At 36.1% G+C, this 60,948-nt stretch overlaps 11 protein-coding genes across 11 annotated transcripts; 6 read left to right on the top strand and 5 right to left on the bottom strand.

Moving 5' to 3' along the window:
- Positions 1-23,764: 23,764 nt before the first annotated feature.
- On the bottom strand, positions 23,765-24,847 carry K444DRAFT_536561 (uncharacterized protein; the record flags this gene model as incomplete). Its single annotated transcript, XM_024875388.1, has 1 exon — positions 23,765-24,847. The coding sequence occupies one exon, from the start codon at positions 24,845-24,847 to the stop codon at positions 23,765-23,767; it is 1,083 nt and encodes a 360-aa protein (XP_024733006.1).
- Positions 24,848-26,490: 1,643 nt separating this feature from the next.
- Positions 26,491-27,639, top strand: K444DRAFT_666281 (uncharacterized protein; the record flags this gene model as incomplete). The annotated part of the gene is made up of 1 exon (XM_024887171.1): positions 26,491-27,639. The coding sequence occupies exon 1, from the start codon at positions 26,551-26,553 to the stop codon at positions 27,637-27,639; it is 1,089 nt and encodes a 362-aa protein (XP_024733005.1). The 5' UTR covers positions 26,491-26,550.
- A 135-nt stretch (positions 27,640-27,774) lies between these two features.
- On the bottom strand, positions 27,775-29,118 carry K444DRAFT_616590 (uncharacterized protein). Its single transcript, XM_024880950.1, has 2 exons — positions 29,029-29,118; positions 27,775-28,973 (listed from the first exon to the last, which is right to left on the bottom strand). The coding sequence occupies exon 2, from the start codon at positions 28,944-28,946 to the stop codon at positions 28,155-28,157; it is 792 nt and encodes a 263-aa protein (XP_024733004.1). The 5' UTR covers positions 28,947-28,973; positions 29,029-29,118; the 3' UTR covers positions 27,775-28,154.
- A 146-nt stretch (positions 29,119-29,264) lies between these two features.
- K444DRAFT_72181 (uncharacterized protein) lies at positions 29,265-29,777 on the top strand. Its single transcript, XM_024888534.1, has 2 exons — positions 29,265-29,623; positions 29,683-29,777. Exons 1-2 carry the CDS (start codon positions 29,324-29,326, stop codon positions 29,719-29,721), a joined length of 339 nt encoding a protein of 112 aa, XP_024733003.1. The 5' UTR covers positions 29,265-29,323; the 3' UTR covers positions 29,722-29,777.
- Positions 29,778-32,119: 2,342 nt separating this feature from the next.
- K444DRAFT_616588 (DUF1223-domain-containing protein) lies at positions 32,120-33,370 on the top strand. Its single transcript, XM_024880949.1, has one exon. The coding sequence runs from the start codon at positions 32,319-32,321 to the stop codon at positions 33,063-33,065; it is 747 nt and encodes a 248-aa protein (XP_024733002.1). The 5' UTR covers positions 32,120-32,318; the 3' UTR covers positions 33,066-33,370.
- Positions 33,371-35,695: 2,325 nt separating this feature from the next.
- K444DRAFT_536507 (FAS1 domain-containing protein) lies at positions 35,696-36,791 on the top strand (the record flags this gene model as incomplete). Its single annotated transcript, XM_024875381.1, has 3 exons — positions 35,696-36,136; positions 36,189-36,283; positions 36,464-36,791. 3 exons carry the CDS (start codon positions 35,696-35,698, stop codon positions 36,789-36,791), a joined length of 864 nt encoding a protein of 287 aa, XP_024733001.1.
- Positions 36,792-42,374: 5,583 nt separating this feature from the next.
- Positions 42,375-46,171, bottom strand: K444DRAFT_72149 (uncharacterized protein). Its single transcript, XM_024888524.1, has 4 exons — positions 45,582-46,171; positions 44,721-45,531; positions 43,094-44,664; positions 42,375-43,013 (listed from the first exon to the last, which is right to left on the bottom strand). Exons 1-4 carry the CDS (start codon positions 45,719-45,721, stop codon positions 42,764-42,766), a joined length of 2,772 nt encoding a protein of 923 aa, XP_024733000.1. The 5' UTR covers positions 45,722-46,171; the 3' UTR covers positions 42,375-42,763.
- A 1,639-nt stretch (positions 46,172-47,810) lies between these two features.
- On the bottom strand, positions 47,811-48,321 carry K444DRAFT_633113 (uncharacterized protein; the record flags this gene model as incomplete). The annotated part of the gene is made up of 2 exons (XM_024883576.1): positions 47,811-48,068; positions 48,169-48,321. The coding sequence occupies 2 exons, from the start codon at positions 48,319-48,321 to the stop codon at positions 47,811-47,813; spliced, it is 411 nt and encodes a 136-aa protein (XP_024732999.1).
- Positions 48,322-51,466: 3,145 nt separating this feature from the next.
- On the top strand, positions 51,467-52,267 carry K444DRAFT_72109 (uncharacterized protein). Its single transcript, XM_024888511.1, has one exon. It carries the CDS (start codon positions 51,577-51,579, stop codon positions 52,093-52,095), a length of 519 nt encoding a protein of 172 aa, XP_024732998.1. The 5' UTR covers positions 51,467-51,576; the 3' UTR covers positions 52,096-52,267.
- A 468-nt stretch (positions 52,268-52,735) lies between these two features.
- K444DRAFT_536545 (Rhodanese-like protein) lies at positions 52,736-54,459 on the bottom strand (the record flags this gene model as incomplete). Its single annotated transcript, XM_024875386.1, has 4 exons — positions 52,736-53,840; positions 53,890-54,100; positions 54,152-54,219; positions 54,269-54,459. The coding sequence occupies 4 exons, from the start codon at positions 54,457-54,459 to the stop codon at positions 52,736-52,738; spliced, it is 1,575 nt and encodes a 524-aa protein (XP_024732997.1).
- Positions 54,460-54,693: 234 nt separating this feature from the next.
- Positions 54,694-55,227, top strand: K444DRAFT_633111 (uncharacterized protein; the record flags this gene model as incomplete). The annotated part of the gene is made up of 1 exon (XM_024883575.1): positions 54,694-55,227. One exon carries the CDS (start codon positions 54,694-54,696, stop codon positions 55,225-55,227), a length of 534 nt encoding a protein of 177 aa, XP_024732996.1.
- Positions 55,228-60,948: the final 5,721 nt, after the last annotated feature.

The following is a 60,948-nucleotide window of genomic DNA, read 5'->3' as shown; positions in this document are numbered from 1 at the left end:
TATAGAAAATAATTAATTATAATAATAAAGGCCAAAGTAAAATAATAGTATAAATTAGTAATTTATAATAAAATAAATCTCTTAAAATATATTACTAATATAATATTCTTCTATTTAATACTATATATCTAAAGTAAGCCTATTAGCCTAGCTATTTCTATTAGATATTTATTTAAATTAGAAACTTCTCTAATTTTACTATTAAATATATTTTAGAACTACTATTATAAAGAAATATAAAAAGAATAAAAATACTAATCTGTTTTTATTTAGATATCTAAAACGATTTCTAATTTATTAAACAAGATACTATAAGAAATAACTTTAGTATTAGCTTAATTTATAATACTAATAATATAGCCGGTTATTTCTTTAATATAGAAATTATTTTTTAGAAAGTTATTATACTAAAGTACTATTAGAAAATCGGAATAAAAGAAAAGAAAAAGGGTTTTACTAATTTTATTAATTATTAGATATAAATTATTTAGTAGCTTAAAAAATAATATATTAAAAATAGCTTTATATTTGGTTTATAAGCTAGATAATACCTTTATTATTAGTTTATTAATTTATACTAAAGTAAAGAACTTTATAATACTATTAGAAATCAAGTTATAATATAAGTATATAGTAAAATAATAATAAATAATATTTAATATATATTAACTAATTTAGTAAAATCTTAAATAGTCTAATTAAGATACTATTTTATATCTAAGATAAATATCTCTTATTATATTTAATAGAAAGCTAGTCCGGATATCTAATTTTAAATATAAATATAAAGAAATTCTAAAAAACTATAAAATAAATAATATAATATAAACTTGCTATAGATTTATTAAATAAGTCTAAAATATATTATATTAAGCTTTAAGGCCTAAAACTAAATTATCTTATAAACCTAATATTTCTATATAATATAGCTAGTTTTATTTTGGATTAATATAATAGAAATAGAACCTCTAAATAGCTTAATTAGTATATTTGTTATATTATTCTTATATAATAAAAGTATTAGAGAAGAAGAAATTAGTAATTTATATTCGAGATAAATAATTATAATTCTTTAGTTTAGTTATAAATATAATAATATAATATATAAGATACTTATTATATTTATATTAATTAAAGAAAGAAAGTAATAGAATACTAAATTTCTATATTAATATTTTTAAATACTTATAAATTATTTTTCTAAAATATTATAGAGTTTTTAGTAAATAATTAATAAAAAAAGATTAGAAGAAATTAAGAGATATAAATACTAGAATAAGAGATTTTTCTATATATTATAAGATATAATACTTTTATAAATTAGCTAGAAACTTAATAATAAAAAATAATTAAAATAATTAAAAAATATACTAAGTTATAATAAAGAAATAATAAAAGTAAAATAAAAGAAAAAATATAAAAAGCCAAATAAAGTCTAGTAATTTAATTAAGTATTAGTAAAAAGGCCAGTTTCTATTTTTATATAATAATAATATTTATATAATTCGGTCTATAGTTTAGACTATTACTTTATAAGCTAATTAGAACTATTATAAATAGTAAATATATTAATAAGAAATTTGAAATAATTTGGCCAGAACTCATATTATAATTATAATTAGCTTTATATATTAGATTTATAAAAGATATTATATCGGATTTTACTTATTATAATTATAAAGTTAGATAAAGAAATATAAGAATAAAGAATTAGTTTCGAGATTACTTTAAAAATAGCTAGTTAATATTTTAGATAATAGCTTAGTAATATTTACTAGTATTTAGCTATATTTAGCTAAACCTATATAAAAAGTAAATTCTTAGATAAAAGAAAAAGAATTAAAAAAATATCTAATTAATATATCTATACTAGCTTTTTTATCTTTTTTATATATTATTATTTATAAAATCGAAGTTACTATTTTAATTATTTTTATAATATAAAAGCTTTAGTAATTAATAGCCTATAGCTTATTATAATAAATTAGAGATATATATTTAGCTAAATATAAAGATTCTTTAAAAAATATTTGAATTATAATTATATAAAATTTATTTCATTTATATATATATATATATATTAGTTCTTATATTAGCTTTTTGGTCCTGCTTTTAAAACTGGCTTTCTTGTTTTATAAAGAAGTTCTCTTTTAGTAATAATAATATATAGCCTAGAAAATACTGCTTTATTTTTGTCTAAATCTAGTTATTATAAACTATTTTAACTAATAGACTTTCTTATTTCTTTATTAATTCCTTATTCGGCTTTTGTATTAATATAACCTAATAAAGAACTATAGTTATTAGTAATTCCCTAGAAATAGAATCTAAAACTTCTAAATAAAATAAGTAATAAAAATATTTAAAAATAAATAATAATATAAATTCGAGATTATATAATATCTAATTATTAATTATAATATATTTTAGAAAACCTTGAAATAGCTATTTCTAATATTTTATAATTAGTATTAACTCTATTATAGAAGAACTATAAGAGGTTTATAAGATATTATAGTAATTATTATTTACTAGAGTTAGTATATATATATAATTAATTTAAAATAGTAATTTATTAATTTCAGGTTATATAATTAAGAATAATATAAAACTATAAAGCTATTCGAAATAGAATACTAGGCTATACTTATAGGGAAGTATTAGACTCTAATAAATAAATATTAGAAATAGCTTCCTTTATTTAACTAGTTACGAGTTTTTATTATTCTTATTATTTTTAATATTTTTCTTATTTATTTTATAGCCATAATTACTATTTTTAAGATAATATATATTACTTCTAGTTTCTTTATTTATATCTTAGCACTATTACTTTTTTCTTTATTATTCCGGCTTCTTATTATTATTATTCTATTTTATTACTTCTATTATTATTTTCTTTTATAGCTTTTTTTTTTAGTTTTAACTTTAAAATAGAAAGTTATATTTAAGCTCTTTTAACTTAATAGTACTAGCTATATTAATTTAAGGATATAATAGCTTAATAAAATAATATTAAAATTATAAAAAGCTAGAAATAAAAGCTAATACTAATATTAATAATAACTTATCTTATTTCTTAAAAGCTAGAAATAAGTTCTTTTTAAGCTTAAAAACGTTTTCTTTCTTATTTCCTTCTTTCTTATTCTTGTTTAATAAGGCAGATAGAATATAAAGTATTAGCTTCTCGAATATATTTAATATAGTTCTATAATAATCCGGGAAAATAATAATAAAAATAAGACTAGTTTTAGGCAAATATAGGTATTAAAGCTAAGCCTTCCTATTTAAATAAAAGAAATAGATAGAGGTCTTTATTAATAAAGTACTAGTTTTTAATATTATATTATAGTTTATAGCCGAACGAATTAGTTAGTTTATTTAGCCTAAAAGTAATAGTTTTAAGATTAGAAATATTCGGTTTATTATTTTTAAGAATTACTGGCTTATTTATATATAGTTAGCTTATTATAGTAATAAAGAGCTATTATATATATTTTAAGTATCTTAGCTATTACTTGTAATATTATCTAATTTTAAATATATTAAATTAAAATAATTTCTATTTATTTTAAAAATAGAGTTTTTAAGATTCTAGAAAATATTTTCGAGATTCCGGTATTCTTTTATTAAGATTTCCTTATATGAAATCTAATTTTAGAGCTCTTTAATTAATAGTAAATTATTATCTGTTTTATTATTATAATTAGTAGAATTACTATTATAGCTTATAATATATATAATAAATTAGATGAATTTATTTCTAGTATTTTCTTTTTCTAATTTTACCTTAAGTTCTAGCTATAAAATTATTTTCTTAATATTAAGCTAGTATAATTATAGCTATAAACTAGTTATTATATTTGAATATTAGAGCTACTTTATTATATAATAGCTAATTTCGAGAACTAGTTATATAGGCAGATTTACTTATATTATATAATAAAGTAATATATTACTTATTAAGAAATGAGTTTAAAAAGAAATTCTAGATTTAGGTATAATTCAAATTAATAATAGCTATTAAGAATTAAATATCTAGTAAAAGAGGAAGTTATAGAAATATAATAAAAATATTAATTTTCTTAAGCTAAAGTTTTTAAAACAAAAAGTATAAAGAATTATATAGCCCCACTTATAATTAAAATACTATATAAAGATTAATCTTATTCTCTAATCTTGCTCTATATCTCATTTTCTATTTATAACTACTATTTTATTAATATAAACCTCTAGTATACTAGAAATAAATACGAGAATATATAAAGTAGTTCTATTTTCTTTCTTGGCTTTCTATTTTCTTCTTTAAGCTATAATTTATTTAATTACTAATATCTCATATTTAGCCTGCCTTATCTTAACTAATAATCAAGTAATAGTACTATAATTAGCTAATTCTTTATTATAACTATTTGCTATTACTTATAACTATTTTATTAGAGCTTAGCCTATATAAACTTTCCCTGTTTATAAGGGCCATATAGTATAATATTCTCGTATTTAGTTTACTATATTATATGAATCTGCCTCTTTCTATATACTATATTAATAACCTTTATATAATATTTAAATATTAGACTTTATTCTTTTATTTTTACTAGAGTACTATAGAAATAGCCATTTCTGAGATTAGATAATTTTACTTGCCTATAGTCGCCTATACTCCCGATTTACTTATAATCTAGTTTTCTCTAGTAGTATTTCGTATTTAGTCTATAAAATACTTAATAAAACCTTTAATAATACAAATTCATAATCTATTATAGTTATATAAGCAAGTATTAGCCCTTCTCGTTATAGGTTAGTTAAAATAAAGATATAGTATATATTATTATTTCTATATTATAAGAAAGCTTACTCGAGATCTAATTCTAATATATAATTTATTTATAATAAAGCCAGGTAATTACTAGTAGTATTATTAAGAGGTATTTCTTTAATTAGCCAGGTTATAATATATAGAATAAATACTAAGCTAAAGCCTTTACTATTATAATTACTAAATATACTATAAGAGTTAGTAATAGTATAATAGTAAGGAAAGAAAGCTAAGCTAAATTTATACTCGTATCTTAACTAATTTAATTATCTAAAGAAAAATAATTACTATTATAGATACTTGAAAGTATTAATTCTAGAATAAGAAATCGAGGGTTCTAGCTTTAAACCGGTTATATTATTAAGGTTTTTATCTATAGCGAGGCTAATAGAGAATTCTGGGCATATTTAAGTAAAATAAATAAAGAATATATAGTGAGATACTAAGTAGCCGAATAAAGAAAGAGTTAAGAAAAAATTAAAGAAGAAAATAGTCGAGTAGTAAGGAAAGTATAACTTTATAAATATTAAAAGCAGTAGCTAGCCCATATATATATCTTATCTAATATAGTAAATACTAAACCCGGAAAAGCAAATATTATACCTGAGATTACTTTATTATTTATTAATAAACCCCTTATATTTAGATTCTTTTAATATTTAATTAAAAGCTTATTTTAAATCTTTTTAATTTATTTCTTATTATACTTGAATTTTATTAAGATTTTATTTAATTTAATAATTATAATTTCTATAATAATATAACTAAATAGATTTTACTAATATTTAAAGTTTTTAAAATTCTTATAAAAGCATTTATAGTATTTCTATTTATAATATATTATATAATTATATAATCTAGTATAAGCTTTATAAAATATAATAAATATATCTGCTTTTAAAATAAATACTATAATCTTTTAGTTTAATTAGTATATAAATAAATCTATTTAATATATATTATATTATTTATTTAAATCGGGTTTATTATTTAATTCCCGAATATAATAAAAATTATAAAAGCTTCTAAGTATTATAATTCCCAGATACCCGGTATCTGAGATATCTTACTAAATACTAGATATCTTCTAAGTATATGTAATATAGCTGCCTTATTAAAGAAATATATTTGAAATATACTAGAGATATTTAGAAAACTAAGTCCCTTCGAGACTAGTATATTATAGGATATATATACTTCCTTATAGCCTCCTATATTCTAGTTTTCTCTTTTTTAGCTTTAAATCGTCTTTATAAGAAATCTTTTATCTTGCTTTCCAAGCCCTAAATATTATATCCGTAATAGTATTTAAAGCTTATTTCCTTTAATCCTATAGAGGATTTCAAATAAACTAATTCAGAACTATTAGTAATATAGGTACTACTAAGATAACGGAATCTCAGAAATATAAGTAATAGATTCTAGAATAATAAAAGCAAAAAGCTTTAGAACCCTTAAAAAAATCAGGTATTTATATTTTTATAAATATATACTAGTAATATATTAGAAATTTCCCCGAAAACCCGAAAATTAAAGAACCTTAAATAAAGGCTACTCTTTAATTAAGTTCTAGAGTAATAGGTACCTATAGGCTAGTAACCTAATTACTACCCTCAAGCCCTATCCTATAACCTTATAGGCCCTATATATATGCTAGTAATAAGACTACCAGGGAAGATATAATAGAGGAAAAGTATAATAAGTTAATTTCCTAGAATATTATATAACTAGGAACTATATTAATTTCTACTAAGGCTTCTAGTAAAGCTCTTACTAGTTTAGATTATCCTATTAATAGCCCTTCCCGAACTAAATATCCCATTAGTATTTCTAGAGAATTTATAGATAAGTTTATAGAAATAAACCCTTTACTTTTATTATAAAGCTTCTAGAAACTAAAAACTATATTACTACTAGAGAGTTATATAAATAGGCCAAGAAACCTAATACCTTATTCTCAAATATTAATATTATTATAAAGAGCTATTAGAAAAATATTTAAAGAGCTATTTTATATAAAAACGCCTATAATTATAATAAAGCTATTCTCGAGAATACTAAACTTTATAATACTAAGCTCGAGAATAATATTAAATACTATATAGCTATAGTAAATTAGCTTATAGTAACTCTAATTACTTCTATTCTATTTGCTCTGGCTACTTTAAACCTCTCTTAAAAGAATTCCGAACTATTTTCTATTTATTCCTATCTAGAATTCCTTATATCTTATATTTCCTTTAAAAGTACTAGAATTACTAAGCTCCCAGATCTAACTCTCTTTACTAAAGATTATACTATCTTTAATAACTAGTTAGTTCAGATTAAGAACAAGTTATAAGGAAATACTAATTTATATTTCTTAGAGAATCTTAAGATTATTTATATTTCTAGTAAACTTACTAGTAATACTCTTGCCCTAACTAATTCTTATATAAACGAAAATAGTCCGAATTAGTACTATTAGCTCTTAGAGTTCTATTCTTACCTAAAGAAGCTATATTCTAATTCTAATAAGATATAGAATACTTGCTATAACTTTAGTAAGCTTTAAATATACTCTAGTTAAGTATTTCAGGAGTTCTATACTTTCTTCTTATAATTATTTATAAAAGGCAGTATTAGTCTTTAAGATATTAAGTATAAACTAAATAAAAAGCTCTTACTAAAGCTTTAGGAATTAGTATATATATACTATAATAATTCTTCTATTAATATTACTTGCTTTACTTAGTATTATACTACTAATAATTAGTAAATTAAAGCTATATATAAGAAGACTAAGAAATATAAAAAGGCAAGAGCTATTCTAGCCAAGTTTACTTCTAGTATTATATTTCCGTATATTTCTAAGAAATATACTTCCAAAAAGAAGCCTAAGAAGCCTATATTAATTACTCTTATTAAATATATACTCTCTTATAAATATAAGTAATATTCTATAAAGACTAAGAATCTTTTAACTATTAAGTATTTTAATTATAACGAGTTCGGCTACTATATTAGATACTATCTAGTTCTATATAATAAAGAAACCAAAATAGCTCTTTCTAGAATTAAGTCGGGCTTAGTTTCTATTCTATTAGAATATACTATTCTAGTAAAGTATTCGGAGAATTTAAACTCTAATTCTAGTATAGAACTAGGAAACAAGTACTCCTAAAAAAAGTCTTTATTTTAGGAACTTATAATATGAATTTAATAGAAATAGACTTGACTTGTCTAATAAAAGGAAATATTCTTATAATACCCTATACTATTAGTATAAATAAATTAGAAATCAAGTCTTCTTTTCTTATTAATACTAGAACTAATAGTTATACTTTTATTAATATAAAGCTTATTTAGCTTATAAAGTAATTCTTAGAAATAGAATTATAACTTCTTTTCTTATCCTATACTATATATTGTTTTAATAGAAAACTAACTAAGTTTACTAAGAAATATATAAAAGTCTTATTTCTAATTAATAAATAAAGTATTAATATACCTATAATTATCTTAAACCTTAGAAATTATAATATTATTTTTAGTAAAAAATAGGTAATATATATTAATATTCTAGTTAATTATAGAAGATATAGGCTTATATAGCTAAAGAATAAGCCTAAATTTATATAATTCAGTTATATTATTAGTACTTTATAGTAATAGCTAGAGAAGTAACCTAATAAGAAATATTAAAAAAATACTAATTAATAAGATTTTATTATAAGCTATTTCTAGAAACCTTTTATTCTAAATAATTTTTCTTTTTTTGAACTAATTAGAGGAAATTATATAAGATTATAGAAAAGAAGCTTCTATAGCCTAATTAAAATATAATACCTAAATAAAAGCCAAAGAAATAAAAAGAGGTTCTTAATAAAAAGTAAATATTAGATCTAGTTATTCTTATTTTTATAATATTTAATTATATAGCCAAAAGAAAAAATAATATTATTAGTTAAATCTCTATTTATAAGATTAATAAAAAGCTTAAAGCTCGGAAAAAAGAAGCTATTTCTGGCCCAGAGAATTAATAACTAGGAGAAATAAAGCTTTAGTAGCTATAAAAGATATTATTCCCGAAACTTAAGAAATATACCTCTATTTTCTCTAAAAAGAAATCTAATATTCTTTCTCTCTATAAATTATATAATTATAAGATTTAGATTAAAGGCCCAAAGAAAATCAAAAGTATTAGATATTAATCTCTCTAGTAATAGTTTACTTAAGAGCTTCTAAAAATCAAGTATTTCTTAAAAAATAATCTGGCTAAGGGCTTTATTAAAGCTAGTTAAGCTCTTTTTACTTTACTAGTTCTTTTTATAAAGAAAGTAAATAGAGGTTTATACTTCTATATTAATTTCTGCTATCTAAATAATATTACCCGGAAGAATTAATATCTCTTTTTACTTATTAATAAGACTTTAAATTAATTATTTAAGGCTAAGATCTATATTAAATTAGATATTTGCTAAGCTTTCTATTATATAGCTATAAATCCGGACTTTTAGGAGCTAATAATATTTCATATCTGCTATAAAGTATATAAATATAATATTTTCTAGGAAAGCCTTATAAATAGCCCGGCTATATATTAATATTATATAAATAATATACTCTTTAAATATCTAAATAACTTTTATATAATATACTTTAATAATATTCTTATTTACTTAGAAAACCTAGTAAAATATAACTAGTATATATAAAAAGTACTAGACTATTTATATCTTACTAGTTTCTAAGTAAATATTAAGAAATCGGAATTTAAAATTATATATATAAAATACTTAGACTTTATTATTTCTATATCTAGTATTAAAATAGATCCTAATAAAGTTAAAATAATATATAACTAGTAATTTCTAAAAATAGTTAAGAATATATAGTTCTTTCTTGGCTTCTATAACTTTTATAAATACTTTATTAGAGAATATAAACGAATTACTAGACCTTTTATCTTATTTATAAAAAAGGAAATTCCCTTTAAGTAATTCAAGTAATATTAAAAGGCTTTTACTTGCCTAAAGAAAGCTATAATTTTTATTCTAGTTCTATAATACTATAATTCAGATCTGCCTATAATAATAGAAATAAATATATCTAAAGAAGTAATTACTAGCCTACTCTTTTAATAAGACCCAGAAACAGGCCTTTAGTATTCTATAGCTTATTTTTCCAAAATTATATTTCTAGTAAAGCTTAATTATAATATATATAATAAGGAAATACTTATTATAGTATAAGTACTAGAGAAATAAAGAGCTAAGCTAAAAGGCTTTTAGAATATTTTTTTTTAAGGTCTATTCTAATTACTATACCTTAAAGTATTTTATAACTACTAAGAAGCTTTCTTCTTAATAAGCTAAATAGGCTAAGCTCTTATTTTACTATTACTTTAAGCTTATATATTATTCTAGAAAATTAAATAAGCAAGCAGATACTTTATTATAAAGATAAGATAAAGTAGATACTTAGAGCCAGATTAAGGAAAAGCTATAAACCTAAGTATTTCTCTCTAAAAATAAGATTAATCCGGAGATTATCTATAACTTATAGCTTATAGTAATGCTTTATAAAATTAGCTTGCTTAATCCGGAATTCGGCCCTAAAAACTAAGTATATATTAAAGACTTTCCGGAAAAAAATACCTTTATTAAAGATATAATTCCCCTAGAAAAAGGTATTTTCTTAGAAGTTTTACTAGTAAACTCTACTATAATAGCCCCTATAAAAGTACTATTAGAAGCTCCTGCCAAGTATAGTAATTTATAACTTATAAATAAGATTCTATAAGATAATTATATATTACTAGATTTAGAGAAGCTATATATAATAGCCCAAGCCAAAAGTAATATCTAGATATTATAAGACGGCCTTCTTTTATATTATAAAAGACTCTATATTATAGAAAATGAAATAATTCCCGGACTATTTTTATAAATTGCCCTAATTTATAAAATATATAATAAACCTCTTTCTAGATATTCTAGATATATAAAGCTTTATTAATTATTAAAGAAATAATATTACTAGCTATTTATAGGCAAAAATATTAATTAATATTATAGTAATTACTATACTTATAGGAAATTATATATATCTAGAAATAAGAAGCCTGGTTTACTTTATTTCTTTCTAGTTTCTAATTACTTTTAGTAATATATTACTATAGATTTCAAGAGCTATCTAGAAAGCAAATCGGGCTATAATATAATTACTATATTTATAGATTACTTATCCAAGCGCCTAATTATAATTCTAGTATAAGATATAATTATAGCCAAGTAGCTAGTACTTCTATTTTTACTTTATATAATATACTAAATAGGTATTTCAGAAATAATTATATTAGATTAAAAACCCTAATTTATATCCGATTTTTAAAGCAAATTCTATATGAGAATTAGTATAAAGCTTAAGCTCTCTATAGCTAATTATCCCTAAATAAATAAATAAACAGAGATTATTAATTAGTACTTTAATTAGAGATTATATCTATATATTAACTATTACTAGAATAACTAGAATAAATAGATTACTATAATTAATTATTAATAGGCCTTTCTTTAATATAAAACTATTAGCTAGTTTCTATTTATAACTAAAAAGAGCTATAAGCCTCGTATTTCTCTAGACTAGAACTTTCCTATTAAAACTAACTTACCTAAAAAGAAGCTAAATAGAAATAAAACTAAAGTATTAGTAAATTAATTATATAAATTATAGTAACTTACCTAAGGCTATATAAAATAAATACAGGAATAATATATAATATAAGCTAATAAGTACTACTATCCGATTAATTTCAAAGTCGGGAATAAAATATAGGTTATTATAAAGTACTAGAAATCCGATTATCCGAGCCAGAAACTAGGGAACTAAATAGAGGGCCTATTTGAGATCCTAGAATAATATAGCTACTTGTTTCTCCTAAAACTACCGGAAACTATAAAGATATATCTAGTTTTCTATATAGAGAAACTATAAAAAGACTTCCAGAATCCTTTATTAGGTTAAGTAAACCCGGAACCGCCTCTATTAATACTAGAGAATAGTAAATAAAAGTATAGTATTAAACGGGTTATTATAGTTAAGCTAGTAAGAAATAGGCTAAAGTATAGAATTTAGTAAGTTAGTTAGAATAAAGATCTAGTATAGTATCTAGCTTTAGTACTAAGTAATAGCCTCCTGGTTTTATAGAGTTTCTATAATAATAATATTAATATACCAGGACCTTTATAAAACCTATAATACTAGCTAGACTATTGTGGGAGGGAAACTATAATAAGACAAAAACCCATATAAAGTACACCAGAGCGCAAAACGTGACTTGATAGCAAAATAATAAATCAAAAGTATAAATAGTAAAGCATAAACAGTATATAGTATACAAAAGCTCAATTAATTAAATACTCATGAGGGGTTGTTCTCTAAGTCTATAGAAAAACCAGCTTTCTTATGTGATTTCCGCAAGTCACGTGCAAAAGGCCGCGGCCTTTACCATGTGACCTAAATCTCAAAACCGCCAAAACAACATGATTTTTGACGAGTACGGCCTGCCGTACCACACTATATAAAAAATAATACTTATCCAGAACTATACGGAAATAATAATAAACCCTCTTAGGTTATATAGTAAAGGCGCCGGCCTTTTATATATAATGTCTATATCCGAGATACTAGTTTTACTTTGGGAAGAAGTATAGTATAAAATTAGATGAATTAATAGCTTTTATAAAGCTCGGGGACAAGCTTATTATAAAGGGAGAAATAATATTATAATTCCCAGATACCCGGTATCTGAGATACCTCGCCAGATACTAGATACTTCCTAGATATATGTAATGCGGCCGCCTTACTAGGGAAATATACTTAAAATATACTAGAGATATTTAGAAGGCTAAGCCCCTTCGGGACTAGTATACTATAGGATGTATATACTCTCTCGCAGCCTCCTATATTCTAGTTTTCCCTTCCTTAACTTTAAATCGTCTTTATAAGGGACCTTCTACCTTGCTTTCCAAGCCCTAAATACCATACCCGTAATACTAAGTATTTAGTATTTTAATTTTCTAAAATAATTTAATTAAATATCTAGTTATATTATTTAAATATAAAAATTAAAAGCTCTAGTTTACTTTTATTATATAAATTACTAAACTATTCTATTATTTAAATTAATATAAGTTTTTATTAAAGAGCTATTAAAAACTTAATTATTATTAAAGTATTTTTAATTTTAGTAATTTTAAGAGTTCTAATATAATTAAATGCCTTTTATAATAACTAATATAATAATATAATCTATTAAAAACAAGATATTAGAAATAGATATAAAATAAAGTATAATATATATAGGGTCGCACGTGACTTAAGGGCATATAACGAACCTCGGATATTATAGGTATTAATCAGGGAGTTCGATAGCTCTTTAATATCCCAACTAACCACTATTTATATCATATATATTAGGCTTATAAATTACTAATTATATATATACCATTAGGGCCTCCTATTTAGAGGGGGCTTCCCTGGACCTTATAGGAGGAACAGAGATTAGTTCTATACTGAATTTAATACTATAGTTTTATAATATACTAATTTATTCTATTATCTTATTACCTACTAATAAATATCTTATAAGCTAATCTCTCTACCCTTAAAGGAGATAGTTTAATAAGTAATTATATCTCGAAATCTGCAAAATATATAATCCCTTGCCAAAGCTATTCCTATAAAGAAAGTCGACCAGATTAACCCTAATATAGGTAATAGCAAAGGCTCGTCTAATACTTTTAATAGGGCCCCTTGGAAGCCTCCGAAAGCTAGTAATAATAACGGAAATAATCCCGGTAATAATCAAGACGCCGAGATTAATATCCGAGTTACTACCGCCCAAGCTATAGAATAGGGCTTATATACTAAAGTCAAAGTACTCTAATAAAAGCAAGAATTAGTAGATATAATTAACTAGTATATCCTATAGTTAGAGTAATATAAAAGTACCCTCAGGAATATCTTATAGTTTACTATATCTTATAGAAACTCTATTTATAAGTTTACTTCCTCTTTCTCGGTAATTCCTATTAGGGAACTTCCTAAAATAGGATTAGAATCTATTCTCTTTCCTAATATAATAAGCTTTGAGAGTAATCTCGATACTATTTATTAAGAGCTATTATATAATATCCTAAAGATATATTTGGACTAAAAAAAGCTTCTTAAGATCCGGATACCTGACTTATATTATAGAAAGTCCCCTAAGGAATAAAGGATATTTATATTCTCCTGGGAGGCAGTCTTTAGAATCTAGCCTTAGACTTATAATAGATACTTTTCTAAAGTTAACTTTACTATAAGTACCCTTAGAGATAAACCTTATAATACTTAAGAGACTATAATAAAATAAAGCCTACTATTATATAAGGTTTATTAGAAGTAATTTAAGGCCTACTTGGCTAATATATTCCAAGTACCTTAAACCCGTTAATAAGATATCTTTAAGGAACTCCGAAATCTTTATTAGAAGAATAGTAAGATAGTTACTAAGTTATATACTCGGATAATTAGTTTCGAAATTAACCAGGACTTATACCCTAAGAGAAACCGGATCCGGACTCTTAATACTGCTTTATCTAACTATAAGACTTATTAGATACTTATATTTATTCTTTTAGGAGATAAAATAATATCTATTTCCAAATAGCTTAAAAAAGCTCAGAAAGCAGAATATATTACTTATCCCAAATTAAAGAAAGTAAAGGCAGGGAAATCTAGTAAGAGTAATTCTATCCCCAAGAACTCTAACTTAGCAAATTCTGATTTATAAGGCTATTAAAAAAGGAAGAATAAGTTCCGAAAATTATATAAGAAATTTTCAGGTAATACTTTAGCCTCTTTAAGGCCTTAATAGAATACTAGTTCTATTTCAGGTATAGTTTATTAAATTTATAAATAGAAAGAATACTTCTCAGGAAATATAAAGTATTCTAAGTATACTAAATAGGCTCGGCAGAACCCTAATAAGGCCAAAACTATAGAAGAATTAAGGTATTTATAAAAGCAGGTTAATACTATTACTATAGAAAAGTACTCTAGAGAAAACCCTCCTAAGAAATAGAGAAAAGAAAAGGCCAAATCTTAAATATTAATAATTTTAGCTATAATAAAAAAGATATATTATTTTATATAACTATTTAAGTAAGATTAATATAGCCAGAAATAAGTATCTCAGAAATATATAGCAGATCCGGTAATACCGGATTAGACTATAACTTCCTTAATAATAATTAGACTCAAAGCCGGGGCTTTACTACTTTAGCTAAATATAACTAAGAGTTTATAACCTTTTATAGAAATAGATTCAAGGTCTATTAAGCCTATAATCTTAAGGTATTTATTATAGATAATTATAGTAAGATATATTCTTTCAAGCTCCGGTTCTATAGATATAAGAATATTAGCTCTTATAGCCTTGTTTTTAGTATAGAATTTTATAAAGTAACTTTTATATAATATATAGACTATATTAAAAAATAATAGATATATATACTTATATAGCCTAATAATATTAAGATCCTAATACTAAAAGAATTCGGTAAGAAGCTTAACTAGTACTCTAAGCTAGTACCTTAAGTCTTATTCTTAACTAAAAGCAAATATAACTGTCCTAGATAATAGGCTTTATATATTTATAATAGTTATTAGATTTCTACTTTATTATATAGTTCTAGTAATACTAAATAGGAGTTTTTAATATAGTAAATTAATACTCTCCGGAAAGGAGCCTTAAAGATATCTATTTACTTCCGGAATAATAAATATAAAGACTTTTTAGAGGTTTTTAACCCTAATAAAGCTTCGGAACTTCCTGATCTTAGTAGTATTAAATACTCTATTAATATAGATAATACGGTCCTATATAGGCCTTTATATAATCTATTAGAGACCTAACTAGAAGTATTATATCTGTATTTATAGGATATACTTTATAAATATTAGATAAGGCCTAATAAAAGCCTAGTAGGGACGCCTATTCTTTTTATTCCTAAGAAAAATAAAGAACTATACCTTTATATTAATTATTATAGACTTAATTAAGTTATAATTAAGAATCGGTATTTGCTTCCTTTTATTAATAAGACCCTTAACTAGCTCTAAAAAGCCAAGATTTTTATAAAGCTAGATCTTAAGAATATATATTATTAAATAAGAATTCATAAAGAATATAAGTAAAAAATGGCTTTTAGAATCTGCTATAGCTATTTTAAATATCTTATAATACCTTTTGGGCTAGCTAATATACTAGCTATATTTCAAATATATATTAATACTATATTTATAAGACTTCTGGATTATTTTATAGTTATTTATTTAGATAATATTCTTATTTACTTCCGAAATAAGAATAAATACTATAATTATATTCGCCAGATACTTACTAGGCTATATAAAAATAACCTATTTTATAAACTTAGTAAATACGAGTTTAATATTAAGGAAATCGAATTTTTGGGCTTCCTTATTAGAATAGAAGATATTTATATAGATCCTAAACAGGCCTGTAATATTATTAAATAGCTAGAACCAGAATTATTCTATAATATTCAAGTATTTCTTAAATTTACTAATTTCTACTATAGGTTTATCTACTATTACTCTCAGGTAACTATAGGCTTAATAGATCTCTTAAAAGAAATAGAAAAGGGCCGGAAATCCGGTTCCTTTATATAAATAAATAAAGCGGCTAAAAGCTTTAAGACTTTAAAAAAAGCTTTTACTATAATACCTATCTTAGTTTATTTTGACTCTTCTAAGAAAATTCATATTAAAACTAATATATTGAAATTTGCAATTACTAGTACTATTTTATAATAAGTTAATCCTAGTAATAGCCCAAAAAAATACTAGTATTTAGTAATATTCTGGTCCCGGAAACTCTCCGGAGCTAAATATAACTATAGTACCTATAATAGAGAACTACTTATAATTATTAAAGCCTTTAAATATTAGTACTATTACCTTAAAAAGTCCAGGTTTATAATCGAGGTTATTATAGACTATAATAACCTCTAATACTTTATAGAAATAAAGTATCTAGAAAGCCATTAAGTATATTAGGTAATATATCTTATAATATATGATTTTAATATTATTTATTATAGAGGCACCTCAAATCTAGTAAACGGACCTAGTAAAAGACCTAATTATAAAAAAGGTCCTATTAATATAACTTGGCTTCTAACCTTTTAGAATAAGTTAAAGAAAGCTTTTATAATTGCGATTTAGAGATCCTTATAGATATCTAAAAAGTCCCCTCTTTAAAATAGGTATTATTTAATACTTACTATATCCATAATAGCTAAGGAGAAATATTTATTATAAGATAAATAAATAAATTATCTTATAGATCCCTTAACTATAAAATTAGTTAAGAAATAAGATATAGGAAGATGCCTTAAAGGCTCTATTACTATAGCTAAGGTAATAAGAATATCTATAACTATATTACTTAATAAAACTAAAGACTTTTTAGTTTCCCGAGTTTTTGAATTAAATAGTTATAAATACCTAATTTCCTGTATATAAATATATATGGCTACTAAAAGAGCTATAGTACTAGCTCCTCTATCTGAATTTCTTCTAGATATTATTCAGATAGCTTAGAGAAATAATTCTCGATATTAGAATATTATAAAACAGAGGCTTAATAAGAAAGATACTAAGGGAAAAGAAATCTAGAAAAATAATTCGGGCCTATTTAGGTACTATTTAAGAATTATTATATCTAATAATCCCGCTTTATATTAAGAAATTATAAAGCTTTATTATAATAACCTAATAGCTAGATACTATAAAGTAAAGAAGACTCTCGAGCTTCTTAGAAAGTCCTAGTATTAGGAGAATATAGAAGGAAATATTTATAATTATTATTAAGAATATAATATTTACTAGAGAGTTAAGGCAAAGAGGCATTTACTATATAGTTTACTTAATAGTTTACTATAGCCTGAGAGATCCTGGAATAAGATCTCTATAGATTTTATTATAGGTCTATTATTATATAAGAATCCGGTAAGAGATCCTAATTTTAATATAATCCTTATAGTTATTAACTAGTACTCTAAAATAGTAAGGTATATTATATGTTATAAGACTATTAACTCTCTAGAGCTTGCTAAGATTATATAGGAATATATTTTCTTGATTTTTAGCTCCCCTAATAGAATTATTTCTGACTAAGAAATAGTATTTACTAGCTAGTTCTAGTCTGCTTTCTGCTTCTATTTAATATATAAATAATATTTAAGTATAGCTTACTATTCTTAGATAAATAGTTAGATAGAAAGGCAGAACTAGATCCTAGAATACTATCTAAGATATTATTATAATATCCAAAAGAATAACTAGTTTAAGAAGTTGTTTTTTGCGGAATTTATATATAATAACTTAAAATATTAGGTTTTATAGAATATATCTTTCTATATATATTACGGATATTATCCTTAATTTCTATAGAATCCTGAAAACAGGATTATAGGAGAAGTACTAGCTATATATAGGAGGCTAGAAACCCTTAAAATAGAGTAGAGAAAGCTTGAGAATTTATAGTATTATATATAAAATAACCGGAAAACCTACTATAATAGGTACCGGTTAGCTAAATACTACTTTAAAGAAGCCTAGGTAATATTATTAATAAGAAATATTAAACTTAAGATAGGAAAGCTTAAGCCAAAATTTATAGGTTTATTTAGGATTCTTAAATATATTAGTAATTTGGTATATAAGTTAGAACTACTAAGTATATATAATTATTTATATCTAATTTTCTATATTTCTCTTCTTAAAAAATATATAATAAAAAAGAATTAGAAGCTATACCTATATTTCTCCGGAGAACTTCCGGAATTAGTAGATAATAATAAAGAATAAGAATAAGAAATAAAAGCTATTATTAATTACTAATAAAATAATAGAAATAAGAAGTAATAATATTTAATTAAATAGAAAGCCTGGCCTAAAGATTATAATACCTAGTTACTTACTTTCCCTAATCTTGAAAATTCTAAGAAACTTCTAAAATTATATAACTAAAACCATAGTTTAGAATCCGAAACTATTTTTTAATAATTTCTTAAGATTAAAAAGAATTCTAGACTACTAAGAAAAAGGCTACTTAAAAGAAAGAGAGGACCTAGATAGCCAAGAAAAGGCCCGGAATAATAATAGAGATACTCTTTCTTTAGGTTTTTTACCTATAAAGGTTTTTTAGGGTTTTATTAAAGCTTATAAGAATTATATTTAAATTATTAGAAAAAGGTTTAGGATTAAGAAAGATTTATTATAGGTAAACTAGCTATAGGTATCTTAAATAAATAAACTCTAATTCCTATAAATTCCTAATTTCCTAAAGCAAGAATACTAAATACTGGCCCTATTTAGGACTTAGTAAAGAATTAGCTAATATTCTCCGGAATCCGCTTATCTCTTAATAGGATATAGTTATACTATAATAATATTAGTATTAAGGATATTAAGAGAAATAAATAAGGAACTTATAATAGCTATATATATCTTATAAAAGGCCCGAACTTCTAAAGTCAGGTCCCGAATAGCTATAAGTATTATATTATTAGTATTTAAAGTACTAGTAGTAAACTATTTAGTAATCTCGGTAGTAAGCTTAGTAATAAGATTAATACCTTAAAAGTAGATATTATAATATTTCTTTAAGGAATTAGTAAGTACCTAAATATATTAGAAAAAACTTACCTTTAGGATACTAATCCAAGTAGTATTATTATCTATCTTATTAAAACGGGAAAAAGAATTCCGAAGCTTATTAGTATCCTTCTAGTTTTTAAAAACCCAATTAATAGTATTATTCTTATTAGTATAATACTATTTAGGATATACTTTAAGAAATTTCTTAAAGATTATAATAATATCTTTCCAGAACTAGTAAGCCTCTAATAAGTAGTAAGGAATCTGAAATCATATTAGCTTTAATAGATATTAAAGCTAAAGAACTTACTAATATATAAGACTTAGAACCCTTATTATAACGGTTATAATTCTTCTTACCAGGTATTATAATATATAAGATAAAGAGATTAATAAGTAAATACTTAAAATATTTCAAGTATTTACTAGTAATAGGAAAGAAGGCTATAAGATTATCTTTATATTTATTATTATAGGAATAAATAATAAAGCCAGAAGAAAATATTATAGAATTAATTAAAAATAATTAAAGAAGACTTAGAAAAGAATAGAAAAAGAGACTAGAAAATAATAATAGAAAAAGTTATATATATAATTATTAGAAAGGAAGAAAGTATATAGTAATATAAAGAGGTTCTTTTATAAAGGTAAAGAACTACCTGAATTAACTACTAGTTTTTATACTAGTTCTAATCGGAAACTAGTATAACTAATTAATATATGCTTCTAGAAGCCTGCAAATAATCTCTAGGACCTTAGAAATATTCATATAGGTTTCTTATACGAATATTTATTAAATACTTTCTATATAGCTATTTAGATTATTCTAATACGAGATCTAATAGGTAATATTAGTTTTATAAGATAGTACCTTAGTACTTTGAATCGAGCTAATTAGAATACTCAGATCCCAAACGAAATTATAATTACCGGCTAGCCCCTATACCTGGGGTATAATTACCCTTCCTTCTTGCTTACTTAGCCCTAATCTAATTAGATAATTTTTATATCTATTATTCAGATTATATTAGTAAAACTACCTCCCAAGATACTAGAAGTTTATATTAATTAAATAAATAATTAATTAAATATTTACTAGAATAAATTAATAGATCTAGGGAACAAGATCCTAGGAGGAGGGTATAGTTATAATATATACAGGGTCACACATAACTTAAGGATATATAATAAACCTCGGATATTGCAGGTATTAATTAGAGAGTTCGGTAGCCCTTTAATATCCCAACTAACTACTATTTATATTATATGTATTAGGCTTATAAATTACTAATTATATATATACTATTAGGGCCTCCTATTTAGAGGGGGCTTCTCTGGACCTTATAGGAGGAATAGAGATTAGTTCTATACTGAATTTAATACTATAGTTTTATAATATACTAATTTATTCTATTGTCTTATTACCTACTAATAAACACCTCATATAAAGCTAAAATAAAATATTTAAATAAAATAATATTAAAAAATCGAGTTATTTTTTTCTATTTTATTTCTTAGCTTAATATTTTTAATATATAAAATTCTTTGAGTTTTAAGCCTTTTATTATTATATTAATTTTACTATTATATCTTTTTTTAATTAATAAACTAGTATTTTAAACTTATTTTTTATTTATTTATAATAAAACCAAACTATATACTTCTTAAATAATAATAATTTGTATTATATTTATAAAACTATATTTTATTAATAAAGCCTTAAAAATTTTATAAATAGAGCTTTTTTTTTAAGTTCTAAAATAGAATTTATAAAAATTCAAGTATTAATAGTTTAATAAAGCTATTATCTAGTTATATAATAATATATTAGCTTATTTATTTAGTTTAGTTTCTTAATCTTATAGTTTTATAAAAGTAGTAATAATAATTTCTAATATTTCCGAATATTATAATTTATAGTTAATTTAATTCAAAAGTAATAAAATAGTTATTATTTTATATTTATAATAACTTTTTAGTTATAACTTCGAGTAATTAATATTAAATAATATAATTATAGAATAGAACCAAGTAAAAAATATTTATTAATTATATTTTTAATGTGATTTGTAATTAATTAATAATCGAGTTTTAAAATATATAAATATTTCTTACTTTTTTAATTTCTAATTATATAAAATACTAAAATATTTTATAAAAGTTATATATATTTAAATAAATAATAAATTAAATTTAGATTTATAAGAGCTTATAAGGCTTCTTAAGCTTCTATAAACTTAATATATCTAATAAAAGCTTAAATTTTAAAATTATTATTAAAGAAAATATAAAATATAAAGAGTTTATAATTTAATTATATAGAGCCTTATATATTATATAAAATATAATTTTTTATTCTTATAAAATACTAAAATTTCTATATAAGCTTATATAAAAATAGTTATATATTTTATAATTTCTATAATATTAAAGGTACTAAAAACTAGAAACTAAAGAAATAATTACTATAAGATATATAATAGTTTCAATTAATATAATTTATATTAATTAGTATTTTAGTAAAAAAAAATTTATTACTTTTAAATCGAATTAATAATATAAAAATTCTGGGTTTAATTCTTTCTTAGCTATAAATTAAGTATTTTTATTTTAATTCTTTATTTTAATCTAATATCTAAAATAATAATTCTCTATTTTCTTTAATATAAGCTTATTAATTATAGAAAAAGGCCTGAAAAGTATTACTATATTCGTTTTAATTACTTTATTATTAAATTAATTAATTTTATTCCAAATACTCTTATTACTAGCTATTTTATAAAAAGTATTAAACTAGTTCGCCCATGAATTATAATTCTTTAGGATAATAATCTTAATTATAGCTTCTAATATAATTGTAATTAAGCTTATAGAAATAGTTTTTATTAATTAGTTAATAATAGATTCATGAAACCGAATTTCTGGACTTGAAAAGTAAAGTAAAATAGCTCTTAATTCGAGAGTTCTAAACTAAGGAAAGAAGCTCTTAAATATAAGAGCTTTAGTATTCTAATACTAGTCTAGCCACATGTATTATTATAGTTATATAATACTAAATTTACTAATAAAATAATAGAGTATAATAATAGAAATATAAATAAAAGTATAATTTTTAAAGATATTAATTAAATAAACTTTTAAATACTCTTTGCGGTATACTAATTAGGAAGCTTATTAGTATAAGGCCGGGCTTATAACTAATATATATAAAGATTATAAAATAAGAAGTTATATTAAATAGTAAAAGAATTAATTAAACTAGCTAAAAAAGAGCTTAAATAAAATATAAAGCTTTAGAATATAAATATATAGATCTTGACTAAATAGAGTAATTATACTAGCCTCAAATTAGTAATTCTTACTATAATAAAAAGAATAAAAAGAAGAAAGAAAAGAAAGAAATAAGTTAGGAAATGAATTATTTTATTAAATTCGGAAATATATAAAAAGGGTCTTTAAATAAGATTTTAAAGATTTTAATACTAGAGATGTGAGTTTTTTCTTTACTTCTTTTCTTCTTTATTTGAAATATAATTTAAATATTAGGGAATTAAAGTAATAATATATTATACAGAATAATTAATAATATAATAGAAATTATTATTATAAATTTAGTTTCTCGGCTATATTAAGGGCTATTAGTATTTTATTAGAATTATACTTTCTTGAAAGAAAAAAATAATATCTTCTTATCTTTTTCTTTTATATATATAAAATTAATTAATATTAATATATATTCAAAATTTATTTCTATTTCATGTCTGGACTTCTTGCCATACTATAAGCGAGGCTATAGCAAAGCTCGTAAATAATACTTGAAATAATACGTGAATGCTTTTAGTAGTACGGCGCCTTAATTACTTTTATATAACTCTTTAGAAGCCGTGAGATCTTGTCTACTTCGTATATATATACTTGCCAGGTTAGCCGTTTAGTACAGCTGAATTTATTCAAATGCCGCGCTGTGCAGAAAATCGGATTTTTTCAATGTAAGATTATTAGTGTTAAGCTATAAATGCAATCTGGCCAATGCTAGAGGTTTTACTAAAGGGCCCTTTCCCTCTTAATATGTGAGATTGCTATAAACGTAATTGTACACTTACACCAGTCACAAATATCGCAATAAAACTCGAGCCGCGCAAAACTAAAACAAAAGGCATCACTACCAATTCTTCACTTTATCGTATGACGTAGATAGAACCGCGCAAAGACGATCAAAAAGCTTCACTACCAATTCGTCACTTTATTGAATGACTTCGATGGGACCTCTCTACCGCTGGACTCGTCTCTCCCCTGTACTCCCGTGCCAGCACGGACTGTGTTGCTACTTAGATCGAAACACGCAGCGGTGATAGTCGTCGAGCAGACTGGCCACAGCTCATGCTTACACATATCGCAATACAAGTTTTCTTTAGTCGACACGAAGTCAGGCCCAATCGAAGCAGCGCTCTGGCAGAGTTCAGTGGCTGTATGCTGATCAAGGCTGCTGATGACGACGTGATTATCTGCGCAAGCCTGAGTTTGGAGATTGTTTTGCCTCGTCTTGACATGTCTTTTCTTTGGTGCCTCGGATCGCTTCACGCCGTAAGTTGGCACACTGATCTTCCCCCCCGTCCATTGCTCTAGCTGGCGCACCTGTTCAATATTTGGCATTACTTTTCCATCGGCGTGAGGATCACACATAAAGCTCCCAGTAGTCTTAAGTGCGTTGAAGTCTGGATCAACAGAGTTTGAGCCGTAAATGAGTGGCGGATTAAAGACCGGCAAGCAATTCATCTCAGTGACAGAGTCGTAGGCCTTGTAACGTGGATCGCTCTTGCACATAGTGTCGAGAGACGTGTTATACTGTGTTGCTCGGTCTTGTGATGGCGTAAAGTCGGTGATGTGGATGCCATATCCCTGAGGGAAAGGATGCGGTTTCTTGCCTGTTCTGAGATCCGGAGATGTGAGCCAGAAGCAGGCTGGGTAGTAAGATCCTTGCTGCACCTGGACTTCAAGATTGGAGTGGTACCACCAAGCACCACACTTCTTTGGAATGTCACCATAAAATGCCCAGTATTCAGAGCTTGGTGGAGTGACAGCAAGGTACGCAACACACAAGGAGTCACTTCCGCCACCCACTATCGACAAATATTCCGGAGGTCGGTTGTTGTTATTATCAAGTGGATCGACCTTGATGTCCACGTATCTGCCGTCACTAATCTTCCCAGCGCGAGTGCCACTCTTGAAACCGATTCGCAAGCCGTCACCGTCAAAGAGACCAATGCCGCACGTATTGCCTCCTGTGCTAGCACCTGAATCTCCAGGCATACTCATACCTGCAGCCACCCGGACAATTGTTGAAGCTTTATATGGCGCTGGAAAGAAGTTCTGGGCTAGAGGTATCATCGAGATACCTAAAGCTCCTAAGCCGATTGCTTCTATGATGGCCGCCATTTTGATGAAGCGGATTCGGAGATAGGCTCGATTTAAAGAGCAAGTATGGAGAGGCTCAAGCGTAATGAGGTGTAGCTGATAAAGTCGTGTAGTGGATGTAGTATTGTAGAGATCCCCGAGTAGGAAGAGTGAAGATAACAGACGAGATGTAGTTATAAGATGAAGAGTAGCAGAAGTTAAATAGGGAGCTTCAACCCCCTTCATAGAGGAACTGAACATCGCCGTCGAAGCTATAAGCGTATCTAAATCTAGATGGTCTATAATTAAATATACTACTTCCTTAAAGTGCGGCGAAGTACAGATTAGCTGCTGCGCATTCTAACGAACCATGGATGTAAGCTGTCATTTGATACTTTTAAGATGAAAGGACTTCACAAAATTTCCCGCCAAGACATATAGAGAAATTGTCAAATCCTTCAAGGCGATGTGTGGTCTGTTGTTGGCAATTAAAAGTGTACGACACTCGCCGCTCGGTGGCTGCACTCCAGCTTGCAAGCCTCCCCGCGCGCCTTTCCAACGCTTACTTATGTTTCACTCTAGCTTGTAGGCCTCCCCGCGGGCCGAGCCGCCCAATACGAGGTCGGCTCAGCTACTAGGATCGACGGGTACAATGGGTTACACCGTGGGGTGCAGTTATTCGTCGCGGTTGCTGAAACCTCACCAAAAAGTCACCTATTAATCGAGTGATTTTTAAGCCCGAATCATTTCCTCTTTAGCTAAGCCTACAGCACAAATAATAATAGAAACCAAATTATAAGAAATTATCTGGGACTTAATTTCCCGATTTTTTTGAGAGTAGCAATTCCAGACTGAAGCCAGAACACGAATTATTCTGACGTTTCGCCTAACAAAATTTGGCGAAAAGCCGCCACGAATGACTGCACCCCTAGTGTTATTGTACCTGTCGATCCTGGTAGATGAGCCGACCTCGGGTTGGGTGGCGCAATGACTCGTTGGCCCTCCTCATCCTTTAGCAAACAGGCTCAGTTGCCTTCCCTGAGGAACCTTTCAACATGTATCAAAATGCGGTGACAAGTGGCCTATCTAGCAGACGGCATCAGACCTAGTCTGGACACGTTGTAATAAGCCCTTCAAGCGAAGGCGGCAGATTGGCGATGATGAAAAGTTGTGTAATTTTCGAACCTGGTAAATAATGGATCTTAAACGCGGATACACTCTTGGAATAGATGTTTCAGATCTAAAATTAGGACCATTGACCATAACTGTAAGGAAAAGGAGGATCTACTTACTGTGCTTCTAGGGACTGGATCAAATCCTGGATCAAATCCTGGGTTGAATCCTCGAGATACTTCGTGATTGACGAACTTGGAGGAAGGCTATGAGGATACGGCTTGGCAGGCGACCTCGACAATCTATAAGAAGGATGCCTCTGAGCGTGGGACTCAAGGTCATTATCCTCACATCCTCTTACAAGACACAGCAGCTACTTGCTCTTTGTATTCGTTTTCAACGCGTATCAAAACTTCGAATTCTTCAATCACCTCGCATGTGCCCTAGCGTCAACCAAACATCTCCTCGTCCCTATCAATTGACGACATTACAACAACACATCCAAGATGCGCTTCTCTAAAGTTCTCGGTGCTACAGCGCTCTTCCATGTCACATTGTCCGTAGCGGTACTGAACCAGGGACATTATTACAACCACGCAGCCCTAAGCAGACGTGTCGACCCCGTTATCCCCAAAGGTGGTAACCCTAACGGTGGCGGAAAAGGGGGAGACCCGAACAGTGGAAATCCCAACTCTGGAAAGCCAGCCGGTGCAAATCCACACGATGGAAATCCCAACTCTGGAAACGGTCCTGGTTCACCAAATTCACAAGACAGCGGACATTCTCACTCATCGGCGGCAAGCGAACACGTGACAGAGGTTATTCAATCAGCTCAGGCTGATGAGGATACGGGAATGAACCTCGTACTGACTGACGAGGAATACAAGACAAGAGGGGCAATTGCCCTACAGAAGAACAAGGACGCTATCAACGCAAAACCAAGGGTAGACAAGACGTACAGCGCATTACAAAATTCTTACATCGTGGACTTTGACCCACTCGCGCAGCCAGACTTCTTGCAAGACATAGAAACTATCATGAGCCACCCTGAAATCCGGCTGGATCCAACAGTTGGCTGGACTTATGTGGATGCCCGTTCGGAAGGCCAGAATGATCGTACAAAGCCTACCTTCGTCGGGTTTGTCGGTAATGACCAGAAAAACATCATAGCAACGTCCAGTATAAGAAAATTCGACACGAACACCGGTACTAACAAGCTTCCAAACTCCGAGATTATGTACCAGTCGCTGTTGTCGAAGGGCAACAAGCCCTCAAACCTGGAAAACGTCATCCGAACGCCAATCGCGAACAAAGGATCTCTGCAAATGATGACAAGATCAGTCCAGGCTAAATTTGGGGCCAACTCAGGATTAAAACAGCCATACTCTTTCACGTCGGCCGATAAGAACTTCGATGACCTGGTTGGTGATTACTGGACAGCAATGAACGGTCTCGGCAACCCTAGGCCTGTATCTTTTATGGCCGCCGACCATTCCGTGGCTCTGAACGGGTTGAAAATCACCGAAATTATTATATGGCCACAGCTTCCGTCGTCATCTGTGTTTGGCGCTATGATCGTTAGAATGGATCGTTAATAAGCAGAACGTTGCGATCACCTATTGCGCCGTCGTTGCGTCTCTTGTCATCACTTTCAATTTCGTCGCTGCTTCGTACCCTGCCTACAAGCTTCTGCTCGAGTGTCAATTTTCCAACAATTAGACTAGAATCCCCACTAAGCGAGTTCAAGACGGCTGAGACCATTAGCGTTGTCTTTGCTCTACACGAAAAATTTGTATGCTAAACACTGTTTCTAACGAGATCTGTGCTATCATTTCTAGAGAATCTGAAATTGCATTATTTCCACCCTTTAGCGCATTCTCATTATGTCTCTGTGATATAACCGTGAAAATTGATCTTAGAGTGACGCAAGTTTAGATAATGTCTGTATCCGATCTGTCTTCGCTCATATAAAAGCTGGCAAGTCTAGGCGGCTAGGCCTATAGAAAACAATACTCTCTACTAGCTTGCCCACCTTCATAGAGAACTGAGACTCGAGAGGCCCTTTATTCTCTAAATAAACTCCTTGAGCTAATACGCAATGGCGGCAGCGTCAGGCAGTTATAGATCGTTCCAAGTCATTCGAGAAAGCACGAAGTATAGCCATGAACTCCATTTTCCAGGGAAGTAGTGGGGCATTGGGATAATCAAATGCAAAGATGTGATTAGTAGCTGAGTCAAAGGCGATGATGATGCTCGCCTCAGCTAACCCGTGAAGATTTCGAAGAGCACTAAGATTGCCCTCCAAAGCTCGTCGAAGCCGATCCGGCTGGTGTTTATAAGCTACAAAGAACGGAGGCATAACACCTAATTCTATACGAAGTCGTAGCAGGTTGCCGGCCCCTATTGAACGAGGTGGAAAGCAAGTATGCAAGATTTGGTGGAGTGCGAGGTGTCGAGAAGGAGACTCGCATTTTATTCCTGGCATTGAAACTCTCTCAAGCCTGATGAAAAGATCCAGAAATTTGATCGCTTGGAACATCCATGGGAGTGCTTCATCGGGTGAAATCGTAAGGCCGAGGAGCCGCAACCGCTTGGTACAGATAGATGCCTTGTATGGCATAAGACTGTACCATTCAACTATAGCCTCCTCGTAAATGGTTCGGTTTGTTCGTAAAATGGAAGGACAGCAAGGTCCGCCATCGTCTCGAAAAGGAGACGTAGGAGTGTTTGGCGCGAGGTAATGGTATATTCGCAGGCGTATTTCCTTAGGAAGGCTCAGGAATCGGAAAGGCTCAGACATAGAGGCCCTATGCTCTTTATTCTCATCATTATCGTAAGCAATCGTGTGCGCTGCTGGACGATTTTCGCACGCAAGCCCGGTAGTGTAGGATTCGCTGGACATAGAGATGGCTGAGCAATTCTGAGGGTTCTGCGGAGACAAGCTATCAGCCAAACATCGGCTTGATTGGAAAGGAGAATGTTACCGTTAAGGGCATGTATCTCGTCTGCGAATGAAGCTGCTGAAATGTTTCATATGAAACGAGTGGAAGTAGGATCAGTGAGTTGGCAGAAAGATAGAAAGATCTTAAAGGGAGTTTTCGCACACTAATAATTTCAGGCTACATTCGTTCTATTAGTAATCAAAGGGCGTGACGCGCTAAAGATAAGATAGGCGAAAACACCAAAATCAATCGAAACGAGGCTAGAGTCGTTCAAGATGTTACCCGATTAATTATCCCTTGAGGGAGTACTCGAAGCCACACAAAGAGCCTCTACGATATGTTCAGATACAGGGAACATTCAGCTACACCGTGGCTGTGGGGACTACCAAAAATTTTCCAGTTTCGAGTCCATGATTCCAGCTTTGACATGCAGGCCATGAGTCTGGCCAAGGCAGTTCATCCGCAATTTGTGCCCAGATGCAAGTATTATGGAACTCTCGGTCAATCCCGACCTCTCCACATCTACAAGATGGAGAATCTTCCTGCGACAGCTTATATTATAGCGCGCAACATCTTCATTACACGACCCCCCCGACGCTGTGTCCCGGCAGCGCAACACCGTGGGAGACCTAGCGAGGTACGTTTATACCATATATTCATCGCTACGTTTCAAGCAAGAGCTGAGGATCCGTGCAGTTTCTTTCGCGCAGTCATGGAATAGCAGTCGACGATTAGATCCAGACAGCATGGCTACTCTGCTCGCGGAATTTCAGGCCAAGTTTGACGTTCTTGCTCGATTACTACCGTCTCGATTGCATCAAACCTACACCAGGTTCGCCAAACTTTGTCACTCTTCTGAGGGAAATTTCCTTTGCCCATGAGGACCTATGTGAGATGAATATCCTGATAAACTTTGAAACGGGAAATATAACGGGGATTGTCGAATTGACCGAGGCAAGGATTCTTCCATTCGGCTTTGCCTTGTGGGGGCTTGAGAATATTCCTGGCTACATGAATCTCTACGCGATGGCATTGCTATGACAACCGCCATAAACTCGAGGACCTTTTCTGGTGGGCTTTCGGACCAAGGCTCACAATGCGTCGGAAGGCTTTAGGTAGACTTGTATATTATAGGTATTCTCGTCATTGGCGTCTCAGCTCGCATGCGGGCAGCTGGCGCGAGAGGGCATGACTTCGAATATTAGCTCTATCCACCCATCCGAGCAGTTCAGGCAGACTGGCACATTCCAGGGGACTCTCGTTGTCTAGCGTCTCAGCCGCCAAACGTGCTGGCACACTCCAATCGGCAGATATTCAGTAGGCTTAAGCAGTGCTCTGAAAAAGCTTTGCAAGATCCTGTCGCCTTCAATCAGCTCAGCCCAGATGCGCGCATTTTAGACGAATATGAAACGTGTTGCAGCAAGCAGGAGAACCCACCAAGCTCCTCACGTCATCCACCAGCGGCGCAGCTAGGCAGAAGCCAGGCCGCGTCGTCATGAGTGCTGCAATGCATGCAAGCCAAGTCCCGCGGCATCTCAATATCCGAGGGGTTATGGTATGAGGATCCGTGGCAGTGCGACGGCGAGGCGGATCGAGAGCACTCAGAGCTGGCTCAGTTCGTATCTAAGCCTACGGGGGCCATTAGCGAGTTAATCGCGAGGTGTTCCTCCGTTTTCGCCTATTTCCCTGAAAATAGGCGAGGTACACCCAAAAGCAAATTTCAGCGAAACGCAAATATTTTTTAACTTCTTTCTAACCGCGCCTTCTGCTAAGAAATGTGAAGAAGAAAAAGTATTATCCAAGTAACAAAAATAAGATCTAGATACTCTTATTAAGTTTCGCTCACCAAAAATAATATTTTACGAGCAAGTTAAGAGAAAGATGCGATTTTGATTTTCGACGCACGGACCAAAAAGTTGATTTTGCCCGCGAGAAAATCAACTTGCACCTCGCCTATTTTTAGGGAAATAGGCGAAAACGGTGGAATACCTCGCGATTATTCGACAAAACCAGAAATCGAAAACTGATTTTTTGATTTTTGCGAATGCGACAGCTTAATTAATTAATATCTATGCAACCACGCATTATTTAATTAATTTATAAGTCAGGATAGGTTATTTAAATGCCAATTTATTATATCAGGTCCTAACCCCCCACACTGCCCTCCCCCCCGGGGATCGATTAGGGATGTTGATTAGAGCAGGAGTATTAACGACTTGTAATTGGCTACTTAAGCTCTTCAAAAGTGTTAAGTTAGATTTTTTAATATAAGTATATACTAGTATATTATAACTCTTATATTTCAGTTACATGCTTCTTAACTTATAATAAAAGGATTTCTTAAAATAGTATTTTAATTTAAAGAAGTTTATATACTAATTAATTAAGTTCTAGCTTTTGAGCCTTATAAGGGCCTATAAATTATAGGCTTATAAGGCTCCCACATCTGGTTTTGGGAACTTATTTACTAAATTTCTAGGCTTTAAAACATATGTTTTTTTAACTTCTTTAGTTTAAAGAATAATTACTAATCTAAATTTTATAAAAAGTTTATATTTAAATAGCCCTTAATTAGCGCTATAAGTATATAAAACAAATATTAAATTATACTAATTAGTTATGAAATTAAATCAAATCAAAGAAAAAACCAGAGTTTTCGTATTCTTGTCCGAGCGCCTCTGCTTTGGGTTAGTGGCTAGTCTGCTCCCAATCGACACCCCTAATCGATCCGGGGGGGCCGGGGTCATTTTTAGTTTTTCCCGAACAAATAGCAATGATTTTTTCGGCTTGAGCATAGCGGGAGATTGAATTTCTTGTTTATTAGTAAGCAGGGAAATTATTCCGACCTACTCAAGTATTCTTCAGACTAAAAAGTTCTGGATGTACTGTAGTAAAGACTTGTCCTGCGATTTAACACCACTACAGCAATCACCCAGCTACACTAGTCTTTTTAGGGCACTAAAGAATACTTATTTTAAATCCCTCTTTCCTGTTCATGCAGTGCATAAGCAATGAATATCATCGTCACTAACTTTAAGTTATTTGGAATTCGTCGCTGTTTACGTAAGATCCAGGAGATGATGTGGAAACATTTTCCAACATCCATTTTCATTCCCTGCCAGTGAGGAATCTACTTGTCTGATTCCTAGACAGTCATATAATGCCCCAGTGTCCGTCCAGGCTGAGTAATGGTCCTCACGGGTTAAATAAAACCCCACAGGTTTCCTTTGCAATCGCTTTACCACAATCCTTTCATCAACCAGCTTCCTTCAGTCCGTACAGTCGCGCGTGTAATACGACCTTCGTAACATAAGCTCTGTGGTTCAAACAAAATGGTTGCTCTGAGAAATTTCTTCTCGCATAAAACCGCCTCTCCCTTGACAGTATTCGCGTCCGGCGAAAGCAACCAGGACGCCCTCACAGTCATGGGCCGCGACGACGAACCCCTCACCATAATCGAGCTCTTCCAATCGCAAGGTTGCTCCTCTTGTCCACCCACAGAAACAAACCTGCAAACTCTCCTCCCACAAAACCCAAATCTCCTCCTCCTTACCTACGATGTCACATACTGGGACCATCTAGGCTGGACCGACACTTTTGGTAATACATTATGGGATCACCGCCAACGTGCTTATTCTTCAAAATGGGAACGGAGGAGCGTGTTTACGCCGCAGGTGGTTGTTGATGGTGTTGCAGATGGAGTCGGGAATAGGGAGAATGAGGTGTTGGAGATCGTTGCGAGGGCAAAGAGGGAGAGGTTTGGTTTGGGGACGAGGGTGGGGATTTTTGTAGAAGGAAGAGAGTTGGTGATTAGGGATGAGGCGGGGGAGGCGGGGATGTATGATGTGCTGCTTGTGATGTTTGATCCAAGGGAGCAGAGTGTTGAGATTAAGAGGGGGGAGAATAGGGGGAGGACGCTTGCGCATTGGAATTTGGTGAAGGAGATTATAAAGATTGGGGAGTGGAGGGGAGGGAATGCAAGAGTTGGTCTTCCGGAGAGCTTGGAAGATGGACTGGAAAGGGTTGTGATTTTGCAGGCTGGGGTTGGAGGGGTGATTTCTGCCGCGCATAGGGTTTGAAGAATGAATAATATAAGGCTGAATTATTAGTCCCGTGCTCTTTAACAAGAGGGATCCAAAACTAGCTCGGCATAAACCCTGCGAGACCAGAAACGGATGCCCAGGCAAAGTTCGGTAAGGAAACTATAGCTGGGGTATAAGAGCTCAAAATGGGCTTCACATTATGGTGCATAAGCTAACTCAAGGCGTGCTTAGGCTCTACTCAGGTGTGCTCAGGTACGCTCACCTTCAGCTTAGGTTAGAGTAGCAGCTTCTCGCGTCCGTAGACTAGAACGGAACCAGCAAAAGAAAATATTAATCCTGAGTATATGAGTACTCGGCCAGTCTCCAACTTTCGACATAATTTAGGTATATCTACGTCAATCTATCCTTCTAATTCTTCTTCTACTCCCCTGAAAATAAGCTCGCCATGATGCAGAAAAGACTGGGCAAGGAATCACCGCCATCCGTTCGAACGATATAAAGAGATCTCTACCAACAAAATCCAAGCATCAACAACCCGGTCATGTCCACTGGGACGATCTTGCCCCATTTTTCCAGAACAACGAATACATATACACCCACTAACGACCTCAGTCAAACTCTAAATCACATCCATCCACTCCCTCTCATACATACACAACCAAACTGTTAACCTCTACACACAACTCGTCTTTTTACCTGCCCCCATCTAGCTTACCATCTCTTCCATACTACCAATCCGCCAGCTTCTCTGGATGACGTTATCGTTTTTGGTGTGTTTTTCCTAGGCTTGAGGACCTCTCTAAGTTTAAGCTTGGTATTCCACACAATATGCAACCATTCAAAGTCTGCCCAAGGCTTCTGGTTGAATCTTGACTTCATTGGACTGCTTATAGCTTCCTCAGGCGTATTTATTCCTGCGGCGTGTTACTTTTTCTACTGTACGGCTGCAAACCTAAAACTGGGTTTACTCGCTCTGAGTTTCTCTATCTTTCTAGTTTGGATACAAGCTGATGCAGATAGTTAAATTTGTTAGTTCAGTCAGTCACCGCATGGGTCAAATTGTTCGCTCCCATTTTCCGCACTCCCCCTTGGTGTCCTTTCCGTGCTTTTGTGTTCGGGGTGATGGGCTCTCTTCCTTATGTGCCGCTTGTGGTGGGTCTCCTTACACGGGCTGGGTGAAATGGTTCTCCAAGGTAGGAAGTGTTATGCTCTTACTGCAGTGTTTTACCTGGCATGTGCGGGGTTTTAGGCGATATGTTTTCTGTTCGTTGGGGAAATGGGAACAGTGATTACTGATTTTCAACTCTAGTCTTGATGGCCTGAAAAATGGAAGCCTGGGAAGTTTGTTGTTTGGGACATTCGTATCAACTATTTCATGTTGGCATGTTGCGGGGTTTTTGGGTTGGTGTTGCATATCTATGGGTTACTGCAGGCGTACAGATATCAGAGCAGGTTGGACGGTGTTAATGGTTTTGGTCTACTTGTTGATTTTTTTTCAAGAACAGGCTAGGGCGTGAATAAAAAGCGAGACTATCCACTGCAACGGTCGATATCCTCCTTGCCACCCATGGACTTGATGGATGCATACACGGACATCATCAGCCAAGTCTTTCTTTCTTCTGCCCCGCACTTGGTTGGTTAAGGTTGTCGCTTTTGCAAACTGCCCTCAGCCCAGCAAGCCTATGTGAGAGCCCTGAGACGTCTCTCGAGGCCAGAGGCAAGCTGTAGAACCGTTCACCCCATTCTTCAAAACTTCCAAGTATTAGTTTTCCCGAAGGTTAAAACGGATGTCTCTCGAAACGGCAACTATTAGCGTGGTTAAATTAACGGAATAGATGGAAATTATGTCTCATGTTTGCCTCGTCTTAAATTTGTTTCCAATCCGCTGCCTTACTTTGTGTTCGTGATTCCGAGTTCCTTTGGACGCCACAATTGCGCCCCTGATTCCCTGCATGAGGAACACAGCACAAAAGTTTACAGCGTGATAGGCCCGCTAAACTTCGCTTCGTACGTAACTGCGCTTTGGGAAGGTCAAGGGACCTCGTGGTTTCCACGAGGTGCCCAGCCTCCTGCATTTCAGTATTAACATCTCAGCCTTATCTCAGTTCAATAATCGTAGGATTCAGGTTTCCTCGTAGAGTTAAGAATACAGCGGTATGGTTGTTTGAAACACTCTCTCCTGTTTCAAAATGATAGCATGAGGCCCTGTGTGAACCATTTGTTCCGCCCCCATAGCTAGAAGTGTAAAAACTGGGCAACGATCCCAGGTATTCCCCCTTAGAAGTTGCATCCTATCTAACAGCGGTAAGGTAGGGGCAATTCCTACTCTGGATTCCACGTTCTCTCCTGGGAGAATGACTGGCCGGACGGTTGGAGGCTCTATTAGCTAGTGTTGTTGTACAAAGGTCGGTCCGAAGAGCCTTAAGTAGTAAATGATTCCCTCATGCAGGTTGCTTCATTTCGTTCGCTCCTACTACAACTATACCACGTCGCCAAAGCACAGGCTAAGCCTTCTCTAGGAACTATTCCCGGCGGGGCAGAAGCGTTAGACAACTAGGTGCAATGTCAAGCTGAACGAACATGATATAGCATCACCTTCTCGCACGATACTCGGTCTATTCTTTTCCTCTTCACATGCCCGAATCCTGAGATTTCTAGCTAAAGATATGGCGCCGCTATTCTTTTTTGTATTTGTATTTGTTTCGCATGTTCAGAGTCAGGCTCTGCTTTCTGTTATGGAACAGCATGTTGAACTTAGTGCATTTAACCACTATGTAAATTCCTCGTCGACTCTCACAAGTCTATTCTCATCCGCCAACAATATTACCCTCCTCGCCCCATCGAACGCTGCATTTCAGACATGGCTCTCGAACCGGTCACCAACGCTGAGCTCGGATCAAATCGAGGCTCTATTAAGTTACCATGTTCTCCATGGAGTGTTCCCGACCGTGTCCCTCTCGCCAAAGCCACAGTTTGCGAGCTCGTTCCTTACCAATACGTCCTACGCCAATGTCACTAGTGGACAGAAGGTTGAGTTTCTACCAACCATTAATGGGGACCCACAAATAGTGTCTGGGAACAAGAGCATTAGCGATTTTTCAACAAAGGTAATAATTTGAGGTTAGTTGTGGAAGGTTTTTTGTTAACGAAGAGATATAGGATATACTCTTCACAGGGGGACTCATCCAAATCATTGACACCGTTCTCACCATTCCTCTCAGCTACGAGCTGTTGGTGACGCAAGCGAACCTCTGGTATGTACTGTACTTTTCTTCAAGTAAACCATCTCTTAAGCTGGTCTTGGAGTGGTCAGATATGGTTCGCAAGGGAGTCGCCCCCATTTCTGAGACGCTGCCTCTCGTTTGGTCCAGATCACTTGGTCTGACTTCCAACAGCTTCCTAGTCGCCATCTTGACGGCAGGAGGTTATCTTAGTGCAGCCGACGCAAACTTGGTGAATGCGGTTCTATACCGACCCAATATGACCTTCTTCGCACCCAACACGCAAGAAGCGCTCGCTGCATTCAACGAAATCGCACCAAACATGTCCCAATCCGAACTCGCGGGCGCCTTCAACTACCACGCTATACCAAACTTCATTGGCTACAGCTCTCAGCTTAAATCGGGAATGCAGTTGAAAACTGCGCAGGGAACCAATGTCACGATTACTATTCAAGGGAATACAACATTTGTTAACGGCGCGAAGATTGTGACGTCGGATTATCTCGTTGCTAATGGAGTGGTGCATATGATTGACGGGTAAGCATCACAACTCCTTCGTGAAGGAAGAAAATGGTTGACCACAGATAACAGTCTTCTCGACCCATCCAATACCACGGGGCCGCCACCGCTCGAAAATGCCACTGGGACAAATTCAACGACTACCACCAGTACTCCGAGTCCCAAGTTTCATTTGAGCTCGGGATCCAAAGTGAGACTCGGTATCGGGGTGCCATTAGGAATTGGTGCTTTGGCAGGAGGCTTATATGTCCTTCTCAGGTGGATAAGGCGGCGGAAGATGGCAACCTCGATGTCGAACCTGGAAGCTCATAAACAGAACTTGAACTTGAGGCGTTCATCTGTTCAAGAACTTGATGGCAGGAATTGGCAGAACTACAATTTTGTTCAGTGTGACCGGACAGTTTCGAATCAAAGTTCGCAGAGTGGATTTGAGAAGTGGGCGGTGGAGTTAGATGGGATAAGCATTCTGTGATGGGACAGGCATTCGGTGATGGGACATGAGAAATTCCTTTGTATGCTAATGCTGCCTATTTCACATCTTATCTTCATGCATGATCGTCATATTCAAAATAATTAAATTTACAGCTTTCAATTTCAAAAAGGTGTTCTCCCGAACGTAGTAATTGTAGGCATTTCTTCCTGTGAGCAGCAGCGGATCTTCACATCGTGCTGCATCACCATTAGATAAGATGGCTTGGCTCCCCTTCCCAATAGAGAGCCTTCAGGGTTCCTTCCCGGATTGGTTCCAGAAGATGATACATAATATATGTTCAGAGTAAAAGGACCGGTAGAGCAAACTTAGAGGCATCTATATTCCCATTACCAAAAATGTGAGCCAAGGGTCAAATATCACCAAATGGGATGTCAACGCACGATTCGATGCGTGCAAACACATATCAAAGAAAATTCCCTTATAACCCACCTCTCTAATAGCACAAGACTCTTAATACCATCTTTGTCAACCTTGCTAGCTACTATAATACACTTCTTTGTTGTCAGACACCCTTTCGTCATCAACCTCAGCGCTTCTGTCGGTATACAACTCTAGTTTTAGCAATTTGCAAATCGCTTATCTATACCCCGATGCATATCTCCTGCTGTGGCTTGGAGAATGGACCAGGGTTGAGGTTGAATTGGTGGTTATGAGGTGGGTCACGGGGTGGGTTGCGAGAATGGATTTGGTCAGGCTGTATTTGACTGAGAGAAGTTTAAAACAGAAGTGCAGCTTGATTGTCATCCGCGAATAATTTTCTTAAAGAGACTCTCGTCGAAGACTTCATAGCTTGGGAAGACTGTGGGTGTGGATCGGTGAAGTCGGTCATCAGCTTGTACATAGTCAGCCCGTAATCTGTAAGACAAGGGATTGGTTCAAAGTCGGCCCAACGGTCCAAAAATAGCCATGAAATAGGCCACAAAAGGCTTGCTCCCAGTTATCGGCGAATCAGTTGGCGTGCATATGTTTTGTGACAACCTTTATGGAGTTGGTGGCTGCTTTTGGCATCCCTCGTGCCAAAATAGGAGGCGAGTCGCTTACCGAGAATTTCGCCCATAATGCTTCAAATTCCTGCCCCTACTAACCGCACAAGTCTTTTATACAGCTCGTATAAAAAGTTTAGCATTCGTTTGGTTTTTGTATTAATGTTATTTCAGTGACATCTTCCAGCCTTATCTCAAAAATTTCAAATGTCTAGAAAGATACTCCTCATCGGCAGCATGAAGAAGGGAGTCTTCTTTACAGCATCTCAAGGAATGACAGCAAGCTTTCCAAGACCCGAAAAACTTCCCGTGGTGAACTAGAAATCTCTGTACATCCTTTAGAAAGAATTTACATGCCCTATTTGTAAGACTTACATGTTGTTCTCAAGAGACTGGGCTCCCGAGCAGTATGGCTCTGATGTTCTCTTCTTCCGAGCGGCTTGCTTGGACTCGTTTTTCAGCTTTGCAGCTTTAGTCCGAGACCCCAACCTTGGTATACTTGCCTTTGTATAGAGATGACTCGGGTGGTTTGAAAATTACAGAGATACTGAGCTTGCGTTCTGATTCACTCAGACTTTATTTTCTACAACTGCAGTTTCGTATAAAACAGATTTTTTCAAAACCTACCATCCAGAATGTCGGGTCAAGTTCATATTTCATAATTCAACTCTCTGTAGTAACCGATGTCAATCTTGGTAGGCCAAGTATTTAAGAACGCTCAACTTGAAGATGGATTGCCCCTCAAGAATCACTTGCCCAATTTCCGAACAGTTCACTTTGCTCTATCGTTCCTTCTTCTTGAATTCAGTGATCAAATAGAAGCAAAATGGCACTTCCTTTCCTCTTGGTGACAGTGTAGAAGTCAACCTGAGCGGTTCAGCGACTTGAAGTGTTCGTAGTGCAACTGTGTGTACGGATGAGAATGACAGCAACTTATCATTTGGCAACAAATTTAACTATCATAGTCTTTACCTCCGATCTGGAATCCTCCTTCTCCCTGTGGTCTAAACAAATCGACGAGGGAATCAGAAGTGGACTCCGTCTCTCAAAGAATACAAGGTAGCCAAGGCGTTGGTGGATAATGGGCATCGATGCGGAAGTCTCTGGTTGTGTTGTTTCAAGTGGTCCCGACTTTTGAAATGAAGCTGAGATCTTAGCCTTATATAATCTACCGTCTGAAGGTGAACTTCAAGAACTGACAATGAGACAAACTTTCGCGCTCAGTTTTTCTAGTTGTGGTAACCCAAGTTCGTGTTGCAACCCCAGACCAACGTATTCACTTCCCATCGCTAGCAAGTGTTGATCACTTTCTCCCTCAAACCCCGTCTTTGGGGACGGAAGAAGTAATAGCAAGTGAAAGAGTATATAAATGTAATAAGTCACAAGTGAGAAACACCAAGCTTTCTGCAAAGCATTTCATCTCAAGAACGGGGGCGTAAGGAGAGAGGACATCATCACATTTCTCACCCGGGCACATGAAATTTTGACAATGTATGTGGAGCAAGAAGTAAGGACGTCGAGTTCCGCATCGCAATCCTCAAAAGTTGTACACTTCTCTTCAGACCGAACTTAAAGAATCTGACAATTTCATCCATCTGACAACAAAAGCAGCTTTGACAATAAAGAAGATCAATCACCGTCACCTATATTACCCTCTTTAGATGCCCGTGGCCTCGGTGGTGGTGTGATGCCCCACGGAAGGTTCCGTAGGGAGGCGATATATTGATTGACAATCCGGAGCTGGATAATACTGGTATAAATCGGAGTGGGTGCGGATATAGGTTTTGAAGCTTGCTCCCAGCATCACAATTCAAAGTCATCGCATACAAGGCCGCTTTCAATGTGCTTCAGTACTTATTCAACTTCGCTGCTAAAAGAATCCGAGCTTAAAATACATGGCTATGTTGTGCTACGGTAAGCAATGAATCAGTCTGTCTGGTTATCCCAAAAATTACAAAAGCCGCAATTGGAATCCTGGAGTCCATCAATTCTATTATCCATGCAATATACGAGTTATGATCTTCCCAGTAGGAAATTTGGACTAAGCAACGAGGATGAAACACCCGGCTCTTCTTTTAGGCAAGTTATCGTACAAGATCAGGCAACATCGGCGCGACTACACAGCTATATCGAGGGCCAGGAGGGGTACGACGTTGGGTGCGTCCTAAGCATCTATGACGATGTGATATTGCATGATATCAGCACCTCGGGGCACAGAATCTTGGGAACAATCTTCCTGATGCAAGACTAAGGAGAGTTATCTCTGCTGTAGTGCGCGGCGCAAGCTGCATTGGCTGCAGAAAATCTTAAAATTCATGCAGCGGGGAAGTTTCACCGAAGAAAGTTCGTAGCTAGATTTTGGCTGCTCAGCCATAGCAGGCAGATTCATGTCCGAGCGAGGCAAGTACGACAAATGCCGCGACAGTGAGTAGAGTTGCAGTGACTGCAATTGCCAAAATTAGTTCATTGATGGGGGCTTGGAATATCGATTTCCAGTGGTCAATTTGTTGCCACCACGAAGTCATCCCGGGCCATGAACCTCAATTCCCAATTCATATACATAGCCCAAGGATCTACATATGCCGTAAAACCCGGGTCAGTTTCCTTCTCGAGGTTATAGACGCGTAATACAATATAGACACCCGTGGGTATTCTACCGCTACCCCAGGAAACGGTGTGTTTACGTGCCTGGAACGTATCAGCATTTTTACAGTTCCTTAACCAAGGACGTTTGAGAATGATACCATTATCACTTGATTATTGCTCATATGGAATGGCTCTTTGCAAGGCCCAGATGTCGATTTCACTTCCAGATGGTATATTGGCGGGCTTTCTGACCACGTTTCAACATCACAAATAAATCCATGTGTTGTTAATATCTCTGTCAGTTTCCCATTGGTGTCTTGATACGTGAAGTCGGCGAAGTCTCCTTCTTTTTCCACGAAAGGATTGTCGGGGTATAATTGGTTGCGATTTCGACTTGTCCAATGGCGAGTGGCATCCCATTCAGGCTTTAAATTTTTGGAGAGCCACTCGTTGATCTGCCGGTCGTCGGTTACCCGCTTGTAGACTTGAACAGGACTGGATAACACCACTTACAAATACTTCCCCTTGCAACCCAATGTAATGATTATAGAGCCCCTCCATTGTGCGCCGCGGATCTGGTTCCGTTCTCGGATTGTGAGGATTCTGGCTAAACCTCGAGCCGTGTGGATGTCGGACTAGTGAGGTGCCATAATTTTGAGAAGGACTGGCTGTTGCTAGCACACTTGACAATGCGGAATTCATATCTCTAAACTCAAAAGCGCCATGGGAGTTTTGAGGTCCATGTCCACTCGCGGAAGGTGTCGAAGATCCTCCAAATTCAGTCTCGGGAGGGAGCAGCCCACTTTCCGTCCTAGACGACGTAGGAAATGATATTTCATTCGAGTTGGTGAGAATACCGGGCATCAGAGGAGTGGACATATTCGTCCTCTGTGATGGGGTTATGACTAAGGTTGGGGTTATGTTTTGACGGGCAGCGGCTGCTCTGACGGACAAGATCCTTTCATGCAACGCCGGAATCCTATCTCTCAAAAAGGAAGAATGACTTGAAAGTGGAGGGTCGGGCGGTGTATGTGGAACACCCGAGCGTGAACTTGGTATCATTGGCGACGGAATTGCACTGGAATTGATCTCGCGGATCGGGCTATTTTCTGCATCGTTCTCTTCGCTCAGTTCGCTGACGGAGTCGAGAGTTTCAGCAGAATTGCTATGGGGGTCATTTGGCAGGTCTAGCCCATAGCTTTCAAGTAACGTTTCGATGCCCTTTAGCGGATATGTTAGGATAGGAAGAACCAACTTTTCAAGCTTCTTGTCAGTGATACCACAGAATTCGACGAAGTCCTCGGATAGCTCGAAGTTGAGAATGGCTTCTTCTGGATTCAGGGCGTATATGATTTCGAGTTTGCTTTTGTCGGTGTCATTAAAAAGAAGACTACTTGTATCGTCTGCGCCAATTATGCCGTCGACCTGGTGTGATAATTTAATAGCAGATACGCCCCAAACCTGCAACGTTTCCAAGCGGGCAGCAAGACCTTTTATTTCTAGAATAGTCTTGTCTTTGATGAGCCTATTGAAATAGCCCGTAAGAATCCTCTCCATTTATGCATGCAAGGCTACTTACCGCTGGAAATATGACGCTCTTCTCCTGAGCTCTAAGCTCCGTTCTTCATCGTAAATCAAGTCCCCAATTGCTTCCAAAGTTTGCTCACCTGCTTTAGAAAGTAACTTGTCCGACAAATCCATAGCCTGTATGAGAGGATCCAATTTCCGGACTGTTGTGACGTCGAAGGTGATGAGTGGAAGCCTTCCATCGAAGCAGTCCCACAACTTCTGCCTGTCTGCAAGATACCAAGTGTCCGAGCCGTAGGTCATACGGCAGAGGCTTCCGTTAGGCATCCTTACCGGGATTATGTCCTTCCCTCTCAACTTTGACAAGCAGTTTTTGGGAGACCCCTTTCTCAAATATTCATTCAACTACAATAGCAACTCTTCAAGCCTGCTGAAGGATGTGCTGCTCGTCACACAGTCCAGCTCCTGGATGACATGATCAAGAGTTACGTTTCCCAGTTTCAGAAGGTCTCGAAATAACTTCTTATACTGAGGAAATTCAGTGCTGAGGTGGTATGCCGAAGCTAGATGGGGCCCGCCCCATACGCAGTCGCGCAAAAAGACCCATCGTTTGAGCCCCTCGATGAAGACGAGTGGATGTCGTGTGAACTCAACCCTGGAGTTTATTAGCCACCTCAAAATATTTGGGGGGACGGGGGACGGGGGACGGTGGGAATTCGGCTGTTCTTCACGTACTGTGCCTCTCTTGGGAACGATCCTATGGAGGATTCAAGCCCGGCGTATGCTGCCTGAACTGATAATTTGGAAGCGGTGCTAGAGTCTGGTCGAGAAGTGAGAGCTTTGAGCTGACGAAGGTAGAACGCAGCGGATGGATTGGTAAGGACACCGAAGTGCAAGAATCTAAGCCAGCGAACGTCATTGTGCTCAGGAATCGCTATGAATGACAGGTCCGGGCCCTCAAGTTTCAGTTTCTCAAGTGGTAGGGCGGTCTCGTCTAAACGGCGAGCGAGCCCGTCGGTGCAATCCACGAGCATCTCTGAAACTGCTGTGGTCAATTTGAGATTGAGATGGTCATAATACATATCCCAATGATCCCGTAAAAGGAGCAGCAAATCTATAGCTGCATTATTCTTCAGGAACTTGAATTCTGGGGTTAAGTTCTGAGAGTTATCGATGAGGCGGGGGTGAGTGGAAATTTTCAAGCGAGAGCAGGCCCAATCCAAGAACTCAGATTCTTTCCCCAGAGTGCGGACTGCGTTAAGATAATCCGGATGCAGAAGTGAAATGTTACTTGCCGGATCCCTAGCATACTTAGTTAGGATTGACGACTTGCCCGGATGTTCAATGTAGAACCTTTTGGCGTATCTGAAACCGTTCAGTGGTGTAGCGGGAAGTAGCTGGAATCCCTCAAGAGATTTTTTGTAAACAGCCCGGGGCGTCTGAAACAGGTAGATCAAATCTTGGATAGAATGTGTCAAGGATAGCCCGCGAAATGCATTATAGCGTTGCATGATCAACTGGCAGACTGCAGCTTGGTCACACTTCTCTATGCAAAGCCACCGGAAGAAATCTTTTCGATTAGCATCCTGGCATGCCTCAGCATCAACCAAATTGATATCCAACCCACCCGGGACTGCCGTACGGGATGTATCTTCTTCAAGAAATACATTGCCCTGGGAGGTTGTAACCCATCGGCCATCATGCAGAGGGATGAGGGGGATATGTTGCAGCTGTGACACGCTTCCTTCGCGATAAAAAAGACCTGCCACCTTTGAGTGCCATTGGTTGGACTTTCCTTTCAGAAATGAAATGCCGCGCCGAGCAATGAGAGCACGCAGTTCCGTATAGAAATCCAAGAATGACATGACTTTCACGCCCATTCGTGTGAGCTGTGGTAAGATCTGACTGATCTCTGGATCGTAGGCAAAAGAGAGATGATACGGCGTAATCTTCTCGTCTTCGACCAAAGGCTCGCCCTTGAATCGGAATTCCGATGGAATATAGAATAGAGAATCGGGGCGCGAAAGGTCCATATTGTGTCGGCATTCAAGGACGTCTCGTTTTGCGAGCCGGCTGAATATCCACCGCTTTAATTTCGACCAGAATTTGTCCGTTCCCCCATTGTCCATCAGAAAAAGAGGCCACATATAGCGAAGGCTTGGAGAGCTTCCATGGATCTCATTGAATCGGGGAACAGCTCGCCGTACAAATGTTCTCAACACACCTGTCAGGACGCTGTCGTTCCACCTCGATGAATCAACGCTTTCCCTGTTGGCGATCAAGAGAAAATCTCCCTGTATGAGATACTTTCCAGGTTGTAAGTTTCCACTCACAGCAAGCATTGGCTTTTGGATTGACTTACATTGAAGCCGTAGTCATCTATCGGAAGGTATGCGTAGGTATGCTGGTCGTGTAGTACTGGTCTCATTTCCTCATCTATTGGGAACGCCAGCACAGTCTCTGTCTCTGTGATGTTCTCCCTTCGGTCGTCTTTCTCGAGAGTTGTCTCAATACGACGGACAATGATATACCTGTGCTCTGTAGGCTTGTTGTCCCTCGAGCATCTGCTTGTCAAAATCGCTGTCTCTTCCCCATCAAAATCTGCGTCCTGGTTGAGCCTCCGAATATCGAACTGGCGTTTTCCCATACGAGGCGTATAAATAACTAACTTACGTATTTTACGCAGAAAGATGAGAATCTGTGGCTGTAACTTCTCAAGCTCGATGTGGATATCTTTGTACTCTGCATTGCCTTTGATCTCAAGAAAGGTCTGTGTTTGGCCAATTTTCAAATGCTCCGGTGGAAAGGCTTCGATAATAGGTGCAATCATGCCGAGCATGCTGCGTCGATCGAATTTGAATGCATATCCCTTTGAAGAGATATGGACAGTGTCCGCAACCTTGAATATAGACTTAAAACCGATACCCTTCTCTCCAATGTAGCCTTTAGTTCTTTCCTTGTCTTTCTTCGTGCTAAATCCGATTCGACAGAGGGCTTCTACATTGGCTTTATTGAAACCAACCTCATTACAGTCGATGCGCAGATAATTATCCGTAGCGATATCCAAAGTTAAGGAAATCGTTGGAATATCACTCTCGAAAGTATTATCATCGGCATTCTGAATTAACTCCAGTAAGAAATGAGTCGGCTTTTTGTACAGCTGGTCAGAAAGTCTATGCTGTATATTAGATTACAATAGTGAGAGATGATTAGAATGCCTCACATGTTCAATGCACGATTCAAGTCTTCCACATTGTTAGATTGCTGCCCATTTGAAACATCAACACCCTTCCGCTTACGGATGTCTCTTAGGTGATCATCGGCTTCCTGTTTCAGAACGTTCGTGGAAATGATTGTTGCCATTTCTAGTGATAGGCGCAGGGTGGGAATTGTAATAGCAAAAGCAGAGAATGACAATAGAGCATGAAGAAAGGCAAAATTAAGAGTGAAGTATAAAGCGAGCGGGTTGGATGCAGTTGAATTGAATCTGGACTCAGGGGTAGTAATTCCGGCTCGATTCAGTGCAGAATCGAAGTTGCAGCCCCGATTGCGCTCCGTGCGGTGGTTGGACACTCAACTGTCGCAAACGATTCCGGGGTTTGGATCGAAATCGGTGTTATTGCCCGATAAGTTATCGAGTTTAATATAATCGTTCCTTGTGCGACTACGTAGCCTTGCCGCCTTCCTAAATCATCTTCCTGAAACCTAATGGTCTTGTGCTGTAACGGGGATACAAAGTATCAAACTAGGGGCAATATGTGGCTTCCACAGCGCGGGATCGCAGCGTACGAGTGAATCGTGATTCGTGAAGAGAGTGAAGGTTGGTTGATTTCTAAGAGAGAATGAGAGAGCGGGGTACTATATACGCTGCTGCGGAATGTCTGCTCCGGACTCCACATGACCGCGCCACGTGACTAGAGGAGCCGAAATTCTCACCACAGTGCCTCTTGAAAATAAAGAAGTGAAGTTGGGGCACTAATTCTGTCTGGCCCTTGACGGTGCAGCTCGTTAACTAACATGCAAAACGAGCTCTAGGGGGCCTCTTGGAGATTTTGGATGAGGCAATGGGAGGAGTTAAACCACATGGTTCTTGTGACGGCGGGATCAATGCAATGGTCGAAGGCTCAAAGTTCAAAGAATCTCGTGTATTGGGAATACTAAGCTGTAGAACAAAGTAGGGAGGATGCCTCGACCTTTAGTATTGTTCTGCCCAAGCATTCCAGCTTAGCTTCGTTTTGTGCCTGTTTCCGATATCCTGTCCTTGGCAGATCATGCCGTTACGCCAGCCGTCACAGTTCTGCTGTTCCTCAGATTAGTTATATGAACAAGTAGCTTCTTAGGAAATTTTCCTTCTATGACCAAATTGCCTAATGAACTAGTAAATGTCAAGTTTAGTGGCCACAAGTCGCTGGGCTTCTAATAACCAGGCTAGTTTTTAATAGATCTAATAAGCATATAATTAATAAAAGTTAAACCTTATATATCTCTTAGTAAAATATTTACCTATAAGCGAGCCTTATAAAAATCTTAAAACCTTATTTTATTTTAAATAGCTATATTAAGATAGTATTGAATTTAACGTATAAGATAAGTAAATAATTAAAAAGCTTTAATTTTTTAAAAAAATTATATTACTTAAAAAAAAGAGAAGTAATTATAAAGTTAAATTATAATTAAAGAATTAAATTTAGAATTAAGAATTAATACTTTCTTAATAATTATTAGGATCTTATAATCCTGGTATTAAAATTTATTAATACCGGAAATTAGGTATTTTTGCCAAGTATAGCTAAGTGAATGGGGAGCTATATTGGGCCCCCTCCTTAAAAGTTAATGACTCTAATAGGATGCATTAATGGGGTGAGCAGACCTGAGCCGACCTTAGCAAAGGCGATATTGGACATGTGAGCAAAAGCGTGGACATTCCCGCGGTATAACAGATAAACCACTATTAATGCTTTCGTTACTCCTCGTTACTCTCCTTGCAGCGTATTCATTCGCGGAATAAGTGAAACGCTGAAAACGAATATGCAATCACAGCCAGCCAAACCACCAAGTAGACCTTCCTCATCCCGGACTCACCACGCACTCTCACGGAACACCATCGGATTCTATCTTGGCGGTAGGTTGACAGTAAGTCTTTCCAGTGTTGGAAGATGGAGCTTAGACTGCTTCTCTCGAATGGAGCTGGCTACATCAAAGGGATTTCTGGGCTTTGGTGACACAGCCTTCTAACAATAAATAAGAGAACAACACATCATCATCATCATCATTATCAGCGAGAAATTGTAAAAACTCAACGTAAGATAAATTCAAAACTCAAGCATCACACCTCATCAACAACCAACTTCCACAGAATAGAAAAAAAGCATCGCAACTTCCCCTCCTCTCACCTCCCCCCTTTTCCATCCCCATCCCCACCTCCACCTTCATCCTCCCTCTCCTAACCAATCTAAGCACAGCTCGTCTTGCTACACACAATCGGATTCCACCACGGCGTCTCGTCCAAGCACGTACAACGGCAAATATTATTGCTATCGCAGTGCGAGTTGCAGTACCCGATCGCGAAGCAGTGCGTGAAGCACGCCAGGCCCTTCGTAACGCCGTCGATGTTGCAGGTGACGCGCTTCTGCAGGCCCGGCACGATGGCGGCGTCGCGGCCGCGGATAGCGACTGGTGTGGTGGAGGGGGAGGGGTGGTCGAGTTGGACCTGTGGGTTGGTGGTTAGTGTGTGTTTTGTCTGATGGGGATGGTGTTGGGTGAGGGGCTTTGAGGGGATGGGTTGGAGGGATAGAGGGGAGGCGGCTTACTTCGGGCGCTCCACCGTCGTGGCCTTGTGCGCAATCGATGTGTCCGTCGTCGTGGCCCTTACAAGTGATGTTGCGCGAGCCAACATACCAAGAGACCTCAGCCTGGACAGCCAGGGCGAGAGCAGCGAAACTGAGGAAGTGCGTGAGCTTCATTTTGCAGTTTTCCAATTGCGGGTATTGGATTCGATAGATAGATAGCTGGCTAGCTTGCGGATCTTGATATTGGAAAGTTGTGCGTTTGAGATTGATGTTGATGTTGAGAAGAGAGATGGAAATGGCTCTTCTTATACCTTTTTTTCTTCTCTCTCCTCCTTTCCATCATTCATGATGACCCGAAGAGCTCTTGAAGGATCGAGGTCTATAGATGATTTCTCCTTTTTTGTCATCAGCCTTCGATGTCCCTGCACAGGCAGCAATCCCGAGCATCGTGAGCTGAACGAAGTCGAAAGTCTGTGCTGTGGAAATCCCGCATGAGAAGTGATTCCAGCAAGAAGAGACGAGACGAGACCGCGAAGGATCGAGGGTGGATCCTTTGATCGCCATCCCCTGATAGATTTAAGATGATTTGCCGCCGATCTGTTTTCGAGGGCTAGGATTATTGCGTTTCTTCAAACTCGTCATAGGCTCCTGCTTGTCGTGAATCTATTTTCGACATCGCCACTTGGTCTGGAAATAGCGCTGAGGTAGCTTCTGAGAGGCGAACTGATCGTCGAAATCATCATTTGAGCGGTCACGGTGTTGAAACGGTCAAGGAAAGACGTACTTCTAGTGTATTCTGCGCTTTCTTTCAATTTAAAGTCATCTATTGATGTGAGAGGCTAGTCCGAGGTACGGAGCACTGGCTAACAGCACTCGCCACAACAACGGCACCTGAACATTTGTCACAGGAAGAGAAATAGCAGTGTCCTGTATTGGCAAACATAAACGACGTCAATCAATCCAGCAATAGACCAGAACCAGTAATTGGATATTTAGTGACATGCTTCAGCCTTGCCTCCTTCGCCTCCTTGCACCGCGGGGGCAAGCTTGGCGTTTCGAATTGCGGGGTTCTGCACAACATCCAGGAACCATTTCTTTCTTTCTTATTTTAAGCTCAGGCGCCAGGATCGCGTAAGTAAGACGGGACAACTCAACTGCACGGAAGCAGTCAGTCGGTCGGTCGATCGATCGAACAATCATGTTCGGCCGCTCGTACGCATGCCGAGAATCCTTTCGCAGCTTCGCTTGGGTGTTTGATCGACGACATGGCGGCGTTCCAGGGTTGCTCGAACTGGCTCGATTGCAGTTAAGCTTAATCGGCAACAGGCCCCTGGTGTCACGTTGAGGGATCCATAGGAAGTCAAAATCGAATGATTCGCTCGCCATGTGTGATCCCACAGGATTCCCGTCAGAAGGCTCCGTAGAATCTAAATTCAACGCAACGCAATGCAATGTAAATAGAAAAAGTTTCGCCCGGCTGTACTTCGTCGTCTCTCTCGCATCCCGGTCTGATTGGCCGCGGACTTCTCCGTCCGAATTAGAACATGTTCCTGCCGTTACGTAGAACGCCTACCTAATTAACGAGCTGACCGTAACGATCAGATCCAGCATCATCGGCAACTTTGATCGGCGAGTCCTTAAGCCGGTATCCATGATTGAAGGGAAGATTTACGAAGTTATATTTATCACGGGGCGCTAGCCACGAGACGGACTCTGCTCTGGCGCTCGCTATCCCCTTCGTTGTTGGGATGTGAAATTTGTAATTATTTACATTATATAATAATCAAGTCGTCAAATACGTATTGCATAATGCATTGTATAAAATTAAGTATAAGCCAAGCATAAATTAAGTATAAGTCAAGTATAAGTCAAGTATAATTTGAAGCACAAAATTCCGACATTCTCACGCAGATCCTATTGGCTAAAACCCCCTGTCCCGGCCTAGTAAGGCATAATATTACTATAATTAAGTCCAGTGGATTATATTACGTTATTATGTATTCAAGTTCTAAATTACATAATTTTCACAGCCCTACCTTCCAGTCCTCCCTAAAGTCGAGAACCACCTCCCCAACAAGACTATGGGCAACTGTGAGAAATGGCCTGACAATCCCCAAAGCTGGGGACTTATTATGGAGATTACTTCATGATAAGGTACCGACAGGCCACGAACTTCACTGGATCCCTCTTGACCAACAAGTTTGCCCACTACATGGGTGTAGCTTGACGAAAACGCATATTTTCATTGAATGTGAGACTGCAACTGCAGTAATGCAAGAAATGGACGAAGTCTGGGCATATCTGGGTTCAAAAGTACCAGCGATATGGCCATCCGATATGGACGGAGTAACTGCCCTAATGGCCCTGGGCTGGGGTAAGGAGAAAAGCTCAATAGAACGAAGACGCTGGAATGCTATTTTTAGGACCGCAATATGGTGTCTATAGAAGTGCTACCTATCAGTTGCATGGAAAGAGCCGTACCAATTGTGGAAACCCGGAAGTAGCTGTCCTAGTATTCAGAACAATATTACGGAAACAAATCCTAAGCAAAAAAAGTACTGGCTCAAAATGAGATCTACCGAAATAAGCACTATAACGAATCGTTATTTCTGTCCCTTTGGAAGGAGAACCCGCGAACTCTAAGCTTACGGAAAGGTCCGAAGTGCCTAATCCGCACGGAACCACCGAGTAAGGAATCGGAAGAAGAGGACATGGAAAATGATCAAGTACAAGGCAAAAATAAAGGGCAAACTGTGGCAAACTCCGTGGAGGACCTGACAGATCCCTTTATTGACGAAGAATGACCGCACTTGCGGGTTAAATTATTCCTAAAAATGAACCTATATCCCTTACAAAAAAAAATGAATATCCTCGATGGTCAATACTGCACCTCCCTTTCCTAGTATTACAAGGGCAGGCCTGCCTGTATAGTCCGAAACAACTTAACGTAGGGTGGCTGGTAAGTCGGGTTCGATTCCCGATATATTGCTCCTGGTGGCGTAGCACCCCTTCGACTAGTGGCCCTTAACCGGACGCTAGATACCAAAAATCAACGATAATGCAGTAAAGTCGAGAACCCCACCTCTCTTGGCTCAGATAATGACGTGTGAGATTAAATTAGACATATCATATCATATCATATCATCATATCTAAGTAAAAACAAACAAAATAAAACACCCGGGGTTGAAGTTGAGGTTGAGAACGTGCTGGTTAGAGGTAGGTATAGCATAGCATAGTATGGAATAGTATAGAACAAAGCAGGGGGAAAGGGAAAGCGATGAAGATGCATGCGAATCTGAGAGTGAGTTGGTAGGAATACGATTATCTCCATTTCAACAAAGAGGACGGCATATGATATACAGGTCGTGACGTGAGGCTAATTTTGATAAGGGTGGGACTGACTCTTGGTGCTGTAATATGAGTTATGTATGGGAGGCGAGGGGAGCCATTTTGAGAAAAAGCAAGATCCGAGAAGGACACGCTGTGAAGAGAACGAAGGTGTTGAGTATCATGGCACTAGCAACAGAAGAACGAGAGCATGGGCAACTTGCTCCAATGCAATGCGTTCAATCACGCCAAGGACCAGGGAGAGATATGCTTCAAAAAGGTTTCTGTCTTCTTCTCGATATGAACAGCGACTGCCGTTCAGCCATCCATCCATTGATGAATCCCACTCAGCACAATGCCCTCCATGTCTCAAGCCAATACAATTCGTACCAGCCATACAGCTGAGATCAGACAGTCCGGTCTCTGTCAAACAAACACTGCACTTTCCCAGCCCATCTTCTTCCCATGCACGCCTTCCTAACAGTCCCGCTTTTCCATCTCTGCCATGCTGCCCCCTCCATCCTCTCAATGCAAAGTACCAAATGCAGCCAAGAAGAAAGCAGACCGTATGCTCGCGAGACAGTCGGACCAAATGCAAAAGTTGTGCCCAGGGGGATTAAGACGGAAGTATGGGGAATAGAGAACAGGAAGCGAAACAAGTATTCATGGATTTCAATTCGAAAAATTTCGATGCTGCGGCGCCATGGATATGTACGTTCTGTGATGTGATGTGTGTTTTTCGAGAATCGAGTTTCGTTCGAGAGCCTCCGAAGAGGGAGAATCGTCGTCGGGCGACAAAGACGAGATTCGTAAGGAAAAAGTTTGTAATCGGTTTCGGTTGATCGTGATGTTTATCATATGCGATCGTCTCAATATGTATTTTTCTTTCGTTTGTTTTGTTGTGTTTGGCATCAGCCATCAAAAGAGTGTGGTCCAGGATTCCTGATCCAAGAAGGGGTAACGCTATCGATCTCTCGCCTCGGAGGACGAGAGAATCGAGATGATATAAGGCGCTGTTGCTAACTCAAAAGTATGCCGATGCAATATGCACGCCAATCCGCGAGAGCAAATAGTAAGAATCCGCAAATTTCGATCTTTCGAAGATGAAGCGGAAGGACAACTCGCCGATAGGGACCAAACAGGCGAGCGTCGAAGGGGGAAAGGTAGAGGCAAAGTCAGGTACAAGCCCGCCATACCCGTATAGATCGAAGACCAAAAAGAAACGCCCGAGAAATGCCAAACGCCATGTCAATGCAAATATTAGTATGAGACCATACGTCGTGCGTGACCCGGCAGAGGGGAAGTCATTCCTGTCATTAAGAGATCACCACCTGTTGTCCTGGATCGAGCGGGTGCGGTCGGGCTGTCGTCTATCTGCCCATGTTGTCCAAAAGCAAAAGTTTGTGCCCTGCTGAGTTTCCTGGTCTGGCGGAGACGTCCCATCTCTCTCTCGCAGGTGTAAGCATGCTCCTTGGCGTCCATCTCAACGTAGTTCTGCGGGAAGCATCGACTTCGGTGCTCGGCGAAGAAAGAACTGTATCCACCATCCAGAATGTACACCTCGGGGTAGGTGAGCTTCGGGTAGTGTTCCGCATTAGTAGAGCGATCTTGTTTGCGTACATGACGAGCCATGATGGGTGCCCGGTGTGCAGAGTATTCGCAGTGGAAGATTAGTAAAGTTTTGCCAGAAAGACTTTGCTCGAAGAGTTGGCCAGTGAGTAATTCCTTGTCGTTGTAGTTGACAGCGCCATCGATATGACCACCGTCAAATTCATACTCGAATCGACAATCGATGATCATGCGTTGATCAAATTGGCTGTCGTAGTTTCCATCAAGGATTTCCAGAAGGGTGTCTCTGGTGATCCTGGGAATGCTGTCTGGCTGGCCTTCTTGGAAGAAATGTGGCAACGCCGGCATGTGAAGCTCATCAATATCCATCACCGTATGGAGATTGCTCGGAGGATGGTCATTCTTTCCCTTCATGACATCCCCCGGGTGCTCGAACATACTCAGGGACCGACGAAACTGCTTCCTGGGCCGAATTGACGGATTGGAAGGCCTTCGGTTGTGGTTGCCAATTGGAGATCCATTTCTCAACGAACTGATGCTTCCAAATGGTTTGCTCGGTTTGGATGGGCCCATGATCGACGCTGAAGGGCTGTTCGCAGACTGTGGTCTACGTTCCTGTGGAGGTGATTCCATAAAACATTCGCCCAATGTCATCGAGGTCGCCGTTGACAATTTGCTGCTTCCAGCACCAAAGCGGAAGGGAGGCAATTGGTCTTGAGTTCGACTTGGGATTGAATTGGTAGAGAATCCTTTTGTTCTTTGAAGGGTTGGCCGAACCAGGATTGATTTTCTTCGCCTGTAATTTAATTAGCAAATGTTCGACGGGAATGTACAATCTAGCTTACTCGACGCCATGGGAAGGTTTCGGAGCCTCCAAAAATGCAGGCCGAGGCGGCGATGACGGCATCAGAATTTCATCTGCGGTATGCCCTGGCGTGGGAGATTGGACCTCTATTTGTGCAAAGTATGGTTGCTTGTGAGGAAGGGGAGAAATGTCCATCCGTTCGTTCAGCGGTCCCGGCGAGGATGATGGGAGAGGAGGCGTCGTAACGCATTCTGCATATTGTTAACACCTTATCTACCATCTGCCAAATGTACCATTCTTACCCCGTCCATCAATTGTGCCAAATAGGTTCGAGGTGAAGAGCGATCGACGAGGCGTTGGCAATTGAGGGCTGGTAACGTCAGCGAAGTCCACAGATGATAGAATTGGATTCTGCAAACCTCATATCAATGTGAAAGTTCTGGGAGAGATCTGCCGCCAGACTAGCTGTCGGAGACGATCCGCGAATAGGCTTGATTTGGAAGTAGTCTGGGTTATTCGACCTCTTCATGCTGAGATCTCGGAAGTCGAATGCCCCAGGACCAAAGCCATTGCCAGCAGAAAGATGTGCATGAGGATGCGAAGTATACATGTCGTTACGGCCCCAGCCCTGCATGAAGGAGGTTGCCTGCATGGCAGCTAACGGTGATGAAGCCTCCATATTGATGTGGATGATAAGAGGAGGTAGTACTGTTCTGAAGCCGTCGTGGTTCAATCAATTGCTGTATTCGAGAGGATTCCGCTGCAGGGAATCTGGATCGAGGGTATCAACTGCTGAGCTGAGGCTCCAGAAGGCTGAATTAGAGGACGACAGCGAGAGCTGGAGATGGCAGGTCCAACAGTCCCGGTTGTACAACTTCAAGCCCAGTACGACCTGGAGAGAGGTCGAGGTTGGCGGAGGGCTATTGGGATGTCAAAGACATCGAGGCCCTGGTCTGCGAGGTTCTGGTTTGCCGGGTCAAGGCGAGGGTCGAGATGGTGGCGTCCTGTCGGGGTTAGTATTGTGTCGAGGCCCGTTGTCGTCGAAGAGGTACATGCGAGCGGGCGGGGAGGAGGCCCTTCGATGCAGAAGCTCCAGCAGAGGGGGATGAGGATGAAGCAGGAAGAGTGCGGACGACGTGAAGATAAAAGGGCAGGGCGGAGCGGGAGAGAAGAGAAGAGCTGGGAAGCTGGTTGGGTTTGGTGGATTGTGGGCCGGGCAGCTGTGTTGTCGGGGAGATTCCTAGGTCGGTCGCTACAGCTGCTGTCCTGGTTGTCGCCCGGGCATTTTAGCGCAGCGTTTGAGCGGGGATATGCCTCCAGCGACGGCAGGGGAGGAGGACCAAAAACCTTGCTGCGTGCAAAGGGCGAGCGATGCTGAGGGCGGCTTATTTGCAGGCGGAAGGAGGCAGAGGGAGTTGTTGTTGTTGCTGCGAATCATGCAGAGCTTGCGCCGTGTCTTGCAGCTGTTGATAAGAACGCAAGAGGGACGGAAACCGCCAAGAAAAAAAGAAAAAAGCAAACTACAGTCCCTTAGATTTTTGCATGACACATACTGACTTGTGGGCCGTTGTGCGCACTGATAGCATCCTGGCAAAGGCGTTGTTCACGTCGGAGCATTTCTGGTGAGCTTTGGGAGCTTTGGTGGTTTATGAACATGGCTTGGGCTGATATAGAGCTCGTTGCCGGGATGTAAATGATGAGCAAAACCCCGTGTCTGCAATGAATTCGTTTATGCAACCCCAGATTCTTTGAACAGTTTCTCACAAATCTTGATTGATGCACCCAAGGGCGAATAGCGTCATGTCATGCTTTCCAGAGATCACCGTCTTGACTTTCTGCCGAGGGCTGAGCTTCCCCATGTGAAGCTTGCTTACGCGATGTAAATATTGACAATCGCGTCCCACCACCACGCTCAATTGCATCATCACTCTCCCCAAATCCAGAATTAATTCCCCGCAACGCTTCCCATTCAGGATTGAGAGGTGCATCTGGCAAAGACCAATAGTTCCACGATCAGCTGTTCTCTTCCTCCGGCGTATCGCGCACTCTCGAACCGTATATGCGTGTCCAGCTAAGGGCGGGGGTGCTCACGTAAGGAAAGCGAAAGGATTCGGCCAGCAAGCGCGAGGCCACGGCGAGGCAAGGGAGATGCCACCACCTTGGCAGTCTCAAGCGCCGCCAAAAACTCCTGGTGATCTGGTCTGCTGTTCGCCATTATTCCCTGTGTGCAGAAATAGAAATGAAATATCTTCAATCTGCGTAGCCGCCACGATCTTTGATCGTCGCCGGGCGAGATCTGTACGACGCGGTGCGCGTGGCCAGGCCAACGGGAACCGAGAAGGCTGAGGCTCGGTCATGCCGTGCAGCGATGGCTTGACGGGCTCGCAGCGTCGTCCACTCCACTGGCGAGAAGGCTCAGAAGCGAGCCGCGGGCCGCGATCAGCCAATGGTGTTGCTCAGACGTATCCAGTCTCAAGAGTCAGCTCAGCCTCAACTGCCAGCCAGCGCCAGCCAGTGCCAGCCAGTGCCAGCCAGCTCCACCCGTGCCGCCGTCAGACGGAATCATAGAAGAAGGGAAAGGCAAGGAGGAACACAAGCGGGAACACAAATCTTGAGCATGATCTTCTACGGTAATGATCTGATCATTCGGGTTGATGTCAGCTGCTTGTCCATGCCGGACCATCTTCAGACATGGTCCATCCAAATAAACTCTTTCGTCTGCTCCATGATCCGGTGCTCGTAAATTTACAAGCGAGCTTCCAGGACAAGCTCTCCCTCACCTGCAGCCGCATCCGCATCCGGAAAACGTTCCCTTACTGCGCCGCTCTCGCCACCAGCCCGTCCCTGCTGATCCTTATCCCGCCTTACGAAACACACCAACCCAGGGTAATACGGTAAGTAAATACTGCGTCCCCACTTCTCCCGCCGTCCCAATTCGTCGACTCCTCCCGCTGTCCCAATTCGACCACTTCTCCCGCTGTCCCAGTTGGCCCCACTCCTCCCCGCTCCCAATTCGTCCGCTTCTCCCTCTCCCAGCCCAAACAGGAAACACAACTCGCACCCCTCGATCCGCCCTCCAGCTCTCGATCACGCTTCTTTTCCTGACATCATCACTCTAAACCTTCAAGCAGGACCTGACCATTTCTGATATCACGACCTCACGGCAGCTGCGAAGTCTCAAACACGAGAAGACGCGATCGTTGTTTACATGATGTCAATCTCTCAGAGTCCCATCTTTCACAACAAAGGATCTCGATCCTTCTTCCGCGGAATCTGGGAGCTTCTCCGCAGACGCAAAGAGAGCTCCACCTTGGGGTTTCGAGCTTCAAGCTTCAATCATCAGCTCACAACCTCACACGCTCCCCACCTGCGCGTTTATCTCTATTTACATTCGCACAATTTCACCATGAAACACGCTCCCCCACCAATCAAACCCCCCTCCCCCCAACAACCCCTCCAAGACATCCATTTCAGCCTGCCAGTCAGCGGGGTTCACGGCGCTTGCATCGGATGATTCGAGCTGCACCTCCCACGTCTCTGCAGTGCAAACATCGGGAGTTGTCGGCGATGTTTGTGCGGCGTGAACGCGGGAAGGAAAAGGCAAAAGTGGACGTGTTCAGCGCCAACCCAAAGCCGACCGTAAACAAACGCCACCAACCAGGATGCGCGAGGTCACGGGAAGAGCTTGGCGGCAAGCATCCCAGCTCCCACCCCACCTTCCTTCACCCTATGCCGCCTTCACTCCCTTGCCTGGAGCTTGAAGAGCAGATCTCCAAGCTTAAAGTTGACATGTCCCCGCGCTGAGGGCAGATTTACTTGTATCCTCCCTCAAAGACGATCAGCGATCAAGCGATAATAATACGTTGCAAGCTGCGCAGAAGAGGACCCGAGCTCTCCACAGCAACACACGGTTGCCCTGCGCGGGGCCGCAGCTGCAATGCAATGTGCTGCGCTGCAGAGTTGCATCAGCCCCGCTGTTTCGACACCCTGCTTGCACTGCGGACCCAGAGAGAAGCTCCAGAATGACCCCGCCAAAATGTCAATGCGAGCTTCAAAGCGTGATCCGCTGAGCTCGGCATGGAAACCGATTATTTCGGAGGGGAGGGTGGGATTGAAACATGCTGTGGTGCGCGGAGTAGAAGAATGAGAATGTGGTGTGTGATGATGAGGTGAGTCGAGGAGAAGGATTGAGGGACAAGCTGACCTTCACCGGAGACTTCGAGCAGAAGCTCGATAAGCCTCATTCCATCCCCATGGTGCATTCGTCCCATTGCCCGGATCCATCAATTCTGCCCATAGATCAATTAATACCGAACTAGTATATCAAAAAAGTAATTAAGGTATTTCAAATATTTATAAATATTTATAATTAGCTTAAATAAAATATAATTATTATAATACTTAAATAATTTAATTAAATTAGACTATATAATTATTAGTTTACTAGAAATATATAATATTATTATATAATATATATGAAATTATTATAATAAAGTAATATTATAGTAGTAGTAAAGAGCTTGAATTGAGCTAAAGGCTATATACCAGACTAAAAGCACTGGCTATATACTAAGTCACGTGTAATGACACCACGTAACTAGTGCCACATAATAGAAATATTTGGTATATAAATATAATAGATCGAGATCCGATTTATATATTTGGCTAAAAGCCTTTACTAAATTATATAATAAAAACCGGAGCCTTTATTATATAATATATCTTTTATTATAAATATAAGATCTAGAGTCTAGAAAATATAATTAGATTATTTCTATTTTAATAATTTAAAGCTAAAGAGAGAAAAAGATCTCGAAAAAGCCTCGGATCTAAATAATTATAAGCTATATATGGGTTTATATACTAGCTTAAGCTCGGGGTTATATATAACTATTAGGTAATTATAAATACTATATTTAGATACTAGATACCTTATTTAGATATTAGATATTTTACTAGTTCTAGTTTAATTTCTACTAGTATTATATATTATAATAACTATAATATTACTTTCTTTCTTAAAATAAGTTTATTTCTAAGCTTTAAAAATCTTTATTAAATTCTTAAATTATAAGTTATATATTAAAAGCCAGAGATCTTTTATATATAACTTAAAGAATTTCTATTTATATTATATAGTTCTAGTAATATATTATTTTTAGTATAGTCTAATTAATAAAAGAGATTCTGAAACGGTTCTAGCTATTTAAAGTTCCTATTATAAAAGCTCTAAAGAGCTAGAATACTATTATTTAATAAGAATATAGGATATTATTCCGGATCTGGATTCTATTCTTTTTACTAGATTTAATATTTTAGCTTTCTATAAAATAGCTTTATTACTAGTACTTCTTGAATTTTATACTTTATTTCTCTGTTTTATAGTTCTAGTAATAGAGGCTCCGAATTCGCTTATCCGGAAAGAGAATTATCTAGATTTTTATATAGCTTTTCTATATAAAATACCGGATATATTCTTATTAATTCTAGTAATTTAAGCTTAAAGAAATACTTTATTTATTCCAGAATTTCATATAATTCTTCTATTTAATAAACTAGCTTATAGCTCAAATAATTATTCTTTTAGTATTTAATAGTAATTTATACTTTATTTCCTATTTCGAAATCTATTAATTAGCGGTATTTATTAGCTTAAATAATATAATATTCTTATATTTATATTATATTCTCTTATATCTTTTACTATAATTTACTATAATTTATAGAGCTATATTACTAGGGCCTTTACCTTTTATTTATTTAATTCTTCTTTCGGGATATCTAATTATATTTGGGTTTTTTAATTAAATAATATTTGTAATTTATAGCCCTTTTTTATAAGAAATAAAAACTAGCTTATAGTCTTATAAACTAGAGCTATTTGCTAGTAATTAATTATTATTATTTATTTATTTCAATTATTCTAATAATAGTTTATATAGAGATATAACTATTAATTAAAATACTAGTTAATAATCTCTATCTAGCTATTAGTTTAGAAATAATTAGTAATTAATAACTTAAGCTTTATATTAATATATTTATAAAACTCACTCTAGAAATCTAATATAAATTAGTGCCCTTAATTAGATATTATAATTTCTAGAATACTAATTTAGTAAATTATATAAATAAGGAAAAGAAATATTAATTCTTTAGCTATAATTATATTTCGAACGGAAATTATAATAGGATATTTATTTAGGTAATTAATAAAGATTATTATTATATTATATTTATTTCTATTCTCTAGATATTTTTTAAAATCTACTAATATATATTACTAGAAATAGTTAGAAACTAGTAATAAATATATAATTATTAATAGATATAATAATTATTTCTATATTACTTAATATTTGTTTTCTAGCCTGGCTAGTAATAGCAGGCCTAAAAAAACTATTAAAGCTTGGCTTTTCCTAAATATTTTATTAAGAGCTATATATATATCTTCTAAATAAAAATAGTATATAAGAATATTTCGGGTATTATTATATTATAAGAAAAGGCCGCCTTATAATATTTAAATATCTTTCTTTTTATTTCTTGCCTTATTTCATAGCTTTTCTAACTTTAGTAATTCTCGGTTTTTATTTAATAGCTTATTTATAAATTAAATATTATTATATTAGATTTCTTTCTAAGCCGGGTTTATTAAGGCCTTAATTAGAGCTAATTAGAGATCTCGTATAATATTATTATTAATCTTTTATTATAAGAGAAAAATTTGGGTTTAATAAGCTATTATTATTTTATTTTAGGTAATTATATTCTTATATTTTCTATTTAGAGTATTTACTTATTTATTTAACTTATTTATCTAATATATAAGTTTAAAATAATAGTAGAAAAAATATTTTATTTAATAAGCTTATTTTACTAAAAGCTTTTTTATAGTTATAAAGTATTTAAAAGCTTAGTAATTTAAATAAATTATAAAAGATATCTCTTATAAGCCTTTTAGCTTTATTTATTATTTAATTAGAAAGAAAATAATAGTAATTATCTCTTTATTATAAATATTATAAATTAGTTTTACTAATTATATAATTTTAGAAAAAAATACTACCGGATACTAAAATTCTATTTAAAAATCTTA

This window comes from Hyaloscypha bicolor, assembly GCF_002865645.1.
Source record: "Hyaloscypha bicolor E unplaced genomic scaffold K444scaffold_122, whole genome shotgun sequence".
In the NCBI taxonomy this organism is placed as follows: domain Eukaryota; kingdom Fungi; phylum Ascomycota; class Leotiomycetes; order Helotiales; family Hyaloscyphaceae; genus Hyaloscypha; species Hyaloscypha bicolor.
The sequence above is the reverse complement of the archived record's forward strand: the minus strand, read 5'-3'. Positions and strand labels throughout refer to the sequence as shown.

What these genes read in the sequence shown, in the direction of transcription:
- K444DRAFT_616588 (XM_024880949.1), top strand. Translation starts at nt 32,319, where the DNA reads ATGGTTGCTCTGAGAAATTTCTTCTCGCATAAAACCGCCTCTCCCTTG.
- K444DRAFT_616590 (XM_024880950.1), bottom strand. Translation starts at nt 28,946, where the DNA reads ATGTCCAGCGAATCCTACACTACCGGGCTTGCGTGCGAAAATCGTCCA.
- K444DRAFT_72109 (XM_024888511.1), top strand. Translation starts at nt 51,577, where the DNA reads ATGGGAGGCGAGGGGAGCCATTTTGAGAAAAAGCAAGATCCGAGAAGG.
- K444DRAFT_72181 (XM_024888534.1), top strand. Translation starts at nt 29,324, where the DNA reads ATGTTCAGATACAGGGAACATTCAGCTACACCGTGGCTGTGGGGACTA. An exon ending in ACCGTGGGAGACCTAGCGAG is followed by an intron (nt 29,624 to 29,682) that starts GTACGTTTATAC and finishes GGATCCGTGCAG; the next exon opens with TTTCTTTCGCGCAGTCATGG.
- K444DRAFT_72149 (XM_024888524.1), bottom strand. Translation starts at nt 45,721, where the DNA reads ATGGCAACAATCATTTCCACGAACGTTCTGAAACAGGAAGCCGATGAT. An exon ending in TAGATGACTACGGCTTCAAT is followed by an intron (nt 44,665 to 44,720) that starts GTAAGTCAATCC and finishes CAACCTGGAAAG; the next exon opens with TATCTCATACAGGGAGATTT. An exon ending in TCGTTCCCAAGAGAGGCACA is followed by an intron (nt 43,014 to 43,093) that starts GTACGTGAAGAA and finishes AATAAACTCCAG; the next exon opens with GGTTGAGTTCACACGACATC.